Source organism: Gouania willdenowi, chromosome 8 (genome assembly GCF_900634775.1).
Source record: "Gouania willdenowi chromosome 8, fGouWil2.1, whole genome shotgun sequence".
In the NCBI taxonomy this organism is placed as follows: Eukaryota; Metazoa; Chordata; class Actinopteri; order Blenniiformes; family Gobiesocidae; genus Gouania; species Gouania willdenowi.
In genome coordinates, this window is record NC_041051.1 from 19,792,161 (window position 1) to 19,855,237 (window position 63,077).

The following is a 63,077-nucleotide window of genomic DNA, read 5'->3' on the forward strand; positions in this document are numbered from 1 at the left end:
CTTACTGTATCATACATACACACACATACACAGCAGCAGCAGGAAAAGTCATACAGACATAAAGATATGACTGTATAAATCCTAACTCTCTACTGTGTGTAGTTCCTAACTTCAGCCTGCAGAGAGAACCTTTGCTCTTCTCTAGTTTCTCAAACAGAAAGAAAGAGTGTAAAAAGCACATTTTCACTGTGAGTAGAACAGGGCATAAAATATTAATGCAAAATAAACAAGTTACCAATACGAACGTTTTCAAGTTCCAGTTTTGTCCCGGAATACTTGTAATTATTACAAATGATCATATAACTAGTTCTAAATAACATATTATTTTCTCAATACTTCTGAAAGTACACTTTGAATATTTTTTACTAGCATTCCATGAGCCAATTTTGTTTTTACATATTCATATAGACTTTTACTAGAAAATGAAGATTTGTGTGTAGATCACAGACATATAAAATAACATGTGAAGGAACATTTCTGTATTTATTTGTTTTGCTTATGGTTGTGCAACAGATTCTGGGTGACTCACTGTAACATTAAGTGCTGTTATACTGGACACACCAAAACCAACCACCAGCTGGAATGAGTTTATAATTATACACAAAACAAAAGATGCTGCGACTTCCTGGAGCACACCCTGTACAGGGTGTACATAAGTCTCAGATATGGATGACTTTTATCACCATGGAGGCCACAGAAATGTGATTTTCTGACCCAACTATCAACATTTTCTGTTATTTCTGGTATCATCTTGTGTTTTTCTGAGTTCTTTTGTGTGTTTTTGGAGTCATTTTGTGTGTTTTTGGAGTAATTTTTGTGTTTTTGTTGTCATTTTGTATGCTTTTCTATTGATTGTTTTATTTTTTATTATTAAAAAATATTTTTTTCTTATTTTGTGTATTTATAATTGTCTTGTGCAATATTTGGTTAATTTTGTGAACTTCCAATGTCCCTTTTACATGTTTTTTTTCTGTATTTCCTGTGTCCTTGCATTTCTCTGGAATTCTGTATGTTTTCAGTTGATTGTTTATATATTAATCATTATTTTTTATTTGTGTATTTATAATTTTCTTTTGCAACTTTTGGTTAATTTTGGGTACTTCCGATGTCCCATTCACATGTTTTTTTCTGTATTTCCTGGTTCCTTGCGGTTTTCTTTAATTCTCTATGTGGGTTTTTTTTTTTTTTTTTTTTTTTTTTCTGATTTTGTGTATTTTTGTTGTCATTTTGTATGTTTTTCTGTTGATTATGTTTCATTATTAATGATTCTTTATATTCATTTTGTGTATTTATAATTGTCTAGTGCAATTTTTGGTTAATTTTGTGTACTTCCAGTGTTCCTTTTACGTTTTTCTGTATTTCCTGCATCCTTGCATTTTTTCTGAAATTCTGTATGTATTTTTTTTTCCTTTCTTTTTTTTTTCTCCGTCATTTTGTGTATTTTTGTCGTAAATGCGTCTGGTATTTTTTGTTTATTTTTAGTCAGCAATTGTTCATTTTTTATTTTTTTTTTTTTTAATTTGGTATAATTCACTTTAGTTCAGTTTATTTGTTTGTGTCAGTCTAACAAAATATTCAAACATAAATCACATTTTAAAAATATATATAACATAATATAATGATTATCTTGTCTTTTTGTGTTTTCTTTTATTTTTGTGTTTTTATGTATTTTACTGTTTTGTTTTGTTTCATTTCTGTTGTCTTTGTTTTTTCTTCTTCTGGAATTGTGTAGGGTTTTTTTTTTTTAGTAAGTTTTGCACATTTCTGATTATTTTGTGTATTTTTTATTATCTTGTGTATTGTTGTCATTTTGTATGTTTTTCTAATGATTATGTTTTATTACTAACAAAACATTTTCATTTTGTGTATTTTTTTATTGTCTTGTGTATTTTTGTCAATTTGCTTGTTTACTTTATGGGCTGCACATTAGACTGAGGTTATATCTTATATGGACTTTTGACCCTATCCAACGATAGGCTTTAATTTCTCTTTAATGTGTTATATAAGGAAATCAGGATCTTAAAGCTAGAGAAAATATTCTACCAAACATAATTGGTTTAAAAAAAAAAAAAAAAAAAAAAAAAAGTATAAAGAGAATTGAAGATGTGTGAGGTGCTGCTTAGAACAGAATAGTGGGAGGAGCCATCCTAGCAGTTTCTCCCAAATGGAGTGCCTTCTAACAAACTGTGCATTAGCCTCTAGCCAATAGAGATTCTCAGGAGATTATTTAAGCAGCCATGTAAAACAAATGCTCTGCACTGCATGATCAAACTCTCACTGAGTGGAAGTAGGAATCACTTTGAGTTCCAGCCACCTGATGTATACCATAGCTGTACTTTACAGGACACTTCTCCTCCTGTCAGGTATGTTGATCATTTACTCTGAAATGGAACTACTACTGCTGGGGAAACAAGGCAACAGAATCCAGTTTATATAGATAGTTACACATAGAGTTTCAGCCTGAGGGGAAGCCTCTGTGTGTGTGTACATGTGCACAGTGATTCAGGGAAAAGTTTGTTTAAATTAAACAAATTGTGCTGATTTTGCTTAAAAAGTCAAAGACAAAGAAAACACGAATTACTGTGTGAATTAGCAACTAATTCTGTTGTAGATACAGTATCTCTGCCACTTCAAACACACACATTCAAGCACATTTCACAATATTTGCAGGGTTTAGAGTTTTGTCATTATTGTATGAACATGATGGCAGTCGTTTTTTTTTTTTTTTTAGCTCAAATTGTTGAAATAACTCAAAATATCTATTAAATATCAACAAATTTAATAAAAAAAAAGGTCAAAAAATAAAAAGTGAATTTAAAGTTTACTATAAGGATATTGTTGATGCTTTACTTATGTTACAAATAATTTATACGTAAGTAAAAACTAAGGCACAGTATTGTTAAAACTGCAAATTTTGCTTTGCTTATGACTGTCCAATAGATTATGGGTAACTGACTGTTTTTGGAGCACTGTAGCAGTGAATGCTGTTACATTGCACACACCAAAACACAAACACAAGATGATGACAGTTTCTTTTTCACCATTCACCCATTAGCAGGAATCACTGTGTTTATAGTAATTACATATAGTATTATATATAGTCACACCCTGTACACATGTGCATATGTTATGTCTCAGATATGGGCAATAGTTGTCATAGCGGGGGCCAAAGAAACATGATTTTTATATTATGTGTTTTTGGAGTAATGTTTTCTCTTATTTAGGGTTTTTGATTTCTTATTTTGTGTATTTGTAATTGTAAATGTCTTTTAAAGTTAGTAGCAGGGTTATGGTGGATAATTTCAGTGTGATTTTTAACATTTAACATTTCACAGTAAAAGCTTGCTCTTGCTCTTTTTTTACATTTGATGTATACAAACTGTAAATACTAATTTAAAAATGTGATTTTCTGTTCCAAGGGCCACATGATCAACTTTTCTATTATTTTTGGGGGTTGACTTGTGTTTTTCTGAGCTATTTTATGTGATTTTGGAGTAATTTTGTGTGTTTTTGTTTTGTTTTTTTTATTTTGTATGTATTTCTGTCATATTGTGTTTTTTTTTATTATTAAGAATTAGTTTTCTAATTTTGTGTATTTATAAATGTCTTGTGCAATGTTGTTTTTTTTAAAAGTTTGTAGCAGGGTTATGGTGGTGATTCAGTTATTTCAGTGTGATTTTTAACATTTCATTGTGAAGGCTTGCTCTTGTTTTATTTATTTATTTTTATTTAATGTTGAATGTTTTCTGTCACACTTTTTGATCATGTAAAGCTCATTGAGTTGCCTTGTGTATGAAATGCGCTGTACAAATACATTTGCCTTGCCTTAATTTGGTGTACTGTATATGTAAATACACACTCATCTTGTGTTTTTCTGAGTCATTTTGTGTTTTTGTATATTTTTCTGTTATTCAGGTAATAATTTGTTTTATTGTGCAATATAGGGTTAGTTTTGTGTATTTCAGATGTCTCTTTTATGTGGTTTTTCTGTATTTCCCGTGAACTTGCGTTTTTCTAGAAGTTTGATTTTTTTTTTTTTTTTTTTTTAATTTATAGCAGGGTTTATGGTGGATAAAAGTGATTAGATGATTTCAGTATGATTTTTAACATATAATATTTCATAGTGAAAGCTTGCTCTTGTTTTATTTCATTTTTTTAAAACATTTGATATGTTCAAACTGTAAATACTCATTCAAAACCACCATTTTGACTTCATCCCAAACTCAGATTAGCTCAGAATTGAATTTATTTTTTGTCTTTTTGCAGCTGTTATGGCCTTGGCGGCAGCAGGTAAGTCCCTGCGGTTTAAAAGAGGACTCCTGGAGCTGGCTGGGGTCATTAAATGCAGCACAGGCAGATTGGCATTATCCTACCTAGCGTATGGATGCTACTGTGGACTTGGTGGTGAAGGCTGGCCTAGAGACAGGACGGACTGGTGAGGAACTACTGTATATACATCAGCCTTTACATACTGTATCATCCAGAAAGCTTTTGTGGTGTCAGATCCTCCCCACTATTAAACATGTATTTCCACATCCTGGTTCCTGTTGGTTTACCCTGTCATCTGACATCCTCATGTGCACAAACACTCGTTCTGTTTCTGAACGAATGAACTGAACCACAAATGTGGGGAAGAGAACGCCTTACCATGGTTTGGTACTCACTTGAAAATAGGCTCAAACTATCCACACCCAACTCCTGATTACCACCTCAGTCTTTTCCTCCTTCGCCACAGTTTAAACCAATGAGCCAGTAACTATCGGTTGTGCAAACTCACTGCCTCGGCTTTGAAATAACTGTGGTATGACTTAAATATCATTGCCTTTATGAATCAACCTCTGCATGTGTGACTTGTTGTTGGCTGCCATTGCCTCAGCTGCAGCGTTTATTTGTTAATCCCTTTGGATGCAGGTGTTGCCACAGACACGACTGCTGTTATGGAGATGCCGAACGTCAAGGTTGCTCCACAACAACAGACCGGTACCAATGGAGGTGTAAGGACCAGACACCTGAGTGTGGTGGGACTCATTAGATTCTCATTTTGGTTCATTGAAATGTTGAGGATTCTGTGTCCTATAAAACTGAAAGGATCATAACATAACATAGATGTGCCTTCTTAAACATTCTGCACTGCGGGAAAGTCAGGAATTAAATTAGAGATTCTATGATGGTAGATTTGTGTCTTTATTATTCAATAAATTTTTTTTAAAAAAGTTGCTAACATAAAAAAGGCTATTTTACATGAAAAAAACTTCAGCTGATCTAAAATATATTTTAAATTAAAGAAAAAAGTGATCAAAAGCATTTTTTTGGTGTCAAATATATACAGTATTTGCATTTGAACACTTTTGTCCTCGATTGAAAAGGTGTTTTTAGATTGAAAATACTGTACCTTTTTTGATTGTAGCAACTTTTTTTGATTGGATAAAAAAAAAGGCACACATCTACCTCTATAGAAATGGACTTTTCTGCTGTGCAGAATTTGAAAAAAAAATCTACAAATCTACCTCCATATGTTCCCATGTTTAGGAAGACAAATTCAATTTCTATTCTATGTACTGTATATATTGTACAGTACATGCTGTAGGTTGGCAAGAAAGCTGACTTTGACTTTGAAAAACTTTAGCAAATCATATCATACAGTAAAATAAGATTTAAACAGAAGGCAGCACACACACACACAAACAAACAGTCATTGTATATACTGTAGGACTGATAAATTTACACATTTCATAGTGGTTTTCCTATTTTCAAATTAAAGTTGCTCTTACTTTGTTGGAAAATTCTTCCATTTTTTTCTTTCCACTTTGCTAGACTTCATATTTATTAACACCTCGTCACTAATAAAACAATGACAAATAAGACATCATCTCATCTTTAACTGTTTTTTTTTTTTTTCTCTTTGCAGATGACTTGGATGAGAAATGTGAAAAGATCCTGTGCAAGTGTGACAGAGACCTGGCCAAGTGTTTAAGAAAAGCACCTTATATTCAAAGCTTTGCCGCGTGGCCAGATTTCATGTGTGGAAAGAAATACCCACTGTGCAGTATTTATTAACATAATAAACACAACCATGTGTGCATTATTTTCTGTACCTAAACATGAATATTTGACAGATCATCTGTCTTTTTTTGTAACTTAATTATATAATTATCATGACGTAGTCATGAAGGCAAACAGCATGATTTTTTTACACCTTGTCTGTAATTAAAAAAAAAAATAAAAAATTTAAAAATGAGACGAGTTACATTAAATTGATGTCATCAAAATTTTTGCAAGTTTGACCCCTTTGGTGAAATACAGATGTGAAAAACAAGTGCATTTAGCGCTTTGACATGACTTTTGTTGTAATTAGCGCTATAGAAATACAGTTGAATTGAATTGAATTGAATTTTTAATGCAGCTGAATTTTTACTGAGCTTCATTTATTAAAGATTTATTAAAAGCAGCTGGAAAATAACTGACACTGGAAAACATTATTTGTTTTAATAATAATTAAAAAAAAACATAAAACACAGATCAAGAAATGCATCTTAAGCAAAGTTTTTAGACTTTATATAATAGGATGCTTTTTAAAAGTTTAAATGTCTTTCCACTAAAAGACCAGATTAACTTGTAATTACTGCTACAAGGATTAGAGACTTTATTTTGATTGAACTAGCACAGTATAATTAGATAGAGGTGGTTAAAATATGTGATTTAAATCAGTTTGGTGTTTCATCTGGTTATTGTATTCGTAACTCATAAAAATCATGACAAAATGTGTATTTAGTGTTAGAAAATGTTTTGGGTTTTTTTAAGATACTGTATTATATCAGACACCAGCAGCTGCCTGAGGGCCACGTACGACCGTCAGTTTAATTTTGTTCGGCCCCCACAAACTGACTCAAAAAACACATATAAAACTAAATTACCAAAAAAGAACATGCAAAATTACAAAAAAAAATGCCCAAAAGGGCAACAAAAAATAACAAACGACTCAAACCCAAAATGACAATAGATACCAAAAGTATTATCAACATACAAAACAAAAAAAAATACACAAAAGGACCCCAAAAACACGCAAAACAACAAAAAATGCACATAATGACTCCAAAAAAATGGGAATAAAAATATACAAAATGACTGACAACAAAGATACACAAAATGACAAAAAATGCACATAATGACTCCAATAACACACAAAATAACCACAAAATGAGAATAAAAATACAATTAATAACAAAAATAATCACAAAAACCAACTAAACCCTTCCTTGCTTCTTGTATTAATCTTCATATTGATCTTCTTTATTCTAAATACTGATGTGATATTTTGATATTGTGGCACAGTCACCTTTTTGTGGCCCCCAGCCCCCCACTCTAATCAAAATTACCTATCACTGCTTTACATACTTCACACCAACCGTAAGATAAATCTAAAATAATGCCTGCAAAATAGAAACAATAGGTGATCTGTAGCCTATCTTACCTTTAAATGACTTTATTTATTTTATCTTTCAGATATCTTTTTTTTTTTTTTTTTTTTTAAGTTTAGACCATACTTACAGTTTGATCCAAGATTTGTGGCTATTGGGCCGTTTGGCTAAGCAGATGTATTAGAAAACAAACATAGAAAAAATATAACCTTCCCTTATTAATGTGTACAATTAATCCTAAGAAATAGCATTGATTTTAAACAGATGAAGGCTCCTCATACAGTTACCAATAAGATGAATTTGGGTTGACACTGAAATATTATGCAAAGCTATAAGAGATTAGAGAAGAAGTGCCTTTCACACCCACAACATGAACAAAATGTCCTGGTGCAGAAACATCAAGGATTTCATAATATAATAGAAAGCTGTTAAACACAATAGTTAAGACCATCACTAAAGGTCCATCATTCTTTTTAAACAATACAGTGTTACTTTATTTATTTAAAGTTTTCCTGAATTATAGTTTAAACATGGGCTCAAACGCTGGTATTCTATATTTCTGAATGAATTAATTTAGGAAAGTTGTTTTTAATGCAAACTATAAAGAACACCAGCAAACATATACTGTACTGTATATTACACATGGGAAACTAAGAATATAAACACAGAGGAGGAAGGAAATCCCTTTCTCAACCAAATTATCAATAAGTACCACAAACCTGATGCAACAGATTGATTATTTATCCAAACAAAGAAAACATTCATTAATGTTTATATATAACGACAGGATTCAAGACATCGTCAGTGGTTTTATAGCAGAAACATAAATCGAGTTTGAAGTTTGAATAAAGGAATTCTTTTCAGAGGTATGTCTATGTTGATGTCTGAAGAGTAAAACTTGAGGTTCCATGAAGAAATTATAAAAAGTCAACACACTCAAATTTTTCCGTCCCAGAATACATTGTTAATTACACGTCCTGTTTGTGGTTTGCGACAGAACGAATGCTTTGTATGGACTGATAAAGGCGTGGGACTGGTTTGTGGGATTTCAAATATGTAGTTAAATGCGATCTAATGGCATGACTGTTTTCATTCCTTGTTCTCAAACTTCTGTGAATAAACCTGTTTAAGTGCTTTCTCATTTCTATGCTGGCAGTAACACCCGCCCTCTGGTGCCAGTAAAACACAGGGAAAAGTACCGTAAACACACATTACAGACACTTAAACTGTTACTATACCTGGAGTTAAATATTGGCTGTGAAATTCAGAAATATTTAGAGGGAGGTTGGGAACTGCGTGTCCAAAAGAACTTGAACTGACTCACTCCTTTGCTGTATAGTGAGATTGTGTCATCCAAAACCTGAATGGAAACCATCAAATTGTATATGAAGTTCTATTTAATCCAATGACTATTGCAAAAAACAAGCCTGAAAAATCATGGAAGGAAGGTTTCAAAGCTGAGCTGTCAATCACAAAGGCCTCGTCTGCAAATCAGAGCTATTCAATGGTCGGTTAAGAGTATGTTTTACTATGTAAAGGGATGTTGCATTTATAAATATGTGAGTAAGTATTGTACAAAGAAAACTCAAGGATTTAGAAGTAGCAAGTTAACAAAATGAGCAGCTACATCTCCTTTTTGCCGTCCATTATACTAAACTAACAACACACCCAGTGCATTGAAAAAAATTACAAACTCAAAAACTGTGATGAATCACACGACCAGCAGGTTTGTCCGATTCATACGGAATTTGCAACATGTATCCTTCTCAGTTAGAATGATTGGAGCAGCCGTAAACTCCACAAAACATGGGCATTTTGATCATTTCAAGATTCACTTCCTGTCCTCCATCTGAATTTTTTGCTCTCGCTTTGTCGCGATGTAGCAATGTGAGTGACGTCAACAGAGCAGGCCATAGACATATACACAAAAAAAAAAAAGACATATACACGTTCTACTGGCTGATCCTAACAACAGGTCTAGGGTACGGTCAATAGCACAAATGTAAAACAATTACAACACAATATATTATATCTATGGAGCAGACTCCCGTCCGTGTGAAGGATTTATTTTACTCTGAAACGAAATCCATTTCCATTGTGACAAAGTACTGTCACAATGGAAGTACTGTCAAACTAAATTTACTCAAGTAAAATTACAGATTTTAGAAAGTACTCAAAAAAATTAGTACAGAAGAAAGCTACTCAATGGCAGAGTAAATGTAATTCGTTACTTTCCAACCCTGGTAAAAGGAAAGGAAATCACAGACATTATATTTGCACAAAACATTTCAGGAAAATTTGTGATATAATCCTCGAAAATGGTCAGCGACGTCTCAACATTTTGAAATTTCCGCCACACTCCGACATGCGACATGGCTCTACGTGTGCCACGTCCCAACATGCGTGTGGTTGCGAGGGCCCGTTGCGGTTTTAATTTCTATTTCATTTTATTTTATCTAATCTTTATTTCACCAGACTTTCTCTTTTGCGAGAGAGAAATGTAAACAATGAACATTCAAAGTTGACAGACAGAACTGAACAGACAACAACTAGAATAAAAAAGACAACAACAGGAGCAGTGCCCACAATCAGAAATAAACTCAGAAACTAAGGATTTAAAGTTGCTAAGGTGAATGAGGGATTCCAGTTTGAGGGTGGATTGCACTGCAGGTTATTCCATTTAAAGAAAGCGTAAAGAGTGAAGCCAGTTCTACCAATATTTGTGTGTAAATGCCATATTTAGAGTAAATAGTGACTGGGACGTGTTCTGTAGTTGTGAGGTCATTTGGAAGTTTCATAATCAGAGTTTTTGTAGATGAACAACATTGGATAAATATGTCTTCTGGTTTTTAAGGAAGAGGAACCAACATCATTATACAGTGTGGTTTTGTGTGAGCGTGGCAGTACAGGATATCACCACGATCAAGAACAAGCCAAGGTTTTTGAATGAATGAGTGCGGGGGATTTTGGTGCCATTTAAGGTCCCGATGACAAGATGGTCAGAAGTAGTATTGGTAGGAGTGAAGAAAACCATGAATTTGCTTTTTCCAGCATTTAACATTTATGCTGTAACATAGAGCATGCTTACCCAGTAAACTGTATAAGAGGGTTACAAAATGTATAGCTGTCCGAGTTCTCATTTTGTGTGTGTGTGTGTGTGTGTGCATATATTTGTGTTTGATAAGTATAGAACTGCAGCCATTTGTAAATATTTGTTTGCATAATGAGAAAGTGATCATGTTTCCTTTGACCTTCATGTTTTTATTTTTTTACTTTGTAGAATGTATGGCAATAGAATACAGCCAAATGAAGAAAAGAAAGAATCATTTGCAATATCTGTTAACTTTGCAGACATGACTTTCCTCCTGGAATGAACTGAACCTCTGATGATGTCAATTTATTATGGAGGAGTGATAGGTCTCACTAATTACATCATCTACACCCACCTCTCGGTCCTGACCCGCCAGTTGAGAATCACTGTGGTCGATAATGTTGTTCCAAAGTGAGAGAAAGCAAACCAGCAGGTGTTGAGTAGATTCTGCAGATAAAGACCTAATCTATTACCTTTGATGACGTCAGGATCATTAAAAGGCACGGACGGGGTTCGAACCCGCGATCTTCGGTTTACGAGACCGACGCCTTACCACTTGGCCACCGCGCCTGCGCTCTGATCCGCGTGAGTTTAGTTGATGAAGGTAACACACCGAATATGGTCGTTACTTGATATGGAGGTTAGTATTTAACTGCTGATTCCTGTTAAACAGCTTGTGGTAAATAAAGCAAATATGCCAACTTCAATGACGCAATAACGCAACTCCACCGTTAGGGGATGCTGTTGTATAGAATAAGCCCCAGATAGCGTTCAACCCGGTTTCAGGCTCTGTGTATGTTTTGGTCATTGGATTGAAATTCAAGGCATTTAAAAAAAAAATTATTATCAGGATCAAGAAGCAATAAATACATCTTTAAAAACCGGCGATGCTAATTTTTTGTCTCTAAAAAATAAAATGACCAAAGCAAAAAGCGCCCGTTTTCCGGAGGCCTATGCTGCCACCGGAAATTGTCGTTTTCAAAGTAAGACTCCTGCCTCTGGTTTCCTCAGCCCAGATTGAAATGTATTTGGAACCACTCTGAGATGATTTTTGACTTGGCAAAACAAGACTTGTCATCTCTCTGCACGCATATTACACCAAAGTGAAGAGGTTTTTTTTCTTCTCTACTTTCTTGTGCAATCATGTCCTCTTCAATAGGACACACTCTTTTATTGTTTCAAAAAGAACGTCCATGCCCGTGAACTTCTGTTACACAGCATCTTCGACCCCGGAGTTCTTTCTCGTCCTTAATTGCGCTATTATTTTGCAAGCGGCAACTTCCGGTTACACTGGGTAAATACTAAACACTTGCTTTGTTTGTCTTCTCATATTCATTTTTGTATATTTTGCCACTATATTTTAGTTTAATATCCTTTTCTGAATGGCCAAAAATACTGTGTCCAGTTCTTTTCAGAGAGGAAGCTTTTTTATTTGTAATGTTGTTTTTAATCACAGTTTTTTCTTCTTCTTTTTTTTTTTAACTTTCAAGTTTAGATAAATATATAGTTTTTTGCTGATCACTTTTTTTTTTTTAATACCAACGCATCTGTTTGACATTATTTCATTTTCAAAATCTCACCACTATATTGCGAAATTTCATTGAAGTTTTGATGATGTAAAAAAATAGCAATGCCATTTTGAAAATGCAATATGAATGGAGGGTTATCAATATTATTGTTCTTTTGGCTGATTTGGGTCCCACAGCTTCTTTTTTTATCTTCTGCATCTTCAATGGAAACAAAAACAATTAACATTCTCCCATCCTTCATCCATAAACCTTTATCTGCTGCCTCATAACTTCAATAGAATCAGAAAAAGTTTTTATTTAAGTACAAGTTTTCCACAATACAGGAAATGACACGTGGTGGATCTGCATGATCTGCACCATTCTTGGTCAAGAATCTTCCAGCTCTCCGCTGCAGGGCCCTTAGCATGTTTGCTAAAATTCTCATTTCTAATCCTGCTCATCAGCACCAATACATTGTTGTATTTCAGGATTAATAAATCACACCTCAATGCTCTCGGATGTCTATGTACACATTTATGTAATTAATTCTGACCTTCTTAATACCTAAACCAAGGCTAATACTCTTTTTGGCATGCCGCTGTACTGCTGCTTACTGATCTTCACCTCTTACTTAACCTAACTTCTAAAATTGTGGCTGATTAAATCCACTCTTAGAAATTTCAATACCAAACCTACCTTATCTAGACAACCAACACCAGCTACATAAATCAAATCAACAAAAAATTTTACAAATCTGAAATTGATTTATTTAGTTTCCTGAATACATACATTTGCCATACAAACAGCATCCGAAAGGCCTTGCATGCTAAATTATGATAAAAACTGCAGGGGTCTGGTATTATTTGTCTTCAGCCAATGTAATATGTATGAGGCTCTGACAGCAGCTTTTTGTTGTTTTTCACTGCAAAACATCAAAGGATGCTTGTCTCTGTGGCTTTTGAGGGGAATCAGATATCCCGAAGGATGTTTGAAAAATGAATTAGACTGAGTTCCATTGGGAATGAATTAGACAACCACAGATGTGGATTATTCACAGTCACCTGCTGGTAAATCATTGTTGGTACTGCTCTAAAAAAGGCTTTTATTGAAGAAAAAAAAAACTTTATTGTAATTTAATCCATACTTCTTTAAAATGCTGAACGATTAACCTTTGAAGAAGCTGAGTTATTATAACTAATCTTTAAAAAGTACAACTTTCTAAGAATGTGTTTATTTGGGAGTCGGTGAATGGTTTTGTTTTGTTTACAATGTATAATTGTTAAAAATTCACGAAAAAAAAAACATTACTTGCAGGAATTATTACATCTATTCTATGTCCATTATTTACCATATATTTATCCACAAATAAAAACCTTAAACTTCCGCTTGTCCCTATTATAACTTGTTTTATATCACAACACAATATTGATTACCATTGTAATTTTTTAATCTCTACCACATATTACATCAAATGTTAATGTAAGGGGGTGTGGCCTCCTTCTGCCTTACAGCGGAGTGAGACTGTGCAGCGTATCTGCCGTACCAGGAAATAGCGATGTTTAGTCATTTGGGCTATGAAAAGCACAAAATGCTGACACTTTCAAACTTATAGTTACTGTAGGCTATCGGAAATTGAAAAATTAATTATAATTATAGTATAATTTAAACAAATAATCAAAATGTCAATTCACTTTTGGGTAGGCACTGCCTACCTTGCCTACCCTGACTGTATGTCACTGGTGTTGACATTGGTGGTCTCGATTTGCAATGTCCTGCCTATCCTAGTGCTCACGGCACGTCACTGTCTGAAACAAAAGTATACCATAGGTGGTGTAATAAATCTACTAGTGCTCCAAATTTTCTTGTAATCAACTTCCGTGTGTGTTGACGGCTGCTGCTAGTGGCTAGCCTTATTAATAACTCTTTAACGAAACGTCATTGACTCACAAAATAAAGTCTCTAAAGAATGTTAGCTATGAGGTTAGCGAACACGGTCGACTCCTCATCACCATCCGTGTTTTCAAACAGGAGCTCCCAAACTCTCCTATTTGCCTCAGCAGTGTTTCTTCTCGCTGTCTTCAACCTTCTCTGATATGTTTCCTTTATCCTTGCTGTGCCAAGCAACCACATGCTAAAAAGTCAAAACATCAGTCCCTCGGCATTCTCCATTATCCATCTGTGCCAGCTTGTGGGCGTTTGTTCGTGTGCGTGGGTCTCATCGCACAGAAAAAGACGTCATGGCAGTTTCGCGCGTCAGGTTGTTGTTGAATGGAAGTGCTCCGCAAAAACAGTATCGAGTCCTGAATGCGAGTAGAGCCCATACCGCCAGTGGAAACAAGCCATAAAGGCCACATTTAAGTTTGTCTGTCAGATGAGTTGACAGAAAGTTGGTCACATCTGCATACTGTCTGCCTCAACATCCACTGACTGTATTTTGTGGTCTTCTTCATGGGACTATATTTTGTATGTATCATGTATACCTCATGTTTAAAATTTCACCAACAGTTAACTGTTTGATATTTCAAAATTTGAAACGTCTTTACTCACATGTCACTAAAATCCTAAAGGTGAGCAGAACGCCTAATTTAAGATACGTCAAGTAAAATTTCTCCATGATCCTGATAAAAGAGCGCACATATCCCCTTTCATTAATGCAGTGTTTGTTGACATGATTACTAGAAGACTTTGGCTTTCGCGAACCAACCTTTCCATTCACCTAAATCAGAAAATATTCTGAAACAATATTGAAATAATCATATCACAGCTGTGTCATTGGACAATGTGGCATGTTAGACACCAGTTGGCTGAAACAAAATTGCTGCGATTGGCAGCTTGTGTGACAGATTTTTGCTGTTGCAGTCCAAGGAGAAAATTGGTCATTGTGAGGAAGCTGGCCTGGACTTGATCCTGGTCACAAAAGGACATGCAAGCGTGAAATCCATTTGAGGGGTGGGCAGCTGATAATGCTAAATAACAAAAGCAATATCATCTCTCACCCTCTCTCTGCAAATGTTTTTTTCAGAAATGCTTCTTATTCATCTCATTTTACTCAGTTGCTGTTTCACAAAATATATTACTTGCATTTGTTAAAAATCTTTTAGTGCTTAACTGAAGAGTATTATTCTGAATTTTTGTTCAATTTTGTGCTTAATTTAAAATGCGAAACAAGGTTCACAACCTCATGGTTGTTGTGTCTGTTACCATGGTTACATCTAGATTGTACAGATGATCATCTGCTATTCCCCGAAAGGGTCGCAAGGCTACAGCAGAACTACTAAACAAAGGTGCTTGTCTCTCCCCAACAATGGGAGTCATAAGAAAGAGATTCAATACAAAGTATCGAAGAGCGGCAGAGTGGGAACGGCGTCCAGTCATGGCAGACCACAGGGATATGGCACGACGAATCACTCGAGAGGGAATAAAGGTGAGAGTGGCTATCATTTTTACAAAATGTTATTGTTCGTTTAGAGCGTTAGGCAGAACGAAGCAGTTTCAGTTCTAAACATCTTTGTATTCAAGCTTTAAAAGCAAGGCGAATGGACCAGAATGGACTAAAGAGGAAACATCACCTTAGAAAATTTACATTTGATAGGCAGAAGCAATTAAAAGGAGAATGTTTACCATTAACAATTACTCTGTCGGTAAAATTAGAGGAAGCTTTAGCACTAAAAATTGCAACAACAAAAGGAATTGCATTCAAAAACAGTACATCTATCTCAAAATACTTTACAACTTTTTTATAGATCCATAGACCGTGATAGAGGAGCTTTGAGTGTTGAAACAAAGGCCTTAGATGCAGTTTTGGGTGTCGTCCATACAATTGTGAGGAAAATAAAAGTGGTCAGCTTTTTTTCCCCCTCTTTAAACGAGACAAGAGCCAATGCTTCATGTTGAAGCGGACCCCCTACTGGGCAGCCCATGAGCCTGTCGATATAAGGGTTTGATGTTAGACGGAAAATACATCCCCCCCAACAAACAGAGAGCCTGGAACAGAGGAAGAAAGACTAGAAAGGGAAAAACCGTCGACAGATGGACTCGGTTGTGATTAAAGATGGCGGCAGTCTTTACTGCAGACTGCGAAGGACTGCATTCGATGCCTGGACGAGCGGTGAGCGTAGTCTTCGGTTCAGAGCAACAAAGCCAACAATTCCATAGCAAGGTAAATCAGCAGGATGTCTGCTTTTGAAATTAAGTGGGTGAAAATACTGTCCCCCGATTCATAACTTCCCATTGTGTTGTGCATCGCGCTGCTACGTCTCAGACGGTGCGTCCCATTGTTTCGTCCTTCCTCTCAAACAAAGTAAAGCACATCATTTGATTTGACCATTGAATGCTTTTCCATTGACCCAGATGGCAAAGACTTAGAAAATCAACATTCTTCTCAAGGCGACAGATCTGTGATGCTCTTTGATATCTTGCCAGTTTTGTATATCTTAGTCATAATCACCATTTGCAATGTGGGTCAAAAAGAATCCTTTATTTCTATAGCACTCTTAGTAATAACCAGCAAAATAAACTAAAATCCACAAATTGCTCAATCCCGTGTGCCTAATCCATGCCATGATGTCTGAGTCATGATCTATTCAGCCAGAACAAAGGACATCAGCAGGACTCTTGAATACATTTTCTCGCAGTCCTTTATTCTGAATTTAAAACAAATATGGAATAGCTTTAATAAGTCTAATGCAGAGACATCAATCAAGAGAACTTTGATGTTTTGAATGACTTGGTTCAACTTCAATGGCAATGATGAACTTTTTATGCTTTTGCTGCTTTTGTTCTATCTAAAATTAAAGATTTACGAGTTATTCAAACAAAATAAAAAAATTAAAAAAATCTTTACTGTGTCAACTGAAAACGAAAGCATTCATTTAAAAGCCCTAATGGGCTTTTGTTGATCAAAACAGTCCTGAGAATAGTTATAATAGATCTGCTTCTGTCAGACCACTAAATTCACCCTGACAGGTGGAACAAAAGGTTGAAGAAAGGCCGGGCTCAGGAGCTATAAAATTATCCCCTAGTTGTTTTTAAAAATGACATTTAAGAATGTAAACGTAGTCTAGAAATGTTGTGTTGCACAGAACTGTTTTTCAAAAAGTAGGAATTTAATGAATATATCACTGCACATGCACAGGGATCACCAATGGATCCGTGAACTTTTGCCTTCACTCTTCATCGAACAGCTTATTTAAACAACTTTGACACAATTTTGTTCATTTTTGTTGATGTTAGGACTGGGCGGAATCTGGGAAAAAAAAGGGGGGTGGGGGGTGGATATTGGGGGATATATGCAAACTCCAGAAAGAAAGCAAGAGTCAAACACAAGATATTATTACTGTGAGCCATAAGTGCTAACAATTACACAACCAGTTTAAACTAAAGTCATGACCATACATTTGATTAAAGCTCATATTTACAGCTGCTGTTTGGGTTGCTATTATTTCATAAATAAACATAAAAATATATAAGATCATATTAGATGACCTTAGGTTTATAGCCTGATGACTAGTACTAGTACAGTACTAGTATTTGGTTGATCATTTTTAGAAGTCAGAAATGTTTTTTAAGTCTGCAGTAAAATATGTTTAGTATATTTTTCTATGAAAAGCTGTCTGTAGACACACCTTACAAAATAAATCTATAAATGATATTAAAAAAAAAACATTACTGTCTTTGTCTACAGTTGTCATTGTTAAATATGGCCCTAACAGTTTAACTGATTATTTGCACAGCTGTATAATCTCCATATATGTATGTAGAGTCCTATTACATTAGAGTTAGGGCCTAGTGGTTAAGGGCGCTGGCCTTGTAATCAGAGGGTTCCCGGTTCAAACCTCACCTGGGCCATCACTGCGGGATGTTCGAGCAAGTCCCTTAACCCCGGACAGCTCCCCAGGCGCCGCAAAATGGCTGCCAACTGTTCCCCAGGGATGGTTAGTGAATTTCTCCATTGTGAGATCAATAAAGTATATAAACTTTAAATAAATTAAATTAAAAACAAAATTAATGATAGGTGAGCGCTGTGACATATATGTTCCATAAGGAGGGCAAATAAATCAAGAATGTGTTTGATTTGTTGTAGAAAAAATATCAAAGGAATGTGGCAGCATGTGAGCTGTAGCGGTTGGAGAACCTAAAGAAGAAAATACTTTGCAAATAAAACAGTGACGAGGTTGATAAGCTGAATGTAAATGTGTCAACATGAGAGATTGTGTCGAACAGGATTGACAACCATGTTAGATTGTTCCTGTCAGTTCTCTATGCTTTGAGGATGTGGGCACACGTGTTCCAGTTTTGATGGCTTCCCCCTTTTTCTGTTTTGATTATGTGAGATATTCTTTGTGTGTCATCTTCATGGGCTCCTCTGATGGTGTCATGTTTGATGTCTAAGATAGAAGTGTTCATTGATTTAGTATAGGTAGACTCCTTTCACAGCTGGGGAAACAAAATGTGTTTGTTTGATAGAAGGGCCACGTTATCAACATTCATGTCAGCATTCAGAATAATTGACCAATCTGATCATTAACAAAGGAAAGAACAAATAGTTTTTAATCCTAATTTTGTGTCTTTTTCTGTCATTCTGTGTATGCTTGTTGTTGTCTTGCTTGTTATGATTGCATGTTGTGCATTTCTGTTGTCCTTTTGTTTATTTGTTCTGTAAAATGTATGTTTTTGGAATCATATTGTGCATTTATGTTGTCATTTTGCGTTTTTCTGAGAAATGTTTGTCTATTTCTCTTGTCGTTTTGCTTGTTTGTTAGTACTGTGGGTTTGCTGAGTAATTTCTTGAGTTCTTCTTGTCTTTTTGCGTACTTTTGTTGTCATTTTCTGTAATTTTCTAAATATTTTGAATCATTTGGAGTATTTTTTGTTGTTGTTTTGTGTTATTTGGAGTGTCTTTGTGTATTACAGTTGTCAGTTTGTTCATTATGCTGTAGTTTTGTGTGTTTTTGGAGTATTTTCTGTGTTTTTCTTGCCCTTTTCTGTATTTTTCTGCAATGTTGTAATTCTTAATAATTTTTAATGTATTATTGCTTTCGTTTTGTGTATTTTTCTGTCATTTTTACATTTACTTTGGGGATCACATGAAATTAGACCGAGGGCTGCATGTGGCCCCCGGGCCGCCAATTGCCCATGTCTGCTGTAGAGGGTAAATACCATGGCAAACCATGGTATTTGCTCTTCTAATGACTTTGATTGACTTCTTATTGTTATCTTTGTAAACCTAAATCTGCAGCCCCCAACCTTTGTTTTTGCAGGATCTGCTCCACATATTTTTCCTTTTTTTTCTTCTAGAAACCAATGGGTGCCAAAGTCATAATGTGCTGGAACCATTCTGCTCCTATTCATGGAGCTTTACTGGTCATGAGGGTGAGAAGAAACGTACTGTCATTACAAAGTGATTGGAAAATCTATACATTGGAAATAACAATGAAAGAACCGACTGCTGGAGGATTCACGCTGAAAACAGTTCAACATCATCAGGTAATTTTATTATACGTACATTATGTATGCGCACGCAATTAATAAAGCTTTAAAAGTAAATGTAACCTTGCCAACCCCTATAGTTTCTTCATCATAATTTCATTATATTTTGTACTTGCTCGAAAAAGATTTGATATTATAATTTGACCAAAAACTCTCATTAAAATTGATGTAATAAACCCATAGCAAATTTATAAAGACAAAATTAAATACAATTGATTAAGTTTAAGAGTAAAAACATACATGCTTTTTTTTTTTACAGAAATATGCATGTTTACCTTGGGCATGTGTAATAACTAGCATTATAAGCATTTTCATTCATTTGACTTATTGTATTTAAAGTTGCTGGTTTAACTGTAATAGCTTTTTTTCTTCTTTTTTTTACAAGATAAATGTTTCTATATTTGTATGACTCTGCATTGCTTTGTATTAGCCACAGGCTACGATCTCACATATTAACTAAAAGTTCACGAGTGTGCATTGTCCTTTTCAAAATAATAATCTATAAAAATAGATAAATAGATATGATGTTTGGAATTAAATCTTCTGTCATGTAATTATATACACAATAAAACGATTATGCATAATTTATACATTTAGAACAAAAGCATTAACAACAGGTTTCCATTTCCACTCCAACTCCTCAATGGCTTCTTTTTCTTATTCTTAATTATTTTCCTGTTTTAAGACAAAACAAACTTCGCAGATCCACACCAAAAATCAATTAATGCTGGATGTAAATGTAAGCTTTTGATGAGATAAGAACATAATATTACATATGGATGGACATAAAGAGAAGCTCAAACTGCTTAAGTGCAGAAAACCCTTTAGCCTGGACGAAGCTCTTGCAAACACTTTCTAAGATCTGCACTTCACACCTTTCTAGATCTGATCCTTTGGATAATAAAATTAGACAAAGTGTTGAAAGGCACGTTTGACCCAGCTCTGGTGTCCTCAGATGGTTTAATCTGATTACATAATCAAAAGGCTTTTTGTTTTTTTTATTATCTTCTACTGGCCTTCATCTTACACTCAGTGAGTGCCTGGCATCAAAGCCCTGGAACAGATGCAAGCTTTGTATTATTCCTGCCTCTGTGTTTTTTTTTTTCTCTGTGGGCTGGAAGAACATATCAGTGTCTTCTGTCAAACTCCAACTTATAATCATTTCACTTTCATTCTAAACATCACCCCACAGCTCCAATAACAAGGAAACAGAGCTTTTTTTTTTTTTTTTTAAATTGAATTCCTAATACTTTCTTTTGAAGCACATTGAGCCACAAGCATTTTCAAAGCCATGCATTGAGCCACTTGATTGTCGTCAGTTAAAACATATTGGATTAACAGCTGGGCCTTTTAAGATATAAGAAGCACACTTGATGAATAGCACAATAACAGAATATCATAAAATGAGTTTTATTAAAGCATTTCGTGTCCTGCTGCCATAGCATGTTATTATTATTGGTCAGTTTACCATTACAGTATATGAGGTAACATTTATCTATATATTGGTCCCAACAGCTATGACAGCAGATACATTGTAATAGATGGTGGTCTAAATGCAGCACAGACACGGTTTAATATATACCGTGTTTATTTGTTGATGGTGGGCTCTAATATTAGAAATTGTTGTTTATGGTGATGGTTATTATAGTCATAATTGCTTTTTGTTATGATTTTCTCTTGTTTGTCTATTGATTGATTACACTTGGAGGGAGGGATGAAGTTATTTTGTAAGCATCTAAAACTTTGAATCTGACAGATTAATGATGTCCTGTGGGGTTCCTCAGGGCTCTGTTCTTGGACCCCTACTGTTCAGTCTTTATATGCTTTCTTTCGGACAAATTCTACAGAGCTGGAAGGTTGATTATCAGAGCTACGCAGATGACAGACAAGTATATCTATCACTGAATCTAGATGAGTATGGCCCCATAGAGGTGTTGTGTTACTGCTTAGAAAAACTTAACAGCTGGATGAGTGAAAATTTAATTCACCTAAATCATGACAAGATACATTTGCCTTACAAGAAAAACAAGGCAAACAGTAGAGGAACATGTGGCAAAGGGTCCTTATATGTGTGGTGGATGTTTATGCATGATATAAGCTTGAGTTTGAATTTATATACATGAATGGAAACATATGTACGTGTACGTGTAATTGTGTAGATTTGTATATGTGAGTTTGTATGTATGTACTGTATTGCTTCTTTACCTGTTTTGTGCAAAAGTACCAATGTTGTCTTCATATTGGTTTGCATACTGGTGTCTGTCTATATATACAGTATCTTCATGAAAATACTTTCCCGCATGGCTGATGCTAAAGAGAGATATTCTGCCTCACAGGTGGACAATGCCACTGTTGTGCTATCAGTTACATCTAATGCCCAGTCTGCATCGCTGTGGGTTTTTAGGTCTGGTTTTTCTGAGCCATTTCTCTTTTTCTGCTGTAGCTATACCAAATGATGCTGAGAAAAATGGTAGAACCAAGACAATACGGGGAAATAGAACTGATCATTACACATGCACTCAAACATATCTAAGTAGTCAGTACTCTCAACAGTTTGATTAACCAACAGAAGAACACTGGAACAAAAAGTTTTCTGATACATCCAAAGGTACAGCAGAAAAAGAGTTATAACCTACAATTTACCAGACTGCAGAGCAATAATTTGCACCATGAACGACTCACGTCATGTCCACATTAGATGACCAACGTTTTCTTAAAACATTTCAGACCGAAGGAGATACAAAAAAGAGGGAGGAGTATCAAGGTAAACTGTGAAAAGTGTTTTGAATAAAAAAAATATTTACTCAAAAAACCCACCTTTTCAATCAAACAAAAGTTTGAAATAATGCAAAAAAATATTTGACACTCCAAAACATTCCATTTAAACACTTTTCCTCACTGATTGAAAATGTTTTTTTTTAAGTGAAGTTTGTTTTGAATGAGATTACATTTTTTCAATCAAATAAAAACTCACTTAAAAACAAAACAAAAAAACACATTTTCAATCAACAAAAAAAATGTTCAATTGCATTTTTTTTGGAGTGTCTAATATTTATTTGCATTTTATCACTTTTTTTCCCTTTGTTTGAAAAGGTGCTTTTGGATTGAAATTAAGTTTTTAGATTTTTTTGTTTACAAAAAATACTTTATTTGATTAAAGCAACTTGTTATATTGAATATTAGCACACATATCCCTCCATATATGGAGAACCAAACATGCCAATAGTATAAACAAACAAATACATGTATAAATACATAAATAAATAAATGTGGAAATAAATAAATGTATGAATAAATGTAGAAATACATTTAATTATTTATGTCCCATTTCTTTACCGGTTTTTTTAATTTATTCACGCATTTAATTATTTATTCCAATATTTATGTATACATTTATTTATTTATACTTTTGGCAGGTTTGGTCCTGCAGCAGTGTAATGAGGTGATGGTGTGTCTCACGTAGCACAGGAACACCCTGTAATGTGGTGTAGTGAACAGAGGGGGCGCTGTGTGCTCTGTGAATCCTCTGCTATACACAGACACTCACTGACATCCATTAAGCGGAGGAGAGCGGACTGCCTGCCTTATTCTAGTGCTGCACTATGCCGCTTCTCGCTGGGACTTGTGTCGGTCCAAACGTCCAATGGACTCAAAGGCAGCGGAAAGCTTTCCACCGGTTAAGTATCTGTCACTGTCCATATATATATGTGTGTGTGTGTGTCTTTAATGCTGGGATTGCGGTCGCTTCGCTGCTTGTGAGTGTGTTTGTGGATCGATGAGGGATTCCCTGTGTATGTATGTATGTGTGTGTGTGTGCATGTGTTTGTCTGTGTACCGTTTGTTCGCCCCGTTCTTCAGCTCTGCCGCACATACTGGACGGACATTATTAATAGTGTGACAAAGTTGTGCACTTGTCAGTGGGGCTGCTGGGAGGCCAGGCGCCCAGTGTGTGGAGTTAGTTTCGGGCTCCCCTCCCCCACACCGCACTGCTTCTGGAGAGGCCAAGACATGAATGTGATGGGAGGCTGTGTTCAAAGGACGCGTTACATACTGACACACTCACTGCTACGGGAAAGAGGCTCACGAACCGATCCCAGTATCTGATCCCCGCACCTGCTTTTAATCACGCGGCGAATCCCGTTGCAATCAGTCAATCAATCACGCACACCTGTGACCGCACGTGCATCATCTCGCGATGCATCATCCGCTCATAGGATGTAAAGTTCTGCTTTGTTCTGATGATTTGTGTCACATCTCGTCATCCATGCCCGCTTTTTTCTTCTGGAGACCATCCCAGCAGACATTTATTTATTAATAATGGGGTTGGTCGTTCAATAACTGAAGGATTGGGGGTTCAAATCCCTTTCCAGCCAACTCATTGTCGTTGTGTCCTTGGGCTGGGGTTGCACGATTATTTTGATCAATTTTGTAATTCCGATTATGATCACAATTATTTTTTATATTTATTTATTATAAATTGCAATTGTTTTTGTTGTACTACTTTAAAACAAACACTGTGTGCAGTTTACAGTGTAAAATTAAGCTTTAAATAATAATAATTATAATAAAGAATTATATATACCAAAGGCTAACTGAATTTATTTAATCATGTCAACCAAATTCGTGACCACGGTTAAAATTTGATTAATTGTGCGATGGCGCACTATGGGCGAGGGGTCGTCTGCTGATCCAGAGGTTGGGGGTTCAATCCCAGTCTATACCTGTGTATGTGTCGATCGAAGTGTCCTTGGGCAAGACACTGAACCCTAAAAGCTGGGATACACTGTGCGATTTTTTTCAATTGTTGCACTCAGCTCCAGCTCAAACTGTGCGACTCAGACGCAGAGCCCGAATGTGCGCAGCTCACGATGCATGTTCTCACACTGTACGGTCCGACACTCTGATACGATCTGACTGCTCACACTGTACATTCATACATGACACGTCAGGGTCTTGTTTCCGGAAATGCAACGTACAAATTAGAAGAAGAAGAAGAAGAACACTGAAGCGTCACTATTAAAACAGACAACGTAGAAAAACCCGGAAGTGGGGAGATGCTCGCAAATCTCAGCAAAAAGAGCTTTAAAAAAGAAAAGACGGTGACGTGATGGACCAGGAGCTGGCTAGACAGACGTGGGCATGACAGTCCGTCAATTTTACAGCGGTCCTACGGTGTTCGCACATGCACAGTGTGAGCGTTTACGGTAAGCCGGTCCGTGGCACTGCTGCAACTGTGCGATACCCTTACGAGGAGCGACTGGATTTCAAACATGTTTGAAATCCTTATGACCTGTGATTGCTGATCGGGAGCTGGTCGTGAGGTGTCAATCGCTTCTCGTGACCCCATGTATACTACACGATGCACGGCACACGATCTAGCAGAGACTCGCACGATCCCACAAAATAGTCGCACAAGTCAAAAGTTGGCTCAAAATGGGCCAAAAAACGCACAGTGTATGCCTACCTTATGTTGCACCCAGTGGTTGATTCGCGCCTTGCGTGGCAGCTCAGTCCCATTGGTGTGTGAATGGGTGAATAAGCTGATATTGTAAAGCGCTTTGAGACTACTACTGTGTGGGGATAAAGCACTATTTAAATCAATTTACCATTTATAGCAGCATCACTTCTGCCAGTCTGTCCCAGGGCAGCTGTGGCTACAATTGTAACTTACCACTACTAAGTGTGGGGTGAAAGAATAAACCTATGTAAAGCGCTTTGAGTGACCAAAATAAGGCGCTATATAAATCCAATGCATTATTATTATTATTATTTATCTGAAGTAATAAAACCACAGTGATTAGATTTATTCAGAGATATATGGTCTTATGTGAGTGGTTCATGTGCTGCCTGTATTTCAGTAGAACAGACTTCCACTGCCTCAGTCGTGCTGCAAATTGATCTGCAGTTTGATATAAATTGGACTAGACAGGGAGTGGGTGTGTCCTCAATGTCATACATTAAGTGTAAACGCAGTAGAAATGAACCCTGTCTCTAGAAATTAAGTTAGTGTTCAAATTAGAAGCATAATAATCAAGTGTTTTCTCCGTTTAAGCTGAATGCTGCGGTTTAATATGTGATCCAAAATAAAATTCATATTTGCTTCGATGAAATTCTCCTAGAGATGATTGTGATCTGTATTCTGCTCTCAAGAAAAATAGGAAGTGCTGCGAATGTGTCAAACCGTGACTGCAAAAGCTCTGAGATTGGATATTGTCCCTGCAGGCTATCCTGGCATTTTTGTGGTAATTTGTAGGATTTTAGAAATAGACAATGACATTTCTCTCCTGAGCTCAGAAGTTATGAGACAAGACACCCAGCATGGTGATGATTTGTGGTTGATAAGTCTTTAATATTGGTTCGAATAAGAGGAGATCAAATCTGTTTTTTCAGATATTTTTAACAACTCAGAAGCATTTGATGTATTCGTATCATGAGTATTTTCTGTTTTGGTCACCAATCTTAATTATTTATTTTAATTTGTATTGGTGTGCTGTGAGTTAACAGAGATTGCTTCTGATTGGCTAATCTCACATTATGTGTAGCCATTGATTGGATGAAGTGTATTATTTGATGCATTTTAGAGCTTTTTCTGTTTTGTTTCTATTTTAATGAAAATCTTAAGTGTTGTTGGTGAAAGCAATGATAGAAATGATTGGTTAAAGAAACGCTGCTCAGAAAAGGATAATAGATCCCAAAGATAATATTTAATTGTAGCTCTAAATCAGGAGTCATAGTTTGCACAGTGAGACGGGTTCATCTCTCAATCATGAAACCAACAGGAGGCCATGAATTTCATTTGGAAGAAGATTATGGATAATCGTAGCTAGTCCGTTTGCCAAAACAGCTGGTTGTGTTGGGTAGTCACAGCATATGTGAAAAGGAAGGAAGGAGTTATGCTGGAAAATAAAAACATACTTAACAAAGCTTTGTTTAGTATGTTCTTTGTTTGAAATTATGCAAGATTGCGTAGCACAATGTTCTGTTAGTGATTTGACAAGTCTGTTCGTTTGCTACTTGCTCAACATTCAGCCACTTGTTTTACAGGGAAAAATATCGTGAAAATGCATGACGTCAAAATTTTTTTTTTTTTTCTAATATCCGTAAGCTCTGCACCTCTATGAAAGCATCAATGTAAATTTATATTTGACAGGAGTGTACAATATGTGGCCAAAGTATGCTTTTTTTTCACTGATAACAGAAATGTCCCCTCTGATCTATTTGTCTAAATTAGAGAGGGGCAACTTTACTTTTATCGCAACATGGGCTGCAAAATAGTTATTCTCAGATTTAGGGGCCACATTATAAACATCCATGTTAAAAAAAAAAAAAAGACCAATCGGACCACTGATACAGGAAAGAAGAACAAAGGGTTTCCTTTTTGTCTTGTCATTTTTCTTCTTTTCATTTTGGTTTTTGGAGTAATTTTGCATTTTTCGATGTCATTTTGTATATTTTTCAGTCAGTTTGTGTATTATTGTTGTCATTTTGTACATTCTTCTCTCATTTTGTGTGTTTTTTTTGGAGCCATTTTTTGTGTTTTTGATGTGTTTTTGGAGGCATTTTGTGCATTTTGTTGTTGTCTTGTGTGTTTTCAAATAGTATTGTGCATTTTTGCTGTCATATTGTTTCTTTGGAGTCATTTTTGGATATTTTTGCTGTTGAATCATTTTTCGCATTTACCTGTAGGGCAGCACAAAATTAAACTTGGGGGGCCACATGTTGCCCATTTCTGGTCTTATATATCTGCCAAAGAGATTAAGTGTCTGTCTCTGGATGTCCAAAGGATTTACACTATAATAAAAATGATTTTAGTTTTGTATTAAGGATTGAGTGATCTCATAGAACTGCTTGTCATTGTCTGTTTTTCCTTCTTGCAGGAGTTTTCTTGTGGTGGCCTAAGTATAGATCTGGACCACATAGCTGTCCTGTGTGGGCTCTGCAAGGACATAGTACATGAATGCTGGGACTATGAACATCAGCGATGAAAGGGGGTTCTTGGCTGTTCTGGGAAGCAGTTTCACAGAGGATGCACCCAGACCTCCAGTCCCAGGGGAAGAAGGAGAACTTGTCGGCAGTGAGGGTCGCCAGCATGGAAACATCAGCTTGCCCTCGAAGCATGACTGTCTCAAGTTTGAGGCGCCGGGGGTGACACCCAGGCGGCCGGACCTGGACCTGGGTTATGAGCCAGAGGGAAGTGCTTCCCCAACACCTCCCTACTTAAAATGGGCAGAATCTCTTCATTCTCTCCTGGATGACCAGGATGGTATCTCCCTGTTTAGGATGTTCCTCAAGCAGCAGGGGTGTGTGGATATGCTGGACTTCTGGTTTGCATGCAGTGGATTTCGTAAGCTTGAATCAAACAAGGCCAACGAGGAAAAGAAAGTAAAACTGGCAAAAGCTATTTATAAGAAATACATCATGGACAGCAATAGTATTGTCTCAAGACAGATCAAACCAGCTACAAAGTCTTTCATCAAGGACTGTGTGACAAAGCTTCACATCGACCCTGCAATGTTTGACCAGGCTCAGACAGAGATACAGACCATGATGGAGGAAAACACATACCCTTTGTTTCTTAAGTCTAACATTTATTTGGAATATACACAGACGGGAGGAGAAAGCCCCAAGCCTTACATCAATCAGAGCCCCATTTCTGCAAACGGAAAGGGACTTTCTGGATACTTGTCAACTTTAAAAGAATATGAGGAATGGAGATGTGATCAAGGGCCTGAGGAGCAGGCCGAGATCAACCTGACACCAAACAGCCAGCTTGTAATGGGAACGACGCCACAGAGAGAAGTGGATGCTGCAGGATCGCAGGACAGCAACAACAACAGGTAAAGTCCTTCCAGCAATTTGATATCCGATAGAGGTCACAGCGCCTCTCTCTGTAAACTGCTGACTTATACTGAAACCTCCCAGCTTCATGGATGCTGCTGTAGGTTTGGCTATAAATGCAAAGTGTGAGTTTACCACGTGAGAGTCCCTGAAGGAGTTCTTTATGTTTTCATCCTTGTTCGGAGGAAGTCTTTGAAGTTAAAGATAGCGATTGTTGTTTGAAGTTCAGCAGAGTATATGAGAAATCAGATTTTCTTCTTAGCAAAGCTGGAGTGATACAGTTAATCAGGTTTGCTGCGTAAAAGAGGCCAGCATTCATAGTCCAATACTGTGTTGTTATTATTTGTGTACTTGTGCTATTGAAAGCTGTTGTGGTTTTCAATCTTGAGATGGAGATTTATGAAGTTTTTATCCTAGTTAGTAGGTGGCGGTAGAAAACTATAAACTCAACCTTTAAATTTAGCATTGATAGACCTTTGATCACAAGGATTACCTGTGAAGTTTAAGCATACATTAGTAAGTTTTGCTAATAAACAATTTTGTTAAAGAATAATACCTCATTCACCATATTCCTGGGGCGGCTACCACCTAATGGGGGCAACTTTGTGTGGGATAAATGGCTGGCTATATGAAATAAAAATAGAGAGAAAATGAAATCACTGAGGTGAGCTTGAACACAGCTGAATTATTTTGCTGTACATCCAGTCATTTGTTACATGTACAGTACATCGGCTTCCTGGTTTTGCCTTTCACAACAAAAGTCCCAGATATAGGCTAAACTGGAGGCTCTAGATTTATCGTCTGCAAACTGCTACCTTTACTCTTTATTAGCAAGTTGTTCTCATTGTCATATTTGATATATAAAGTTTTCATCATACATCATTAGCCAAAAGAAAGAATTTAAACCCAGAATTAAAGCAACATTATTTTTTCCCAATTTTGCTTATTGTGAAATACAGTTTATTGCAACTTAAAGGTTTGCTTGTTAAACATTTCCTAAAATACTTTGTTACTTAGTTGTACAACTCACAATAGTGTTATTATCACTGCTTTACATCAATTAGCACTGACACAGGCTTTAATAGCATGAATGCCATCACTTAGTTGACTGATAAACTTCAGCAAAGTTCTTTAGGATCATGTCATGAATTGATGCTACATTGACCTTTATTCCAAGTCAAGAAAAGGGCCCACAGTTACCATCACCTGACAGATAATTAGTTTAACATATAAGTGTGTGTGTGACAGAAACACAAGTGTCTAAGTTGTAGAAACACAGTCGCTAACAGCTAAAAGCTACACAACACAGTCTCTTGTGTAGCATGTTGTTTTCACCATATCTCTAGAATGCAGAAAAGTTTTTTTATGCAAGAAGAAAAACATGACCAAAGGCATTTTTTTGGGGGGAATTGAGCTTTAAAATATTTTCCAAAGTATAGTTTGTGGGGAAAAAGTAATCACCACAGGCATATGTCTGCATGTGAGCTTTTATGCCAAGCCATTAAAAAAACCCTTTTTATTTGATGATTGAAAATATTTTCACACCAGCACTTATTCATACAGAATTACAAAAAGGCATGATTCATTTTTTAATACCCTTTCAGCATCGCCCGTTGCTTTTCAGTGAAACTCCATTTTACTGCCATTGCCAGATCTCCTTAGAGACCAGCAACATAAGACATTAGATAGTCTCTCAGATCAGCTTGAAAAAATAAGACAACTTGAAACAGAATTGTCTTTGTGTTTATTCATGTGTAGCTAGAATAAGGAACTACTTCAGGTTTGTTTTCATTCAAAACAAAGGCACACTTGAAAATGTGTATAATAGCGCAAACAATTTAAGTTACGAGATAAACCTAGATTCAGATTTTGGCACACTAGCGACTATACACCCACTGCTTTACATCAATCAACCACAACATTTGGACTGCTGACAGGTCAAATGAATAACGGTGATTATCACTGTATTGCAGTTCCATTTTTAATTGATGGGATAAATCGGAGCACGTTTGACAGAAGCAGATTTCGCTTGGGGAGGATGTCATTGCCAACTTTGGCAGCATTTTCATTTCAAAAAGTCAGAAGACAAGATTACAACCTTACCCTAAACTAGTTTGGTTTATCTTGAATTTTCAAATGACTGTAATAAGTAGAGGAATTGTTTGGACTCTAGTCAGAATGTTTGAATGTGTAGATTATAATGTAAAGTGCTTTGGAAGCCCTCACATGGCGATAAAAGCATTATGTGACTTGCATCTTTATGATGCAACCCAGGCCATTAAACTGTGATTACTGATCTGTTTTTTTGCTATTAACGATAACAGTATATTACATTAACACATGAATGTCATTCGAGCAAAAATCATGAAGTTTAATATCAAAGATTTTCTCGTTGCAAACTGACTAAATGTACGCCCTTGAAAGACCTTGGGTTGGGGCTCACATACTGTGTCTTTTTTGGCTGTGGAGAGATGTTGGCACACATTCAGTAATGGAAATGTACGGCTTCCAAAATGTCTGACAGGTTTTGTTGAGAATATGAGAGTGCTGAAATGGGACATAGTCTGAGTGACAGGAACTCACTGCAAAGAAATGTGAAGCTTTCACATTCAATGAGTGGTTCAAAATGCCTTCTAGCTGTTGCAGAATACCATTAACATGTTGCTTTACTTGTTTGAATTTCCCAAAATTTAAAAGCAATAAATGTACTGTGTATTATACTGCATGTTAATAAGAGGAAGTGAAACACAGACAAAAGCTCTTGATCAAGTCTATTGGGGTCTTTGTTAATCATTATGCACATAAAAACATCTATGAATTTAAGTTATATGACAATATCCATATAATTTACTTTAATATTTACTCTATACTATTTCTACAAGTGATCATTTTACCCTGACTGAAAATGAATGCAAAGCTTCATTTTAAGTGTGAAAAGACACTGGTACAAGACAGGTTTAGGTGTTGGTGTTTTAGTTCATCTGGTGATCATTTTACACAGTGCGTCACAGCAGAAGCACTGCATCATCAATCACACTGCTGCATGGGATTTTGTGCAAAACGTGAGGGTGATTCGTCGATTGTTGGTAATTTAAGGTTTCACAAATAAGATTTTGAATCACATCACACATTTCCATGGTATCCTTCCCATAAAACAAGTGGTGGACTCTATTAACCCTATTTAGTATGTTTTGTAGTCTAAATTGGGTAAGCCGATGAAACAAAAACAAAATGGAAATTGGTAAAGTGAGGATGTGGAAATGGTAGACTCAGTACACACGGCCGCTACAGGGAAACTTTGAAACCACCCCGGATCAGTTTTTTGTTGCTGGCCCTGTTCTTATAATTGTTTAAACTTTACATTTACAGACGCACAGAACGATGTCTTCTCTAACTCGTATCGTCACAGACAAGAAAAGAATCAGAATTCTTAAATATTGTTTTCAAAAGACTTGCATTTCATTCTTTAAAGTGTATGTACACCCCTAGGGTGTATGTTCACCCCTAGGGTGTACATACACACGTAGCTTGATGAACCCTCTGATTAGACTAGAATCTGCTCTTTATTGAAGCAGAGTCACAAACATCACTGCAGCTGAACGCAGTCCTCATAGAGCTGTCAATCAATACTCACTGAAGGCTGAGACAAGGAAAAAGCACAAGTCTCTTCTACCAAATTTTATAGGAGGTCAACACCAAGAAGCAAAAACATCACTGAACCAAATCTCAGCCACAATAACAAAATGCATTTGTAATAGCCAGAGTTGAATCCATAGAGGGAAATAACTCTGACATTTTACAACTAAAAATGCTAAATTTAAATACTTGGATTAAAATGTGAAGAGTAGTACTAGGATCAATAAACTTCATAACTAATCGTATATGTATTCAGCAGAAGAAAATTGGTTTTGGGGTGTACTTAAACTTTAACAAACTACAAAACACACACATATATATATATATATATATTTTTAATTTATTTATTTTTTCCAAACCAATTAAGGATGCTCATGGTTAACTGCTTAACCGATAACAAACACAAAAACTTAAACCAAATAATAGTAATAGTTGATTTTTTTAGAATTAGGTATCTGTGCCAGTCAACTAATCGTGGCGTGTCGACATGTGCAACACGTACAGAAATGTGCAACAGGATGCCAGGTGGTGCTTTTTCATGATAACAACCAGTAAAAAAAAAAATAAAGAGGAAACCAATTTTTGCTTAATGGCGTTCAGCAGTGCTGCAGGTGTTTGTTTTAATAAAATCCTAAATATTCTGTTATTGTTTTTGCAAATAAACAAATCATTCTACTTGATAAAAACATATTGCAGTGGAATTATGCTGTAGAACTAGAATAGCTGTGTCCATTTGATTCATGCACGATTGCGCATAATATGTCAAAGACCCTGCCCCATGAATAGGCAGCTTTCCTAATACTATATAATACTAGTTTATTTTCATTACCAGTAATGCCAAAATGTTAAATTCGTTCTCTGCACTTCGCAGTTTTTGTTTCACTAATCCTTGCTCCGCTCAGCCTCTGCTCTAATTATTATTCACTGCTGAATGCAGATGCAAATGAAAAATCGCTCGGTCACAAAGGTTTCATTTTGAACTTTGGGTTCCTTTGCATTCCAAACAGGGAGAAAACTTGGGTAAATGCTTCAGGGAATTCCAATTTGAATAAAAAGTAATGATTTAACATCTATAATTCATGTGAGCGAAGCCCTTGGAGAAGTGTGCTCAGCAGAGTCGATGACTGTGAATGTAAATGGTGTCAAATGAAGGCTGCTCGTCACATCATGACACTGTGGAGCAAATAATAATTAAACACATGGGTTTACTTCACCGTTCTGTGATTAAATGTGAGCCATGACTTTAATGTGTGGTCAAATGTTGTCATTTACCAGGGCAGTTGTGATAACAGGTTACAAGGTGTTGGCAGCAGCCTCACAGTTTTTATAAGCTGCTGATGGTGTGTGTGTGTGCGTGTGTGCGTGTTGAATATTTATCGGACACATTTTTGCATACGCTGTCACTACAGGAATAGTAGTGAATTTGATAAGTATTGTGTTTTCTTCACAGCCCATATTTGATAGAGTTTAAAAACTAAATCAACTTTTACCAGCATTTTCTGTTTTTTTTCCAGGCCTGCTCAGCATCGGCTTCCTGTCAACCCACTCAGTGTGATGGCACCCAACACCAGCACTAATGACAGTGAGCAGCAGAGTTTGTCCAGTGATGCTGACCCACTTTTCCTCACAGACAACAGTGTGTATGTACCTTCTCTCCCCAACTTATAACACACATAGATTTGTATAATATTACTCCTAGGGCTCCAGTGAATTAATTCCTTTAGTAATTGATATATCATTGATTTTTTTTTTTTTCAATGATTAATCAAAAATTCATTAAGAGAAATCCAAAAAAAATGCAGTTTTTGGTTTGTGATTTTATTTAGGTAACTTGTTCTTTTAATTAAAAATTGATTCGCCGATATATTGCGATATGTCACTGCACAATTATTGTATCGATTTAAAAAAAATGTCGAAATCGCTCAGTCACGCAAGACTTTATTGAACTACCTCACTCCTCAACAGTGTTTGGAATAACGGCGTTTAAAATGACGGCGTGAGGTAACGGCGTTTGTTTTTCAGTAACGGGGTAATCTAACTTATTATTTTTACGCCGTTACAACACCGTTATCGTTACTGAACGTTAAATGCGGTGCGTTACATGCATTGATTGAATAAACTGTTATTCCCGGCTTCTGACTCAGCTGTTGTGAGGAGGTGGGTTAAAAACAAGGTGAGAGATTATGATTGGCTTAGGCGGCGTCATGTTTCATGGTAGCCAATCAGAGCCAGTGTTTTTACACATGTGCCAGCAAGAGGAGGCAGGTTAAAAACAAGGTCAGCGATTATGATTGGCTAAGGCGACGTGCCAGCACACGCACACGCACACACATACACACACACACACACATACACACACACACACACAGAGCAGATTGGATGAAGCAATGGAGATGGCGAGCGTGGATCAGTCTGATGAAAGGTTGACATCTTTAAGGTGACGATACAAACACTACTTTACATTAATTGTGGTCAAAGGCAAGAACGTGATTGTGAAGTGTTCATTATATCCAGGAGTGAAGACTTTGTCGACATCCTTTGTAAGCAACGCAAAATTAATGAAGCACCTCACGACACACGCATCTAAAAAATGTGAATTATTTGACATAGAGCAACTTTTTTTTTTTTTAATAGTAACGCAAATAGTTACTTTCCTTGGTAATGAGTTACTTTTATTATAGAGTAATTTAGTTACTAACGCAGTTACTTTTTTGAACAAATAGTGAGTAACTATAACTAATTACATTTTTGAAGTAATGTTCCCAACACTGCTCCTCAATGCCTTTTAGCTTGGAAGTTGATTACACTTTATTTTCATAAAACATACTGGGCACTTTTATAGTTGTATGTGGTTATTTGGTTTTTTTTTAAATTTTTTTAAAGAATTTAAGAACTTAACAGAATCAGAATCTTCTGTAGAAGCAAAAGTTAAAGTTTTTTGAAAAATGTAATTGAATAATATACCACTTATTTTTGATATTGGTACTTGAATTACAGTTAGTTACCATTTACTTGTTTTCGCAAGTATAAAACAAAATAAAATAAAATGTGTTTTATTCCATTTTATACTTATTAGGGTGAAATTTGTAATTATTGATATTGCAATATATCGCGATGTATATTGTGTTGTTTAGTATCGTGATATATATTGTATCGTGACATGTGTATTGTAAATCATATCATCAGATTCATGGCAACTTGCACCCCTACTTTTAATTATTGCTCAAAACAAACAAACATACACAAATCTATCATAAATAGGTATTACTTAAACATAGGTGTATAAGCAACACTGCCTAAATAAACACAACCACAAAGCTAAATTGAAGTAAAACAAAATACATTTTACATTTAAAGGAGGATAGGGCAGGATTTGTGAAAAAATAAACATTCATTTGAAGCTTTTTAATGCTAATGGTTGATGAAGTGCTCAAAACCAAAGAGAATGAGTTCACACACATTTCTACTTATTGCCTTGAACAGATTGTGTTATACATTTTGTACTGCTGTTCTGGGTCCGATTTCCCCGCACAGTTCTGCTGACGTGAAGTCAAATGACGCTGGTGGTGACGTCAAATGACGCTGGTGGTGACATCAAATGACGCTAGCGCGCATTCTCGATGGCTGGAGCTGCAGCCCAATCCCGGGCAATAAAAAAGAAAGAGAAGACGGCTTAGAGACTGATGCACAGATGCATGCAGAGACATGTGCACAGGTCTTGCAGTAAACATTACATCACAGTCACATTAAATAAATAAATAGGGCTGCATTTTCTCGTCCGAATCCGACCCAACAGTGAAAACCTTATTCTTTTTCTCAAAGAAGTGACAAATTTATGTTTAAGTGGTAAGCACTGACTTTATGAATAAACAACTGATAATGTCAACATGAGATCAGCGCACGGGTAACAATGAACGTCAAACACAAACAGCGGCGCTGTGCACGCAAGAGACCCATCGGATTTATTTACATAATCCATTTTATTGTGCAGAGAAAGGAGATAGGAACGGTATATTCCTTTATTATTATCCACTGCGGATCACAGATCACATTCTTCAGCGCTACAGCATCTGTGGCAGGAAAGGAAATTCTTCCTTTGTGCGCAAACAACACTATGTGACCAAACCCGAACACCAGTTAAAAATATCTGTACGAACCCGACACGTCTGGTGCCGTCAGGTCCTGTCAGGCTTTAGTCGGGTATCCATCCTCTAGTATGAGCTGTGCTCCGGTGATAAACAGTGAATGCGTGTCCCCGCGCCGGCTTGGCTGATGGCTGCAGTGACCCTAACCACCGTGGTGTCACTATGGAGTCTGATTTCTAGATTCTGCCTTATTCTCCTTGACATGAATTATATTATTATTATTAACAATAATAACTTCCCTTATTCCATTATCCTTTGAAAACAAGAGTCTCTGGTGTAACTCCTTATTTAGTTGCCATACATTTATATTGAATGTATTCAATTTCAAACTAGCATTGCTGATATTTTCTTATGTTCTAAGATACTTACTAAAGTTTATATCTTTGTAAGCATTACTTTTGCATGCATACAGTTTACAATGCCATAGTCAAGGTGAAATACTGCATAGGAAGTGGATTTAAAATGTTTTATTTATATTTTTTACTGTTTAAAATGAAGGTGTGAGATTTAAAAGCTGCTATCAGCTATTTGCTCGTTAAATTCCCTGCGCCAGAGACTCATACCATATACAGTTAGAGGCTCATGGACGTACTGGTATGCAAAGCAGCTGGTGGTTAAGCAGTTCACTGTAACCATGCAGGATTCAGCTGTTGCTGCACAGAAAAATCCAGGTTAAGTATGTATCCATTCAGGCAAGAAAAAAAAAAAAAAACAGCTGCTGAAAGCTTTTTTTTTTCTTCAAATCCTCTTCTGTTGTTTATTCATGAGACGTTTTTCTTATTAATGGCTTTGTTACTTCCAGAGATGGGCTTCCACCCTACAGATACCGCAGACTGCATCGAAGGGAGATGCACGAAAGTGCCAAAGCAAATGGGCGAGTTCCCCTACCTCATATCCCAGTGAGTTATTCATGGGTTATTTCACTTTCTAACTGTCTGTGCCTCGTTTTCCTCCTGCTACACCATCGCAGGTGTGCACATTTATACTGTGCCATGTGGCAGAGCCTGTGATGGAGTGTAAGAATAGCTGATGGTATAAGAGAAGGTTGTCTAAAAAGCAGCATGATGTTTTCCTAAGCCGTACGTGTGGATGCCTAGCAGACGTGAATCCTCACTGTGACACTCGGCTGCAGCGTTGGCTGTCACCTGCTAGGAAAAGCACGGCCCTAATTAGGCGTCTGAGTAAAGAGCCAAATTAATACTCCACATCATGTTTGGATATTTGAAGTGACATCATGGTGAGGCACAAATCTTTAAAGCATAAGGCTATTATTTCCTTGCTCAAATATATTAACCATCCTATTATCCTTGGGGTCAATTTGACCCCATTCAATATTCATGATTGAAAAAATAGTAGTTTAATTTGTTTTATTTTTTGCTTCATATTCAATGATTTTTCCTAATTTAATGTGTACAATTGACTAAGCCAGGGTTGGGGTCAATTATAATTGTAATCGCTTAATTGATAATTAATTACAATTATGGTGAAAATGTATTGTAATTGTAATTTAAAAAATCTGTTGCTGTTACAATTGTTATTAAGTTATAATTGACTTTGTAATTGCCATAAAAATTGATAAAAAATTGTCAATTCTAATTAAAAGCAAAACTGGGGAACCATGTTACAGTTCTATGTAGAGTTCTACACACATGTCATTAACAGTTATTAAAATGTTTCATATCAAGCTTTCCCACATTTTACCATTTTAATAAATTGAAATCTAGAGGTATACTGGCACATAAAAGGCTCAGACGCCCACACCAAAATATTAAAACCTATATTTTCATTGATTAGGAAGCCTAATAAGATAACCAATACATAGGAAAGAAATTAGATAATAGATATTTATTGATTTAGGACCTGTTAGCATGAGAGATGCTAACAGAAAGCTAACACAAGAGGAAGGTTAACATTAATTTGGTTATTTATTTCAGGCTCAGTAATTATGATTATTTGTAATTGAGAACATAATTGTAATTGACTTTCTGAGAATAAAAAATAATTGTAATTTAATTGTGATTGGAAAAAATTCTGCTCACTGTAATTGTAATTGAATTGTAATTGAATATGGGTAATTGAAAACGTATTTCTAACTGAAAAATGTAATTGACCCCAACCCTGGACCAAGCATAAGATTTTTATGATATTAAAATATTGCAGGCATTGGTGTTCTTCTGGGGTGCTTTTGAGGGGGGTGGGGGGGCACAATATTCTCATGAGTACATCAATCATTATGGTTCATTCTGTGAGAGTCATGGATGTGCACACCAAATTAGAAAATATATGGATGAAACATATTTAAGATACAAATAACTCTTTAACAGAAAGTTTGACCGGATGGTGTTGCTGCAAGTAAGGTCATATCATCACCACAACCAATAGATTCATAATCTTGTGGTCATTAATGTTGTCAGTAAGTTTGAGAAGATTTAGATGAAAACGATTCAAGATAAATTAATTCTAATTTAAAAGTTTGGACTGATGGTGGCGCTAGAGAACAGGTCAAGGTTTCATTCAACAAATAAGGCCAATAACCCTGGGGCCAGATTGATCCCAAGAGTAAACTGTGTTAGTAATATGTTTAATCATGTCTTTTCTGTTGGTAAAGGAAGAATTGTTTTAAATGTAACTGTTTTATGCATCTGTGCAGGGTTTGTTCATGGCCATCAGAAGTTGTCATACCTGTTAACAATCATTAAAAAAAGATGAGCAACATTTTTACCAGTTCAGCCATTATTACCAGTTCAGCAGGTCCCTGTTATTTCACATCAGACTTGACAGTATTTTAGAGGTTTGAGTGTTAAAACCATCTTTGCTCCCGTTACTTTGTTTTGATAGTTTATCCAGCAGGGACCACAACTCACTGAGTGCTTACAGTTGGATGTTTATGCCTCTAGCCTCTAAACCGGATTCCAAAGGATGTGCACGTGGCACCAGACAGGTTAGCTGCGGAGCTGATCAGAAGACTGGAGGACGTGCTGAGAGAGAGGGAGGCAGAGGAGAAACTAGAGGAGCGACTGAAGGAAGTTCAACTGGTAGGTTTCTCTTTATTCTCTGCTGCTGCTTCTGCTCCATACAGAGCACGCACAGTGGATGTGAGCGTTATTGGATGTGGGCGGAATCTGAGGTGAATTCACCCGCACCAACTTCTAGCTGGGCTGTGATTTATAAAGGAAAAAGTGCGTGCAGGTGGAGAATTTTTTTTTTTTTGCATGGTGCATTTTTAGAATTTTGACATATGTTCTCCTATATATGTTTTATAAATGAGGCCTCAGGCCCTTTATAAAAATGCACATACTGTACTTCACTAAGACATTGTGGAGCTGAGGCTCCATCATTCAATTCCAAACGTTTCATTATACAGGATCACACTCAAGGTTATTTTATTAGTAACTAAGAGTAGATTCAGTTTAAAGTGAGACAACGTTCTCTTCAACACACATCAGAGAAAACAAGTCACACACAGAGGAATAGAGGTCAAACATACTGGCAAATTTTAAGTTTTATTGTTTTTTTAAAGCTACTTTTACTTGATGAAAAAGGAAATAAGAAAAGAAGAATTAAAGAGAGATGATAACCCTGAAGCAGGCCATGGTCGTGCTCTGTCTGACTTCGTTACATGGTGTAGTGACAATTACCGTATTTTTCGGACTATAAGGCGCACTAGCAATGAATGGGTCTGACTGGGTCTATTTTCATACATAAGGCGCATCGGACTATAAGGCGCACTGGACTATAAGGCGCACCGGTTTGTTATTATTAATATTATTCTTCGCATTAAGCGAAATAAAATAGTCAGATAAGTCAAACTTTATTCAACTCATTAACAATAACTCTCAACATTGTTCAGGTTTAACACATAAAATACAGAACAATACACTCACTTTTTCAGTTCAGTATGTTGAAGCACAGTAGTTAATTTCATACATAAGGCGCACCTGATTATAAGGCGCACTGTCGATTTTTGAGAAAATGAAAGGATTTTAAGTGCGCCTTATAGTCCGAAAAATGCGGTATTTGGACCTGAATGTAACGAAAACTAAAGAAATGATCATTGACTTCAGGAAAAACCCACCAAAGCATGAAGCCAGCATCATTAATGGTGAAAAGGTGGAAATGGTGAACACCTACAAAATACCTGGGCACAATATTTGACGCCAACCTCTAATTTGATAAAAACACAGGCTTTTTGCGAAAAAAAGCCAACAGCACATCTACCTGCTGCGGAAACTGAACTCTTTTAATGCATCCAGACCTATTTTATGTGCTTTTTATCATTGTTTTATTGAGAGTCTTTTAACCTTTTCATTCATGTGTTGGTTTTATGGATTGTCAGTGAAAGACAAAAGTAGCCTGTCCAACATTGTAAAAACTTGTGCCAGGATCATGTGTGTGCAGATTCCTGATTTGCACTCTATGGAGCAGGCAGGTGCTTCAAAAAGCAAAGAACATCATTGGCCATCCACATCATGCTCTTAAGGAAAGATTCACCCTGATGCCCTCTGGGAGGCGCTATCTCGCTCCCATCAGGAAGACAACTAGATATACAAACTCTTGTTTTCCTGCTGCCATCAAGCTATTAATTACTAGTGAGAGGGCCAAATGAGATGTCTCCTCTACTGTGTTTTAGGGTTGAATCTATTTTTATTTATTTATTGCCACTATTGCACTTTATCGCAATGTTGTAACTTCATGGCTGTCTGTTTTTCTCGTGCACAGTGACTGATAAGATGAAATGTGGATGTGTGTGTAATGTTCTGTTCCTTGCTGCAACCCAACCCACTACTGCAAGCTGAATTGCCCCTCGGGGATAAATAAAGTTTTCTGATTCTGATTCTAAAACAGGACAAAAGACGTTGCTAAACCAGGGGTTCTTAAACGTTTTTGATCTCGGGAATCCCTACAGGGAAGAAATCCCATCAATTAAACACAATTAACTGCCATTTGTTCCCCTAAATGCCATCGGAATGATGAACATTTCAACTTAAATATTAAATATTTTTGTAGTAGAAATGAACTTAAAGAATACCTGTACTAGTCTTGTATTTAAAATGTGTTTAGTGTATTACCAATAAACAAAATATGAACACCTTTATTAGAAATTAAAAATGAGTTTGCATGTTTTTAAGCTATTGAGCTTAAAATAGGTTCAAAGTGATACAGCATTGTGTCATGCCCAGTATCCATATACTGTACATGTAAATGTACGGTACATTTTTTTGGTGCATTGGTCCCCATATGTAATTATACACTTTTGTAGTTCTACAACATGAATAATAGTTTAAGAAAATGATTATTTCACGCACCCTTAAGCTACGGCTCAGCCCCAATTTTGAAAACCACTGGGCTAAACTATGCAGTTAAAAAAAAAAATAAAGAATAAGGGTAAATAAATATTTTAGGGAATATGGGCTGTGGCTGCTTTGTTTTTCTGAAAGCAGAAAATACCTAAAGCATTTGCAGAGTTTTTCCCTGCATTATGTGTACTGAAACAAGTGATAAAATATTCAGTACCCATGAATAAGCTAGAGAAAAACAGATTGTTGGTTGAAGAGCATCAATAGCTGCGAACCTGCTCGTTGGGCTCTAAGTTCTCACTAACAAAGGGAACCTGATTCTGTGTGGCCTTCATGAAATTACAGAGGCCATTTGAAAGCAGAATAAAAGCCTTTCCTGAATCAGTTGGAGAGGCCTGTCCTTGGCCTGGTACAAATACGCTTTCATAGATGAATCAGATGGAGCACCTGCACGCCCGCTCTGCGACAGTAAGCCGTCTCTTTGTTGTCACTTGAACGCTGATGAAATTGTGGCTTTTCCCACATACCTCGCTCAGTACACAGAGCCAAGTATGGAGTCTCGAGGCACACCATTCATGTGGTCGGCCCCAAGAGGAGATAAGCTGCCATTAAACAGTTTGAAGTTTACTTTATGAATCTCCAAGGCTAAAATGAAAGGACAGCCTTCATTAGTTCACACCCTGGAGACAAAGGAGGGAAGCAAATAAATACTCTGACAGAATGCTATGATTTCCATTACATGCACGTGGACCAATAGGATCATACTAAATAAAAGTAGCTCATCTTAAACTATTGCCTGAACCAGTGGTTCTCAAACTTTTTTGGCTCAAGTACCCCAATTTTTAATCCAAGTTTCTCCTTATGACTACAACATTTTGCTCCCAATTCTGTGAAAAAAACCACTATAGAACATAACGATGGAATGAAAACAGTGGAATGAAACAGTATTTAGTTCCTCCTGTTAAGATTTTTTTATAGTTTTTATCATTTCTGGTCATCTATCACCTGGTGTGGGACCAAGACCGATCCTTGTATTTTCAGTTCATGTTCTAATCAAGATCATTTCTGTCATCATCATATGTGTTTTTGGAGTCATTTTGTTTTGTTTTTTTTTATCTATTCTTTTTATTATTCTGTATATTTTTCTCTTATTTTGTGTTGTTGTTGTTGTTTTTGTGTGTTCTTGGTATTATTTGAATTATTCTCTCAGTGTTTTTGGTGTCGTGTGGTTGTTACTTATGTCGTTTTGGATGTTTTTCTGTTACTTTTGTGTATTTTGTAGTGATCTTGTGTATTTTTCTCTCATTTAGTGTGTCTTTGTTGTTGTTGTTGTTGTGTTTTTCTGGTAATTTTTAGTATGATTATCATTTTAAACCAAAAATAAACCCCATATTTTTATTGCTTTCATTCGTAAAATTCTTCTCTCTCTCTCTGTGTGAAGTACCCCTGTAAGGCTGTTGCGTACCCCCATTTGAGAAACACTGGCCTAAACTATGAACAGAAAAAAAATATTTGAACTATGTGGTTGTTCCCAACTCTCCTTCCTAGGTTTGGCTTCACTTTGTTGTTGGAAGCTTTTATTATTTGGCTTGTCTTCTTACATTAACCTGATGTGAGAGCGGGACTCAGTTTATAGTGAACTGTTTTTATCTTTATTCTTCTTTTAACACAATTTAATCTTAAACAAATATGAACAATCATTGGCTATTAAATACTTAGTTGACCAATAGGATCAATGTTTTATCTGACACTTTCTTCACTCTGGCCACATGCAAACAATTAATTTGAAGAAAGATGTCGATAAAATGAATGAAACTTTTTCATTCAGTGAGTACAAAGGGCTTAAATGTCAGTGTTATACTTTTATACACCTTTATGGCTGGGCTTAATATGAAGCCGGTGCCGCCAAAAGGAGACTGGCTGCATGTCGATTATTTTCAGTGTCACCAAAGCAGTAAACCAGCAGGCACTGGAAAGTTTGGCCTGTGCAGAAACAGAGCTTTGATACCCTTAAAGTGAATCAACGCTAGATTCTGGGGGAATAACAAACACAGATGGTTTGGAGCGTGAAGAGTTGAGCTTTGTGAAAGATGCATTTTAGACTTGGACTGGCTAAAAAATGAAAGGTGTCCCTTTGTTATGCATCTTTTGTTCTGTGGCTTATCCTAAAATTTGTGAGATATTGAGCCATAATATGTCTTTATTGTCCAGGTTTTGAAAACAACCTGCTTTAAGGCACTTTTAGTGTTACTATAAACATCATTAGATTAAGATTTTCCCAAAAAATAGTTGTTTTTTTTTAGCTTTTAAGTATTTTTCTGTTCATAATCCTACAACACTAGTAGTTCTGCTGTTATTTCTGTCATCGATGCACATCCCTCTCAACCCCCCCCCCTCCTTTCATTGCCTGCAGCATCCCACCAAGTAATTCCCCCTCGAATCAGATTCTGTCAAAATGGTTCCCTCTCAGTAAGTCAGTCAGAGATAATGCTGTGCAGTGTGCAGCTTTGTGCAAAATGAAGCTGGTAATTAAAGATACTCTTTTTTTCCAATCCTTTGCAGTAAGTAAGAAAAGATTCATCATGGAATGGGATTAAAATCTGCAAAATAGTCATAATTTGAATATGTAAAAAAGAATGGTAAACAGTGAAAAAAGCTTTTGAAATGAGGTTGTAAATTAGTGCATCTTTAATGTGAGTTTATAGCCAAACTGTCAGTTTTCAATCTAAAATTCTACTGTTTTATTCTTTTTTCTACTTATCACCTGTGTGCAATGCTAAAGGAAGAGGATGGAGAGGAAGTCACAGCAAACACCAGTCTCAGGTTCCCCCCTGCTGCACACTTGCAGAATTACAGCTGCAGCTACGCTGACATGGCCTACACTGGTCCTTTTCTGCGAGACGCACACGAGGAAGATCCCGAGAGCATCTTGGACGATCACGTCCAACGAGTGATGAAAACCCCTGGCTGCCAGTCACCAGGAAATAGCCGCCATTCTCCAAATTTAAGGTCCCCAGATGGGTTTCCCGCATTTAAAGGGGCAGCTCAGGAAAAATATCCGTCCAAGAACAGTCACAAACACGTACAGCACAATCAGCACGCAGGTGGATGGAGATCCAAAGAGCAGTGGAGACCCGAGGCCGTGCACGGCAGCTCAGCCTGGGGCTCAGAGACCAGTCACTACGGATCTAAGCCTCACAGCTACGCAGACGGTACTGGATCCAACACCGTGGATCTCACAGGGTTCAGGTAAGAAACGCAAGTCTTTTATTTGTAGTTCACATTCTACCCCTGGTTTCCCATTAATGCTGGGTTTTTAATCGTACTGTAGTGGAAAAGGTAGCAGCACGCAGTGGAAAAGAGCATTCAGGAAAGGTGAGGACGTACGGCCATGTGACGTTCCCGGGCAGACAGAAGAGATGGAGAAAAACCAGAAGATCCTTTTGTGGCTGATGGAAGGAGAGAAAGAAATGGTTCAACACAAGAGGAGTCCACTCTGGTGAGTGATAACATTTCATTTTATAGGTCACTAATGGCTGAGATCATAGGCCACCAACATCCCAGTAATACTTCAGGTTAAAACATAAGAAAAGGTGATGCTATTAAAAACATATTTTTCTTTATTCTATACAGTAATTTGGATAAAGTGGTTATGATGATAATCTACTTGTGTTAATTTGGTTCCACGTTTATTGGTGATGGGTGTAACTTAATAAGAAAAATTTAAATAATCTTAAAAGTTTCTCTTGATAATGTGATTTCTTTTGTCATTTGTAAAGCTACTTTGCAAACACACCTGATTAAAACATTTAGTTACAAATATTTGGAACTGAAGCAGTTTTAGCTTTATAAATCCTAAACACCTCTACACTACGCTTGGACCTGATCTACTTTTCTATTCCTATTAAAAAACAGTTTTAATGTCCTTATGAAAGTGTGGCCTTATTATTTCAAAGAATTCTTGGTAACACTTTAAGGTTTATACATAAGGCTGACATTACGCTGCCATTATCTGTCATTAGCACAAATAAGGTGTCATGGAAGGTCAAGTTTTACTCTTTAGAAATTAAAATAGACATACTGCTGCAAAGAATACCTTCATTCAAACTTTTCTCCATCCCTGAACTATACATTTTGTTATAATACAGTATATCAACAAAGAACAGATGACAGCGTAATGTCAACCTTTATCTATAAAACTTCAAGTGTTATCAAAATCATTGAGAAAGTGTGCAGGTCCCTTTCTTTCATCACTAGGTATTTATTAAAGGTGTAATAATTGTTCAAACTTCCAGCAGTATCTCAGGATCGAAGAGGATCACGGCGTATGAAGGCTCAGCAGAGCAGTCAGGTCTGATGCATCCCTGCATCAGTAGCCAGCTGCGCACCAACGTACAGCCTTCCCATCCGTTCATCCAGGATCCCACCATGCCCCCCAACCCCGCCCCCAGCCCACTGACTCAGCTGGAGGAGGTTTGTCGACGGCTCGAGGAGGAAAAGAATAAAACGGGAACGTTGCAGCCGAAGCAGAGGTGAGATACTGGTGTGCTATGACTGCAGCACTGCTAGCATTCCTGTCTCTAACTGTAGAATGGTTCTACCCTCCAGGTACGTGATGGAGGTGATCCAGAGGGGCCGCACCGCAGTCCGCTCGGCACAGTTCCCTCCTCTCAGCGTAGTTCCTGCTGTGTCAGACACTGAGCTCTCAGAGACAGAGTATGTGTCAAAACTGCAGATTTCTCTGTTTTTTCTTCTAAATATTGGAAAACTTTACTGATGAAGCTGAGACACATATTTCCTGAGCCTTTGAGGCAGACGAGTTCTTCTTCTAGATTATGAGCACAGGTTTCTTTTAACCAAGGCATTCCTGTTTGATGTGTAACTGGGCTTTCTTACCAACTGGAGGCTTCCCAGCAACAGTCCACACTCATTTAGCACACCTTTTATAACAGTGTGCATGGTATACTGAAGTCTATTCAAGCAGGAGAGCTTGTCTTATTTGATAAATCAAGTAAAAATAAAAATAAGCAAGTATTTCTTTATGAGATGAAGACGAGCCTCAGTGTGAATCCAAAGTCTGTGGAAACGTTTTTTTTTTTTCAGACAAGCACGAAGCGTCTCAGTGCCTCAGGGACGTAAACAGAAAATATATCTGGTTCAGGTTTTCTGAGGCATGCTGTAAGCTGTATAAGTGAAGCTAGAATTTAGAGCAAGTATGAACAACTGGTGGCCCGGGGACCACGTGCGGCCCTCAGTCGAACTGTGTGTGGCCCCAAAACAATACCCTCAAAAATTGCAATTTAGGATTTTGGAAGGAAATGTCGCACAAAACAACAATAACACACAAAGACATGAATGTTGATAATGTGGCCCTCGGATCCAAAAGAGACATTTTTGTGAGCCCATATATCTTTGCTGGTGTTCAGCCATGCATTGTTTTTGGTTTCCGATAAAGTGAACTTGAATGATCAGGACTTGCAGAAGTCAATAAAACATTTATATATTTCTTTTAACAGTGAGAATGACGTTCTTTAAAAGTATGTTCTTCAATGAAAATGTCTCTTTCTGCTTCTTTTGAAGACGTAAAGCTTCTAAAAAGCAAGCGTGTGAAAACACGACGGTGGCGTATTACTTCTGTGAGGAGGCGATACCATACAGGACGTCTGTCAGAGGGAGGGAGGTGACACTGGGCCAGTTCAAGGAGCTGCTCACCAAGAAAGGAAACTACAGGTGGGATTTATGCTTGTGTTTGGAAACAATAACAGCTTCATTAAGATAAAAAAAAAAAATACTTTAGTTTTCTGTTGAGCTTGTGTGTGTTTGTAGAATTAAGGAATTTAGAGTGCCACATCTTATTTTTCCACAAGACATTAAAAAGCATTTAGCCATTAAACGGATCTTGTGGAAACAAAAGCCTTTGTAAACATTATAATTAAAAAGTGAATTGCTATGTTTTGCCGTGGGCTGTTTGCATTGTGGTTATTGCTCCTGGCTGTTATTGTGAAACATGGAGGAGCCAAGATGTAATTTAGACATTTCCGCTAAAGCAACTTGTAGATGACAAAGTCAGAATTGGACAGAAACTAACAACGTAAGACTTTAAGAATTGTTTCAAGATTTTTCTGGTTGGCAGTACGATTATTAAAAGGTTGAATAAAATAGAAAAAAAGAGAGAGAGAAGTTCTAAACGTACGGGTCTGTCACTAAAGTGGTTCAGGGAGGGTCATGGGAATGTTCTTGAGCAAATAAATGAACAAATACATTTTTGAAATTAAAATTTTCAGTATTTATATCCTGATAAGAAAAAAAGCTTTGTGCTCTTTTTTGAAACCGTGCTTATTTTTGTTTAAAAAATAAAAATATAAAAAATCAGTTCCTTAAGACGGTTGTTCTAAACCTTACGGTCATCAAGAAACTAAGAATATTTTTTGAACAATGAGCCCATTTTTGCTAATTTTTACCTTTTTTCTGCAACTTCACCAAACTTCCCATATTTTAACCTTTTTTCATAACTTCTTGCCATATTTTTGGTCCCTTTATTGCATTGTTGCTACTTTTCTCCCATTTCTGCCACTTCTACATCAATTTTCAATGCCTTTTCTGCACATTTTCCCCCCATTTTTGAGTAATTTCCTTCACTTTGAAACCCTTTCCACCACTTTTCCAACCTAATGTCACATATGTTGACCCATCATTGTCACTTTTAACCTCTTTTCACCATATTTCATGCTTTTGTTTTTTTTTTTTCCTAATTTAAACCCATTTACCATTTGTCACGCCCATAATTTACCAGTTTAAACTAGTTGTTTTCTCTTTTTAATTTGCATTACCCCAATCCCCCTCCACCTATTTCCTACACTTTTAAACCAACTGACACTATGAATGAACCCTTTTTACCACTTATTCTATCCGTTTTTAGCCACTCTAATTTGCAACTTTTAACCAATTTCTGTGGTTTTTAGAATCTCATTTCACCACCTTTTCCACAATTTTAACCCATTTTATTTCTGATTAAAACAAGGATTTACATCTTTAAGATGACTATATACTATGGAGCAACTGATGATAGAGTTCCTGGATTACAGTGGATTTTTTGGATGGGCCCCAAAAAGCTGTGCCCTTTACTCCTCCTTATTGATGGCCCTGTCTCCACATGACTGATCTTCAATGTTCATGTCAGTGTTCAAACACCTTCGGGTACAGTGGGGGTCCCCAGTCTCTGGAACGTTCATTTTGGTGGCTTCCAAGGACAAAAAGCTGCCTTCAATGCGTGAAATAGAAATGTTGTAATTAGTTTATTTGGTGCCTTTCACCCACTTAGGTTGCAAATGTTGAACTGAAAAGATAACGGAGCATAATAACTGCCAATTACATCTGCACTTTCTGATGATCTAAATAGGTGCAATTACACTTGAAGCATTTTGAAGTCTCCATTTCAGAATATTTCCTTTGACTGCCTTTTTTTTTTCAGGTATTATTTTAAGAATGTGAGTGACGAGTTCGACTGTGGAGTGGTGTTTGAAGAGGTACGTGAAGATGAGGCTATCTTGCCGATCTTTGAAGATAAGATCATTGGGAAAGTAGAGAAGGTTGATTGAAGCGCTGAGAGCATGTGATGGAGCAAAGATGAAGAAAGAAAGTGTTTTTTTTTTTTTTTTTTTTTGAAGATGTGAACAGCAGAGGTGGAGAACTGCTGACTGTTCACCTCTGCTGTGGTGTGGAGAGAGCAATGACAGCTCTTCCTTGTTTGGGGTGTATTGTAGCATTTGTAAAGTTCACTAGATGAATGAAGAACAATAAAAGTTTGACTAAAGCAACATATTTTTGATAATTACATATCAGAGGGTTTTCTTTTGAAGTATCGGCACCTGTCATTTTTATAATGTGTCCCGGATGTGTACAGTTTGTGTTAAAATGAAAGAATTTTATATCTATTTAAGTATTTAAATTTTTCAATCTTATTAAAACTGAAGTGTTAAAGACTATCAAATGTTTTATAGGGCTCATTTTCATTTGTTTGTATCTCATTGTTTTGGAGAGGTGACTAGAGCAGTGTTTTCCAACCAGCGGTTCATGTACCCCAGTGAAAATACACGTTTTCATTTAGCCTTAGTTGTCTGATGAAAAGCTACTGTTTTTATTTATTTATTTAAATTTTTTTGGTCATTTTTAGTCCGGATTAAAACTATTACATTTAAAATATTTTGTATTGTCTATAGAATTAGATCTACAGATATTAAACATTATACAATGTGATATATTATTTACCTCAAATTGTAAATTAGTTGCAAATTAGACAAGATTAGTTCCTGTAGTAATTTTTTTTATGACAAACATGTCATACATTTTAATAATTGACTAGTTTTAGTCGACAAAAACTGTGACTAAAATGCTGAGGATGGTGGAGGTGAAGAGTTGGACCCAAATGCAGACGGAAAAGGATGAGGAAAGAATAATGTTCTAATAACTAATAATCCTGAATAGATATAAGATATAAAGTACAAAAACAAACCTACAACTATCCAAAGTAAAAAAAACAATCCAACACATTCAAATAATGTCTATAAAACAAAAGTATTCCAGTGGAAATTCAAAAATTCAAACCTTTTAGCAACTGGGAATGCAGACACGAGGCATAACTGGGAACCTGTGACCCATCAAGACGGGGTGTTCAACAGGGTTAGGGTCAGTTATAAGTAATTGCATAATTAATAATGAATTAGAATGTTGGCGTAATTATAATTTGAAAGATCTGTTGCTGTCATAATCATAGCTAAATTGTAATTGAGTTCAGGTAATTGACTTTGTAATTTGTCAATTATAATTTAACAAAACTGGGGAACCATGTTGCAGTTCTATGTACAGTTCTACACATATGTTGTTAATTATTAAAATGTGTTTTATATCAAGCGTTCCCACATTTTACCATTAAAAAAAATTTAAATAATAATAATATATAAATCTAATGGTATACTGATTAAAAAAAGGCTCAGATTCCACACCAAAAATATTAAAACTTATTGATTAGGAAGCCTAACAAGGTAACCAATAGATAGAAAAGAAATGAGTTTGTTTTTAGTGTATTTTACATCTGATTTAGGACTTGTTATCATCAGAGATGCTAACAGAAAGCTAACACAAGAGGAACGTTGGCTTTTGTTAGGTTGTTTATTTCAGGCGCAGTAATTGTGATTGATTTCAATTGAACTTTAGTAATTAAGAACATAGCTGTAATTAACTTTCTGAGGATGCAAAAGTAATCGTCATGAAATTGTCATTGGAAAAATGCTGCTCACTGTAATCGTAATTGAGTTATAATTGAACACGGGTAATTGGAAACTGAAAAATGGAATTGACCCCAGCCCTGGTGTGCAATACACAAGAAGGGGCTTTAACCCATACACAGAGAAAACCAACCAGGTTTAACAAACAAATATATATATATATATATATATATAGATATATATATATCAAAATAAAACATGGACCAAGAACAAAAATATTTGTTTTTTATTGTAAAGTAAAAATACACCCTACCATTATTCCAACTTGTCAACAATTAACAATTCAGGACAAGGTGAAGCCTTTTGACAGAATATGACTAAAGGGCTCGTACGGCGTACACGGCTCAGTGTGGTCTGTTTTATTATTGGATGTTAATGTGTGTCTATAAAAGAGGCAGCACACTAACTTGTATGTTCCTCAGGGTGTGCAGGATATTATTATAGGTTGGGAAACACTGCTGTAGGCTGCTTTTCTAAGCACCTTTAGCACTTAATGTACTAGCATTCTGCCAGGCTGCTCATATTACTGCTACTACCACTGAATATGTAGAGTTTGTGAACTTGAATCTTGAGCTGCCAGAAAATCTGAACCACTTGTATTTTCAGCCTGATGTCTTAAAAACAGGCCTTATGAGAAGTTTGTAGCATTTGAGATGGTGTTAGAGATAATTTATGGTCATTGAAATGTATTTATAGATCATGTATTTAAGAGACGAGTGTAAAGTGGTGCTTTCAAAAGGTACCAATGAGTCATTTTTCTCTGCAACCTGTGAATGTAAGATATTTCACAAAGTGAACATTATTGAAAATATTTATTGTATTTTTTTATTTTGGGGGGAATTCTTTCCTTTTTCATTGTTGTTGTTGTAGGTTAAGCTGTATGCAGCTTCTTAATGATGATTTTTCACATTTTAATTTGTAATAATGCCCTTAGCTAAAGTATACACTTTTCCTCCACACTTACCTAATGTTTTTACAAAAACCCAAACATTTTAATGTAGTTTGGTCACCAATCTTTGTTGTTATTGCTTTGTTTCACACAAATAATGTTCAGTGTTGTTTAAACAACAAAATCACAGTTATTTGTGTCTTTATTATCTTTGAATGAAAAATACTTCTACATACAATCCACTACAAAGGGCATAATGAGGCAAACATATTAGCGCTAAATATGATTTAAATGAAACATCAGCGTGGGGTAGAAAATTATTGGTCAAATTGTATAAAATGATGCAACAGGGTCTTCTTTTTGCACACTCTTGCATTGTAATGTGCAATAATATTCAGCTGGACTTCAGGCCTAGTGTATGATTTATTTTACCTGCAGTGTGTCACTGGAAGGTTTTGGTCGCATTTAATTTCTCATAAAAAGTTAATATAATAATAAAGCTAATAATCATATCAAGTTAGTTTGGAGTTTACAAGTCCCTGATTGGCTGTTTAACACATTTCCCCCCTCAAAAACTTAATTTGTAATATTAAAGATTTATATTTCACAATGCAAAGTGTAGAAATGAGAATCATGGAAGCGTTCCAATGTTTTTGTGTGGGCGGAGCTTAACTGTAGGCAAAGTGAGGTCATTGTTGGATGGATGATGATTAGCCCTTTGTTTAATTACAGACGATTTTAAAAAGAGAAGTAAAGCGTCTGTTGCTCATGAATTAAAAGTCATTCATGTTTAAAAGGCTGGTTGTTTAAAAGAAAAATCGTTCATACATTTTGTATTGTTTTGTTGTTTAGCACACATCTGAGTTATTGAATAAATCAAGACAGGCCTGGTTAATCACTGCTCCATCACACTCCCCGCTGACGTTGTTTACAGATCCCGTGATGTGTAGGAGATAGAAGATCTTGTTGCACCAAAGACGATTAAAGTAGAGTTCCATTATTGGTCATTTTTAGCTCGATATCCTGCTTTCAAATTTTTCATTTAGGTCATTAAATCAAAGGTTGTAAATAATTTCCATGGTGCAGATAATTTCTGCCCACACATCCAGTGAAGCCCGTCCTCGTGCTTGCAGTGCATTTATATGTAATTACTAGGAGACATTTGCATTCACTCCATTGTTTAACAATGTAAATGACACATTTGCACTGCAGCTGTGAATACTGGCACGCTGTCAGCGTTGACGAGAGGTGACATGATTCAAGGTCTACATCTGATTTGTATCCTGTTGCTTATGGCGGTATCAGTAATGAATTGGGAGCGTATCCAAACATATAACCTATTATCCTAGACTGCAGCATAATTGGACCTGGAGTCCAATCATACTGTGTAAGACTTGTTGCTAGGAAACCCAGGAGACATTCCACTCTCATCCTTGAGATGTTGCTTTTTGCAGGTTTCAAACCGATACCTGTTAAATATATTTGGGTTGATGCATTTCAGTGTTTGACAAAGTTTAACACTTTAAATTTGACATAAAATGGAGATGTGAATCTGACTGTCAAAGCCCCAGAAGTGACTTTTTCACAAGATAAAAATCAACACCAGTGCCTTTATTGTGTACAATGTAGAGATATATACAAACAGTCCCATTAACTGAAAAATTACAATTACAAAACTAAAACTGAAGTTACTCGTATAGTTTTACATAGATTCAATTATTTTAAGTTGACCAACTTCATCCGGGAAAGGAAAATGTTTATACATTACGAGTTATCTGCTTTTTTTTTTTTTGTCTTTTTAAAAAATCCTGTAAAATGTTCCACACCATTGACCTACAGTACCTGATTTGATGTAAATTTGTACAACTGACACCAACAACAGCTTTGTGTTGACATTCAGCATCCTGGACCTGTTTCTAGCATGGGAACTACTTGAAGGTACCTGAACAATAAACACATGCAATAAACCAATCATGAAGTCCTTTTGATTTTATTGGTCATTGTCTTTGTTTGGCTCATTGGTTAGAAAATAATAATAAAGTAGTAGATCACACAAGGACTGGGAAGTTTCATTTTTATTGGCTATTTTTCCTTTAGTTCATTTTAGGCGGTAAAGGGGGACAAAGTAAGAATATTGATGTAAGTAAATTATATCGACACAAAATGTTTGAAAAAGAAGGAAGGAATGTGGTTTGGTAACCAATAAACTTATCTCACTATGACACAAAACAAAATCTTTTTTTTTTTTGAATAATGAGAATAAAACATTTATTTTAAAATTCAATTTATTGTTAACACTGATAAAGTTCATATATGCCTTTTGTATATGTTAGACATATGTTAGCGAGAATCTCCAGACGGTCTATATATTTAATTCTATTTATATTATCTTTTGTTTTTCTTATGCCCCCTGGCAAGAATCACAAACTCAGAATATGCACAAATCATGTTTTTTTCTGCCTGTCCCCCTGTTTAACTGCCTGACAAACACAAAACAGGGATGGGCTGGGACCAAAATTAAGCCTTCATTTTCTGTCAGGACCAGTTCACGACGTTATCAGCAGTATACGTAACAGCATTATTAAGGCAGTGATGCTCAACACGTGGCATTTTATGTCTTAATTTTAATTATTATTCCTTTAGAAAACCTTTTTAACCCCTTTTTACAGATTTTCTTTGACCATTTTACTACTTCCTTTGTCCCATTTTTGCCCCTTTATTCAGATTTTAGCTACCTTTTGTCTAGAAATATCCTTTTTTTCCCCGATTTCTGGTCTTATTTTTGCTAGTTTGAAACTTTTATCCAATTTTTGTCCTTTCTTGAATTTTTTTGGTCACTTTTTATCCAAATAAGCCTAATAATTGCCTGTTTTGCCTCTTTTTGTTCCACATTTTTGCCCTTTTTCACTATTGATTGCCACATTTTGCCCATTTAGCTACCCTTTTCCATTACATGCCACCTGGTTCCTTTTTATTTGCCAATTTTTTGGCCACTCATGACTGCTTTTGGTCACTTTTCCCTCTTTTCTTGCCACTTTTGGCCACCTGTTACCATGTCTGCCTTCACTCGCTCGTCAAAAATACAAAAGGTAGTGGTCCTGACTGGCCCACTTTTAGTCGACAGCCCACCAGGACGATGCCCGGTATGCCATTTGGCCAGTCCACCCCTGAACACAACCATTATCTACATTATCTATGCTTAACAAATCCAGAAGACAGTCTGTATTTGTCTGTGTTCAGGTATGAGAAACGTCTCATATCATCTGCAGAAGTGACATGATGAGTTTGAGGTTGTTTTGAGGATTAAAATTGTATTCTGAGAAATGTCAGAACAAATCACTGCCATCACAAATCACCCAGTGATACAGTGAAGACTCTCTGTAGGACAGCCAGACACTACATCAGTCTGAATGACATGCAGGAATCCACTGATGACTTCTCATCAGTGTACAGCTTTCCTCTCCTCTCCTATAGCTGACTGTCTATGATTATACTGCAGGAGTGCAGCAGTGCCTATGGAGCACATAGGAGCATGAGACCCAACATGTAATCAAACACAACTATAGCACATAGAAAAGCCTTGGGTTCATTGATAGATTTCATTTTTAAAAAGAAGAATCAAAGCACATCAAACATGAATGCTTCTGTTTTTCATTGTTTTCCACCACTGTACTGTACAGATACAAACTGAAGATGGCACTCTTTGAGTGTACTGGGACGTGTTGCTGTTTTTGCTGCAAAGCTGTTAAATTATTTCTATTGGATGATGCACAGGGACCATGAGTAAACTAAACTACACCAGTGTGTTTGCCGATGAATATTTCTGTGTGTACTGTATTATGGTTACCCTGAGGTGGTCCACAAGGAGGTTTGTCTGCCTGTATTTTAAAAGTAGCTTGTTCTCCTTTGGGTGTCCAATCCATCTGACAATCAGAGTGAGGCTTTTATTGTAACTAATTGGCAAAACATGCATCGAAGTACTGGGAGCAATTAGTTCTACACTGCTGCTGCTGCTCTAATGTTAGGAGTTGTAGCTTTATTCATTCATGCCAAATATTTAACTAACATGGGATTTATAATTGGCCACCCAGTGAAATACACCCAGGTCAGTGAAATACATACCACAAAAAAGTCTTTGAAAGACAATGTAGAGACCCTCAGACCAATTAGAAACACACCCCGTGCCATACGTTCTAAAACTTTAGTAAAATCTGCAGACAATTCAAAATATCCTTCAGTTTCAGTTTATTTTTTTGTTTCAGTCGAACAAAAAAAAATTCAAACATAAATCGCAATTTAAAAATATACATCAAGACTGAAACAGGCAAAATATACAGTAAATTATAACATTCAAGTTACCTTTTTCAATACTACAGACATTCGACAAGTACATTTGAGTTGCCTTTTTTTTAAAATAATGAAATATATATATTTATATATACAGTACACGTGTACTTTCCTTTATTTACAACATTTAACAAAGAATACAAACATTTCTACTGCTTCACATAACTCTAAAATATATTGTGACATTTTATTTTTGAAATGAAATAGTGTGTCATTTATTTTTATTTCTTTATCAACATTATTCCACATATTAGTTTAGAACAGACAGACATCTTTGTTTAACTTCTAATCTTGCTTTTGGTGACATAAACATAAATTGATCTGTTAGGCTGTATTTGCTGGTCTGTAGCAGTGACGTGCAGTCAGGGTAGGCAAGGTAGGCAGTGCCTACCCAAGGGCGAATTGACATTTTGATTATTTGTTTTAATTATGATATAATTATACATTATTTTTCCATTTCCGATAGCCTAGAGTACCTATAAGTTTGAAAGTAAGGCAGGAGGAGGCCACACCCCCTCCCAAAAGCACATTGCTGCTTTGCCTCTGTTCCCATAGCGTGTTTTTATGTGCTTTCGCATGCGCAGTCAGTTCCCCAAGATGACAACCATTTACGTCCAAAGGCAGCGTAGAGAGCTGCCTTTGGACGTAACCATGCTATGCTAAATGCAATACGTAAGTTCACAGTGCATTAGTGAATTGATATCACATGGCCGCCACTGCTACAATCTTTAGCTAGAAGCGAGATAACACTACAGGCAAGATGACAGCGCTAGAGACAATAAAGAAACTTTGTTTTGAGGAAAAACAACATCTTTTAAAAGATGGGAGACCAACACCTGAGCTACCAGACCTTCAGCAAAGGTAAGGTCAGAAAATTGTATTTTTCACAGTGAATGGTACAAAAGGAAAGATTGGCTTTGTGGATTATCCTCACTGAGGCTGTTCCGAGTTGTTGTTGTTGTCATTTTCTCTGTGTTTCTGCGTTTTCAATACAAACAACGGATGCGCTGCCGTGTCATAAGATATATCTTGTTGGGAGAGTATGGAGGCTATATTAAATAATTGTTCATGTTTCTTTAATGGTGTTTTACGATGTTGATTTTGTTAGATGGTTAAATGCTTGTTCATGTGGATCTTGTTGGATTTTTTCTTTCTTATTATGAATTTTAGATTTCGATAAGCGCATTGAAATGACTTTGTTGTAAATTGCACTATACAAATAAAGTTGAATTGAATTGAATTAACACTTGCCAGCAGAAACATATGAAATTGCCATTGGTGGTCTCTGCCTACCCAACCCTAGTGGTCACAGCACGTCACTGGTCTGTAGTGAGAAGAATTTTTGAACGCCTTCTGTGTTATTTTATAAAAAACAATATCTTTAAATTTCACACGTTTTGATTTAACAAATCATGGATGTGTGTGGTCATAATATCCTGCTTTGTTTATCAATCACACGGCCTTTATTTTTTATTTTTTGCAATAAAACTATATCATTTATTATGGTTTTAAAAGTGGTTCCCCAGAGTTCTGCACAGTATTTCATACTGTATATAGCAGTATATGACTGCATGGGGGACATTATTTAGAAAATAACTGAAAACTCTGAATGTATAAAACAACTGTTGCTGTGCTGATATTGTCAGTGTTCGATGGTGTCTGGAGGTTTGCAACTATCAATGAATCCCACATACAAAATGTCCATTCACTGTGTGTAACAAAGCAATTTCCAAGGCAAATTGTTTGTTTCCAAAGCAACCATGACTAAATACCACTATCCAGGGTCATGGATGACGAAAGCATGAATGCATCAAAATGAGATTTAACATTGAGGGTTAATTACTGCATCTGTATTACATAACACACTGACCACGATAAGCACCCACTCACTGAGCAGTTAAATAGTCACTGACAAGTGTGTAAGAGTTATCACATGGTTATTCATTCAATTAATAGATTTTCTCTTTGTCTACTGTGGTATGTGGACAAAAGATGCATAGAGTTTCAAAAAGAACAGTTTACGCATATTTCAGAATCCATTTTGGAGCTATGGTTATTTTTGATTTAAGTTTTCTTTACTGGACCTTGATAAGTAGCAATCAAGTAGCAACTATAGTTTTCATATTAATCTCACGCAACTCAACAACAGAAGTAAATGGCACATCTTATACATTTGCATAAGCTACTGGCCGTTCACTTACAAACTGTTTTTCCTGTTTATTCAGAGTTGCATCTCTTGTTTTATGTTTAGCTAGGCGCTAATCAGAATGCTTTATTTGCCAGGTACAGTTTAGAACAATACTAGGAATTTGACTTGGTAGTTGCAGCGAAAGAACACACATCAACACACTGGAGCAGCCATTTGCGGCGCCCATTTGCTACTTTAGTACAGTAGCTACAGCTATGTTTTGATAGCATTTCTTCCCTTGTATGAAATCGAATATCCTCATCCGAAGCAGCAAACCATTCCAAGCCAAACTTGTTGCTGATGGCCATCTCCTCCATCTGTTACCGGAGCGCAGCGTTCTCCGCCCAGACCTCCTCTATAACACTGAGGGCTAAATCCAATGCACCCGGCACAGCAGAGCAGCCGTAGTTGTGGTCAAGAAATGGAACATCCATTTCCTCCTTGGGGTCCTCAGAGGGAAAGTGTAGTCGCTCTCTTTGCTCCCACACACTCGGGGCGGCTCCACTGACGCCCTTGTGCATTTGATCACTCCTTGGCGTCAGGGTTAGGGGTTAGATTTTATCTCCGGATGTTGATGATCCACTTTTTTTGCAGCTCATCCTCTTGTGGGAACGTAAAAAAAACTCAAAGCAGAATTACATACAGTTGAAGCTGTACACCTAGGAACTCAACAGTGGTATCTTGTTGTGCTATCTCCTCTTGTTTGGAAGGTAAACTTCCTCCTTTAGGATGTCGTTGTGTAGACACACAACCAGGTGCAATAAAACCAAACTGTGAAAAAAACCTTTCAAAAGTGCGCCGGCTTACTTCTCCACTGTTTTGACTGTCCGAAAGCGGTAACAAGAAATACTTCATTGGTCTTATTTTCAACCGGAAACACGTCATTCATATTTCTGAGTGGAATGTGAGTGTGAACAACCATTCTCAAAATGACGTTCTTTTCACTTTTGTTCCTCGTAGCCTGGTTGCCTATTTTCCTTTGATTTACTTTCAAATCTTGTGATTTTTTTAGATTATATCAGGAGAAATTTGTAGTTTTTTCACCACGGCAGACGTCACTAACCTTCACGGCTGTCAGATTATTATGTCACTTAGTGTAAGTGCGGACGCAGCCACTGTGTTTTATCATTTGCTCAGCATTAGGTTGCGTAACAACAGCCCAGCTAAAGCTAGTGACAAAGCAAAAACCACTTTCACTTTCACTTTCGCTTATGAATCCTCTTTTCATTTGAAAAACATTAATAGCTGAATTTATAATGGTTGCATATCTGAGACACACATTACACTAGGATGCACAATCCACAATTCCAAACTGATGCATTTAAATTGGAAATTATTCTCCTATATGTAACCCTAACCCTAACAAATGGTCAAGTGGTGGTCTAGATCTCTGTCTTTTACAAGGGCTGCCTGTTTAATATTTTCAGTATGAATTTCATCTATCTGAGGTGTGTTTTTCTTCCAAGCAGCGTGAAAAAATGAGCAAAATCAAATCATGCTGGCACGCACAAGAGAATAGAATAAAAAAGTGACTGTGACTCACTTGAGATGGTGTTGTGTTGTCTGTACATGATTCTATACTATCAGTACCTACCTACATTCCTGTAAGCCTCTTCTATTAAATATCTAAAGATTGGCATTAATAAAAGTAAAAGAAAAGAAATAGGGATAAATAAATAGCAAGACAGACAGTGGGAAGTTACTGTTTAATGTAGGGATGCACCAAAATGAAAATTTGTGGCCGAAGCCGAATAAAATAAAAAAATACCGAATATCGAATGTGGTTGTTAAGTTTTTCACTATTTTTTTCAATAGTACATAAATAGCCTAGAATACATTTTTAGACATGTTTTTTTAAAGAAAGTAAATGTTTATCAAGACATGCATTTAAAAAAAAAGCTAAAGTGTATTAAAGGGGAGGTATGATGAAAAAAAAAACTTAATAATGGTTTTGCTACAGTGATATACATCCCTTTAGCCTCATTCAGAGAGACAAAGTTGAAAAAGTTGTGTTTCCTCCCTCCCTTGTTATTCCACGTTTTGTAAAAAGTCAGCTCCAAAAGGGCGAGTTGGATTTTGCCAACGTTGGTATGTGACGTCACCAAACACGCCTCCTAGAATGTGAGCTCCTCCCTCTCCAACTATCCAACAGCTAAAACAACACTGCGGTTTAATATAGAATATATATTATACTTCATTACCATATATGTAAATGCAAACTGCACTACTGGACGCCCAAACTGCACTACTTTTACTGCTGCCGATCATGTTCAGTGTCACTGCTTGGAGCCACGGACCCATTGTTTACACACATGGTAAATGGTAAATGGACTTGATTTTATATAGTGCTTTATCACCACACTGAAGCAGTCTCAAAGCGCTTTACATATCAGCTCATTCAACCAATCACTCTCACATTCACACACCAGTGGGACAGGACTGCCATGCAAGGCGCTAGTCGACCACTGGGAGCAACTTAGGGTTCAGTGTCTTGCCCAAGGACACTTCGACACATAGTCAGGTACTGGGATCGAGCCCCAAACCTCTCGATCAGAAGACGACCCACTACCACCTGAGCCACGGTCGCCACACATCAGCTGTTAGCACTCCGTGCTAATGCTACATCAGTCTATGCAGTCAATGAGACCCGACATTGCTTGTGAACTGATGAGGAAACGATGGGGATGTTTACGGATTCGTGGCTCGCGGCGCTGGCGGCGGGCTCGGTTGTGGGGTTGGGCGGCTTCCGACTTTTACGCGGTGACGGACGACGGAGGGCGGTGGGTGGGGAGAAGGGGGTCTGGCTGTGTTTGCGTGGAAAGGAGGAGCTTCTGCTGCTGTTCTGATTCTGCAGCAACACGCACTCACTTTTCCAACTCAAAATCACTACGTTGTTTGATTGCGTCATTGCGTCACACGCTACTATTTGGCCTTGGTTTTAACTCACCAAACCTAAGGCCGAATGTTGCTTTTTTTTGCAATATTTGGCCGAATATATTCGGTGGCCCAATATTTGGTGCATCCCTAGTTTAATGTTGTTTGCTGATCGGTCAGCTCTTCGTCCAGCAGCTTTTTAAAGGCTACATTCTACCAGTCGACTTTCTACTCAGTGAAGGACCACCTGCTGAGTGGCTCTGTTTAGAAGGCCATTGAACTGGGCTTTCTACCCCGGATACCTAAGGCCAGGTTAAACAACGGCTGGAGAAGTTACACCAAAGGAAGGCATCATGCCTAGATGGATCTTTGCTGTCTCCCCCCTACCTGGGCCTGAGGGCAGGGGTGGACTGGCCAACTGGCCAAGTAGGCCGGTCCGGTTTGCAACGTTTTTTTTTTTTTTTTTTTTGACGAGCGAGCGGAGACAGACATGGTAACAGGTGGCCAAAAATGGTCCAAAAAGAAATCTAATCGACACCATTTGCTCTCCCTCTGATCAATAAATGTTTGTTTTTGCTGTTTGCCAAAGTGGTGTCTGTTTCAGTGTTCCTTTGTCACTTTAAATGACACATATGGTACGATACCTGCATGACTAATATTCTTAGTTTTGCATATCTTTTCAGATGCACACATGTACTGGAGGTAAAAATAACTCTGACTGACACACATGGACATTGATTTTGTCTGTTTATTATCTCTGAATGAATAAACTTTCAACTTGTATTTAACACGTTTTTTAAAAAATACCTTGATACTTAATACTAATAATTACTTACTGTAATCTTGTCCAAAGTCTTAGACTTAGGGCATGAATAAATTAACAAAACATACCTTAGAGCAATGGTTCCCAACCTTTTCGGGGTTGTGACCCCATTATGATATCACAAATTTCTAGCGAACTCTGGGGCTATTTTTCTTTCTTTCGAGAATTTGTTTTTAATCATGTTTAATAAAGTGTGGTACAAATACAGACTTTCCAGAAAAAGTGCACAAAGTGACAAGATATTTTTATAAGGCATTTTATTTGAGCTAGATTTATATTTCAGGAAGTTTAAGTATAGAATACAGTTGTTTGATATTTATAGTTTGTGATGTGTTAGTTTGACAATTAATTTAAATTTAAAAATATGATTTTGATCAGTTTTAACAATTACTAGACATTTCAGGGGACCCCAAGGTTGAAAAACCCTGTCTCAGAGGAAACAAGTCTATTGTAATGTCTTAATCACATTAGCATAACAAATATTCAAAACCACTGATTGATCAGTAATCCTACTTTCCTACTTTTAATCAATACAATTGTCAAAACATCTTGTTAAAAGTGAATGTAAAGATTTATTACAGAAGGTGACAATGGGGTGTTTTATTGATCATTGATACGTTCCAGGCACAGCTTCATGGCACGGATGCAGGTTTTAGTGATTCAAAATTATTTATTAAAGTACATTCTACTTTGTGATTTGTAACATTATAATATATATATATGTTTTATCACAGCACTGTATGTCAGGTAAGCTATAGGCACATACAGAAACAGAGCTATGTCTCCCTCCCAAGAGGAGGGCAGAGGATAATGATTGCTTATGCTGAGAACTATAAGATCAAGGTTAGCAGTGGTTGGTCCTGGCTCTTAGTGGGTTTTATGTTGGTCGGGGGGATGCTACAAGCCCACAGCTGTGTAACATGATTGTCCTGTTTTTGTTATTCCTGTTTGGTCAAATGTCTGTTAATAAATGACTGATTCAAAAGAAACTTGTCCTCCAACTCTACAGTATGTCTCTATGACTGATCTCAGGTTTAAGCAACAGGCAGATAAAGAGATGTGAGATGTGAACACTGCTAATTTCTTTTCTTTTTTAAAAAAAATACTTTTCAGCTAGTGGTGGGTCACCAAACAGTCAACAATTGGCCATCAGACAGATGGAGAGTGGTACTGTTGTATCACTAGGTAATAGCATTTTCAAAACTGTAGCCTGAGATCATGTTTAACTAGGGTATGTAGATATAGATAGAT

At 36.5% G+C, this 63,077-nt stretch overlaps 2 protein-coding genes and 1 non-coding gene across 5 annotated transcripts; 2 read left to right on the forward strand and 1 right to left on the reverse strand.

Annotated features, from left to right (window-relative positions):
• The first annotated feature begins 2,169 nt into the window (after positions 1 to 2,169).
• pla2g10 (phospholipase A2 group X) lies at positions 2,170 to 6,085 on the forward strand. The gene is made up of 4 exons (XM_028455703.1): positions 2,170 to 2,363; positions 4,267 to 4,435; positions 4,912 to 5,018; positions 5,909 to 6,085. The coding sequence occupies exons 1-4, from the start codon at positions 2,318 to 2,320 to the stop codon at positions 6,055 to 6,057; spliced, it is 471 nt and encodes a 156-aa protein (XP_028311504.1). The 5' UTR covers positions 2,170 to 2,317; the 3' UTR covers positions 6,058 to 6,085.
• A 4,922-nt stretch (positions 6,086 to 11,007) lies between these two features.
• On the reverse strand, positions 11,008 to 11,079 carry trnat-cgu (transfer RNA threonine (anticodon CGU)). Its single transcript has one exon. It is a non-coding gene; the product is annotated as a tRNA-Thr (tRNA).
• Positions 11,080 to 15,346: 4,267 nt separating this feature from the next.
• axin1 (axin 1) lies at positions 15,347 to 50,204 on the forward strand. Of its 3 annotated transcripts, XM_028455095.1 has the most exons (12): positions 15,347 to 15,441; positions 19,314 to 19,502; positions 27,383 to 28,342; positions 33,494 to 33,619; positions 36,927 to 37,023; positions 39,022 to 39,159; positions 44,204 to 44,670; positions 44,753 to 44,920; positions 45,717 to 45,953; positions 46,030 to 46,137; positions 47,002 to 47,151; positions 48,893 to 50,204. In XM_028455095.1, the coding sequence occupies exons 3-12, from the start codon at positions 27,459 to 27,461 to the stop codon at positions 49,017 to 49,019; spliced, it is 2,502 nt and encodes an 833-aa protein (XP_028310896.1). In that variant the 5' UTR covers positions 15,347 to 15,441; positions 19,314 to 19,502; positions 27,383 to 27,458; the 3' UTR covers positions 49,020 to 50,204. The 3 variants fall into 3 exon arrangements, with proteins under 3 accessions (XP_028310896.1, XP_028310895.1, XP_028310897.1); XM_028455094.1 differs by lacking the exons at positions 15,347 to 15,441; positions 19,314 to 19,502 and adding an exon at positions 23,048 to 23,181; XM_028455096.1 differs by lacking the exons at positions 15,347 to 15,441; positions 19,314 to 19,502 and adding an exon at positions 23,048 to 23,181 and having other exon boundaries at positions 45,720 to 45,953.
• Positions 50,205 to 63,077: the final 12,873 nt, after the last annotated feature.

What these genes read in the sequence shown, in the direction of transcription:
- pla2g10 (XM_028455703.1), top strand. Translation starts at nt 2,318, where the DNA reads ATGTATACCATAGCTGTACTTTACAGGACACTTCTCCTCCTGTCAG. An exon ending in CCTAGAGACAGGACGGACTG is followed by an intron (nt 4,436 to 4,911) that starts GTGAGGAACTAC and finishes CTTTGGATGCAG; the next exon opens with GTGTTGCCACAGACACGACT. An exon ending in GGACCAGACACCTGAGTGTG is followed by an intron (nt 5,019 to 5,908) that starts GTGGGACTCATT and finishes TTCTCTTTGCAG; the next exon opens with ATGACTTGGATGAGAAATGT.
- axin1 (XM_028455095.1), top strand. Translation starts at nt 27,459, where the DNA reads ATGAATGCTGGGACTATGAACATCAGCGATGAAAGGGGGTTCTTGGCT. An exon ending in TTCCCCTACCTCATATCCCA is followed by an intron (nt 37,024 to 39,021) that starts GTGAGTTATTCA and finishes TTATGCCTCTAG; the next exon opens with CCTCTAAACCGGATTCCAAA. An exon ending in ACTGAGCTCTCAGAGACAGA is followed by an intron (nt 46,138 to 47,001) that starts GTATGTGTCAAA and finishes CTTCTTTTGAAG; the next exon opens with ACGTAAAGCTTCTAAAAAGC.